Source organism: Strongylocentrotus purpuratus, unplaced genomic scaffold (assembly GCF_000002235.5).
Source record: "Strongylocentrotus purpuratus isolate Spur 01 unplaced genomic scaffold, Spur_5.0 spur5_scaffold_4, whole genome shotgun sequence".
In the NCBI taxonomy this organism is placed as follows: Eukaryota; Metazoa; Echinodermata; class Echinoidea; order Camarodonta; family Strongylocentrotidae; genus Strongylocentrotus; species Strongylocentrotus purpuratus.
The window spans coordinates 33,466,771-33,538,859 of NW_022145610.1; the positions used below are offsets into that span (position 1 = coordinate 33,466,771).

The 72,089-nt window shown below is 37.4% G+C and overlaps 4 protein-coding genes across 6 annotated transcripts in view; 2 read left to right on the forward strand and 2 right to left on the reverse strand.

Moving 5' to 3' along the window:
- Window positions 1–3,669: 3,669 nt before the first annotated feature.
- LOC105440877 lies at window positions 3,670–9,397 on the forward strand. Its single transcript, XM_011671461.2, has 5 exons — window positions 3,670–3,905; window positions 4,410–4,470; window positions 6,199–6,255; window positions 6,760–6,927; window positions 9,315–9,397. The coding sequence occupies exons 1-5, from the start codon at window positions 3,717–3,719 to the stop codon at window positions 9,395–9,397; spliced, it is 558 nt and encodes a 185-aa protein (XP_011669763.1). The 5' UTR covers window positions 3,670–3,716.
- A 44-nt stretch (window positions 9,398–9,441) lies between these two features.
- Window positions 9,442–21,766, reverse strand: LOC754600 (eEF1A lysine and N-terminal methyltransferase). Its single transcript, XM_030997046.1, has 12 exons — window positions 21,526–21,766; window positions 20,110–20,338; window positions 19,664–19,872; window positions 19,227–19,356; window positions 18,747–18,868; window positions 17,816–17,956; window positions 15,460–15,646; window positions 14,464–14,644; window positions 13,851–14,062; window positions 12,350–12,485; window positions 11,645–11,782; window positions 9,442–10,998 (listed from the first exon to the last, which is right to left on the reverse strand). The coding sequence occupies exons 1-12, from the start codon at window positions 21,615–21,617 to the stop codon at window positions 10,706–10,708; spliced, it is 2,070 nt and encodes a 689-aa protein (XP_030852906.1). The 5' UTR covers window positions 21,618–21,766; the 3' UTR covers window positions 9,442–10,705.
- A 68-nt stretch (window positions 21,767–21,834) lies between these two features.
- Window positions 21,835–42,961, forward strand: LOC591691 (transcription initiation factor IIB). Its single transcript, XM_030997047.1, has 10 exons — window positions 21,835–21,936; window positions 24,405–24,482; window positions 25,549–25,677; window positions 26,448–26,634; window positions 31,966–32,052; window positions 33,281–33,410; window positions 36,655–36,764; window positions 37,427–37,521; window positions 41,297–41,373; window positions 42,448–42,961. The coding sequence occupies exons 2-10, from the start codon at window positions 24,466–24,468 to the stop codon at window positions 42,579–42,581; spliced, it is 966 nt and encodes a 321-aa protein (XP_030852907.1). The 5' UTR covers window positions 21,835–21,936; window positions 24,405–24,465; the 3' UTR covers window positions 42,582–42,961.
- A 10,506-nt stretch (window positions 42,962–53,467) lies between these two features.
- Window positions 53,468–72,089, reverse strand: part of LOC587072 (nuclear receptor subfamily 5 group A member 2) — an 18,983-nt gene continuing 361 nt past the window's right edge. The window contains exons 1-5 of one of the 3 annotated variants that reach the window (XM_011671473.2): window positions 71,922–72,089; window positions 62,760–63,035; window positions 61,467–62,083; window positions 55,717–55,972; window positions 53,468–55,379 (exon numbers count right to left, since the gene is read on the reverse strand). The exon at window positions 71,922–72,089 is cut by the window's right edge and continues 360 nt beyond it. In XM_011671473.2, the coding sequence (XP_011669775.1) occupies window positions 55,132–55,379; window positions 55,717–55,972; window positions 61,467–62,083; window positions 62,760–63,035; window positions 71,922–72,089 (1,565 nt within the window). In that variant the 3' untranslated portion in view covers window positions 53,468–55,131. Of the gene's footprint in view, window positions 55,380–55,716; window positions 55,973–61,466; window positions 62,084–62,759; window positions 63,036–70,785; window positions 71,206–71,921 lie in introns of those variants that run through there. The other 2 variants (XM_003728718.3, XM_786826.5) reach the window with 2 other exon arrangements.

Below are 72,089 nucleotides of genomic sequence, written 5' to 3' on the forward strand. Positions count from 1 at the left end.
TCTTTTTATGAAATTTTGAATTGAGGTTGATCATTTATTGACTGCAGTAGAGCTTGAAGGGAGCTAACTCATATAATTCAAAATAGAGTTAACACCCTTTTGGCTCAAAACAGATAAGATATAATGTAACATATGCATCTATCATGTAAGTTGATCATTTTAATATCGTAATACATCATTGTGCTATAAAACATGCATGCACTGCCACTAATATTCTACTATTGTCTCTTTTGGAGCCCAAGTTTCAAATAGTCTGAAAAAATGGTAGTGCTCTTGTATGTTAATGCTTGACATAATGCAATTTGTGGATAATAAAGTTGGAGACATGGGAGCAAGAAAGGCCCAACTTCATCAACACAATTTTTGAATTTTTACTAAAAGTTTGAATTTTGAGAAGATTTCTTTTCCTTTCTCTCACTATTCAATTTATATTATCCATGTCAGTATCACCTTGAGGTTATAGCCTATACAATTATGCCATGATGACACTATTTCTTATTTTGATGCAATATTTAGAAAATATTTTTTGAATACATTGTTGTCATCTTATCACCTTTATCATTTTATGATGCCTTATCATCCACCTACATGCCTTCTGCTTCTTAGAAGTCTTTCAACTTTTGAGAGCGAATATGGCATAAGTTTGTTAAGTTCTCATTCTAAACTTTATATGTGATTGCTATAGTTTATATTAGGACTGTATGCTATGTAAACATATTATACTGTAGTATATAAGATTAGGATCAGTGATTGTAAATTAGAAACACTGTCCCATCAAATTGTTCACCAATGGTTCGGTCATAGATCATCATTGAAGTGTAAGGAAAATCATTCTCTTCTGAAGAATAAAAACATGAGGCTTTGTTGTCGCCATGTTCACTTTAAACATGAAGGGCACAAAAGAGAACACAAACAATGATTTTCAAGTATATACATCAAGCATATACATCAAGTATATACATGTAATATACATGTGTATATATATTTCTTGTTGTGTCATTATATGCAATATATCATCTTTTGAGAGCCAGAATGGCATTAACTCCTATACTTTTAAACAAAATAAGGCGTGTCGGGCTCTGAGCAGAAGATATATACCACATCATGCTATACATATATATATACATATATATATATATATATATATATATATATATATACAGTAATACTGCAGCACTATATTTGCATTTCGTATATGTCCCACCTGATATTCATCTGTACCTCACTTTTCATATTTTACATATATCCGGTTTTGGAGTGTCCTTGTATATGCACCACCGTCTTTCACATTTCATTCCTGGTTGAGGTGTCTTATTCATCATCATCATATTTGCTGTCTAAATTTATTATATCATATAAAATGTATTATATTATATATCGAAGGGCTGAAGAACATTTATCAACTTTCTTTTCAGAATTTGATATGAATATTTAAAGTACAAGTATAATTCAGAGAGAATTATTATTACAGATAACTTTCATTTAAAACATATTTTAGTCTATAGGAATCTATTTGGTTTTATGGATAACATCACCTTGTTTTTCTTGTACATGCCTTATCATAGATAATTTGCATTCTTTGTCTTTCACGTTTCAAATAGGTTTCAACATTGCATTCTTATGTATTTTCTGAAGGTTTTGAAGAAGAAAAAAAAAGAACACATTATATAAAATACATGTATTACCGATAGAGATAAACTTTCACGATTGTATTGTGTAATAATGAGAAAAGCTGTTTTTACTTATAAGCCAAGCTAGGTGACAAGGATGTGATGTATGAGGCTTAGAATAAATCCCTCTTAGAAATGATGGATTGATGGAAGGGAAATATATCGGTCTGTTCACATTGAGGTCCAACTAATGCACTTGTTTTTAATAATTTGTTTTAGAGTCATTTTTCAAAATGACCAAGATAAACTATGTACCGTCCATTATGAAGGTTTTGCAATATAAGAATTGTTAAAATCTGATGATAATTAACAAAGTATAAGATAGATGTCTATATGTGTCTCTAATGGCTGTCTTTATTATGTAAATATTTGTAAATGTTCTATTTTTAAGAAATGTATGAACTTCTCTCCTTGGTCTGTGCCTTTGTTAATAAAGTATTTTCCTGACTGTGATACTTCAGTGTTTGTGTGATATTTGTTACATGCGAATGATGGGTCTTTGAGCATAAAATAAGTTTTTTGACCGATTTGATAAAACCTGATTGAGTAGTGACTAGCCATAGATTTGACACAGAGTTAACACCCTACTGGCTCACAACAGATGCAATCGTAGGTTGGTCTTCAACTGTTGATTGCGGATGATGTATTTGGTTGATTGGTAGATCATTTGATTTATTGTTTGATGATTGGCTCGTTTGATCGTTCATTAATTGAGTAATTGATTGGTTAGTGGATTTATGAATCAATTCAATGTTTAGTATTGATTGATCATCAGATGAGTGAAGTAATGGAATAAATGATTCATTGATTACTGGATTAATGCGCTATTAAATTCATCAATGGAATAGTGAATTGGTGGGGGAAATAAATAATTAATGGATTAAATTGCACCAATTAATCAGCAGATATAAGTGAACAGGTTGAATAATAATAATAATTACAGTGCTTATATAGCGCCTAACACTTATTTTGTCAGAAGTCTCTAAGCGCTCTACAATAATGCAGCATAATTACCCTGGCTTTAGTAGTGCAGCTGTTACGCGCGCTGCGTTTCAAGGAATAAATTCCTACCAGGTACCCATTTACTTCACCTGGGTGGAGTGTGGCAAAATGAATAAATCATTAATTGATCAGTGGATTGATTCATTTGTTAATCAATGGATAAGTGCATTTGCCCCCAACTTTGAATACTGGAATACATCTTCCCCCTCCCTCACCGCACCCCTCCCCCACCCCTTAGCCACTGGGGAAGGGTTGGGGGAACAACTGCTCTCTTCAGTCTTATTGAGGTGTCGTGGACGAGTGGATATGTCATCGGACTGTGGATCACAAGGTCCGCGGTTCAAGTCCCACCGCGGCACTAATGTCCTTTGGCAAGACATTGATCTACATTTGCCACTCTCCACCCAGGTGTTAAATGGGTACCCGGTAGGATGTGAAAGCTAATGTGCTTAGATTAGCAAGTGTGCGCTTGTAAAAATGACGCCAGGCTGGAATGCTCCCCAGGGAGTGGAGAATGTGCATACATTGTGTGCGGGTAAGCCTTGAATCCGATGACCGGGGTAATAGTATATAATAGTATATATATCTGTAAGGCTGTAAGGCTCTGATAGGGCCCTCCTGAAAAAGCGCCATATAAGAAATAGTTATTATTATTATTATTATAAAGCGGCAAGCCTTTGGTACACAACCCCAACATCGTAGCCCTTTCAAAAAAAATTTACCTCAAAATGTAACAATTTAAAAAGAATGTTGTTTAATTATCAGAGAATTTAAGGTTAAAAAATGCACACACGACATCCTCGATCCGCTCCCTTCTTTGACGCATTTGCTGTGTGCATGACAGATGCACTTCGATAAGCGCGTACTCTGCTGTGACGTAATAAAAGGATGCGCACACTACCCTATGTTGCTTACTGCGCCACAACACAATAGGGGGTGGATCAACAATGCAATGACACATTTTCAACACTGTACATAGATCATTAGATAGGGTCTAAATCACAGTATTTGATTAAAGGAAGCTTGAATTTTCATACCGGAAAAATGGCTAACATTTATACGAGACGGGATGGAAAGCCAAGAACAACTACCTTCGCAGATTTCAAGTTTCACAAAGATTTTTCTTATAAAAATACTAAACTTCAAACAGCAAGACTTTTGTCTCCGAATCGTAGTAAAAACCCACATTCACTTGGTTTGATCTACCAAAATCCGTACAACAAAGATAACCTGGTATGTGAGCACATTATTATTCTTTTCTTTTCTTGTTTGGTAAGCTTTGTTCTTCTATCAGACAATATACATGTACGTCTAGTCTACTTGATTATTATTAACATATACCGGTAGTATTTTTTTAAAAGATTACCGGAAATGAAAAGTAAAATGAAATGAAAATGGTATAATTAGGGCGAATGGCTGTATCTTACTTTTTTTAGCAAAACTCTACATGTTCAAAAACAATAACTAGTCTAAACGTGTAACGTTTGGCAAATCTCTTGACCTTCGCCTTCTCAACATTAAGATCTATGCAATCTATGTTATGACAAACTCCTGTGGGCCTAAATGCTCCTGTATCCCCTCGAAATTGTCTCTAATAATAAGTCCACATCTACCCTCCCTCCTCCTTCTCCTCTCTCTCTCTCTCTCTCTCTCTCTCTCTCTCTCTCCCTCTCTTCCTTTCTCTCTCTCTCTCTCTCTCTCTCTCTCTCTCTCTCTCTGTTTGTCTCCTCTTTTCAGACCTTCAGTATATGGAGCCCTCCGTTCTGCAAGAACTTCCAAGACAAGTTTAGCCATATGCGTAAGTTATTGTAGGATTTATCAATAGTCACTCCCCCGTTTCTCTTTTATTAAAGAACGCGGATGATATAGACCAGGCCTTCTCAACTAGTTTATTAGAAGTGCCAACACAAAAGGAAATTGTGGTTGAGGTGCCAAACTGTATGTTTTGTTTCTGTGCTGCGAGGGAGCGTAGCGACCAAGCCGACAGCGGGGGTGCAGGAGACGCAGCCCCCTGAAGCTGTTGGATTTTAGGGCACATTCTAAAGACCCAGATGTGGAATTTTTAACACCTTTTTATTCCCAAATATTTCAATCATAATTTCATATTGATGTGAAAAAATTAGTACAATTCCTGGGTACAATTACATTGGAGGTAAATTTATATGTACCTGTAGTTATTTTGGTGCAATAAACACAGGATAATTAAAGCCTCGGTCACAAATGCCATTACAAACTGCTACGAACGCCGTACGAACATTTTTTAGACGATGGAAATTCGGAAAGACAATGGAAAAACAGGGAGATTCGTACGAATTATCGTTCGTACAAATCTTTGTGAGCGTAGCATAAGTGAAAATCAAACAAACAAAAACAAGTTGTTAAATTTGGCAGCTGCATTGTAAGCCTATTGAAGATTAGAGCTCAGGTTTAAAGTCGTATAAAATTGTAAAAACCGTTAAATTCCCCTTTCTTCCTGTTTGGTAAGCAGACATTTTGGGCTCAACTTCAACTGCGAATTTTGATTTTGCTGAGTTTTTCATTCTAAAATATAATTATTAATTAATTATTTAATTAATTAATTTTTATTTTTGGGGGGCAACCGTGACAGTCGTGCGCCACTCCGACTGACCCAAAGCGCCACGAGTGGAGCGCGCGCCGCCAGTTGAGAAGGCCTGATATTTATTGTTGTGCAGCTGTATGTTTATGGTTGTATCACGGGTTATCTCGAGCCGACCAATGAGTACCAACTGGGCATGAGATGAAAACATATTGACAATGAATTGTTTAATTCTATAAGTTTTCGTTTTCACTGGCTGCCTGCCGTAGCAACAAACATCAAACTCCGTTTCGTTGACGATCAGCCATGCATGAAGTCTTCCGTCTTCTTTGTTGTTAGGGCAGGCAGCCAGTGGAACGGATTCGTTTCATAAACTTATGGAAATGCAAGCAATACTTTAAACCAACAGAACTTTGTTATTCCTGGCTCATTTTTCTTGATTGAGGTGTCATATGAAAGGGAAAAAAAATGAACTTTCTATAGAAATGTTTTTTTTTTTGAAATTCAGATATCGTTCGTAAAATGTCTCTTTGGTACCTAGCATTCGTATTTTGTTTATTACTCATGAGTGAAATATACATCATATGAGTTGCATCAAAATAATGAAAGAGGAGGATCTAAGCTTTACAAATATGTGCCATTTATTAATTATAATTTTGATTAAGTTATGATAAAACATCGATAATTCTTGGTTTCGTTTTTTCTGGGAGGCCGACAGGACATTCAAAAATAGATAGAAACAGAAAAGAGAGAGAGAGGAGAAGAAAGAGAGAGAGAGAGAGAGAGAGAGAGAGAGAGAGAGAGAGAGAGAACAAGGATGCCATTTATTAATTCGTAATGTCTACTGTTCGACTTTAACCGATCTGTAGCCTACATAATAGAAATAGCAAACAGTCATGATGAAATGTTCATTGTGTATAGACAGGGTTCTTTAATTTTAACATTTGTTTCCCTCTGGATTCATTATAGAAGAAACTAATTGGACTTGCAAACACGAGGCCACATGCGAGAACCTACTCGAACAAGGTAAGACTAAATAGCTGTCGGCGAAATGAAGATATATATCATTTAGATAATATTGGATTTCATAATATTTGTTTTTGAAATAAATTTTATCCCAAATAGTTTATGAAAAAAAGAGCAGTGGTCTTCGTAAGGAGCACTAACCTTTTTTCTTCCAAATTCGTGAGAAAATATTTAGCGCAGAATCAACACTCCCCCCCCCCCCCTCTTGCGCCAGGGGGAGTGGGCCGTCCTCTTTTTATTTCAGAAGAGGTTAAGTTTACCTGTTTGAGGGGGCCAGGGGTGGGCCCCGAGCCTCCGCCCCCCCCCCCCTAGAGTCCGCCACTGGTAGGAGGAGCCCTTCTTGATTCGCCTTCTGTCATCAAGGGGACTAGTGGAAGAAAGCGTTTGCATGCAAGATCTCTTCTACTAGCTGTTATGTGTTCTAGGTGTAAGTAATAATGAAGTACAGCTAATATATCCTACTAATAAAGCAACCTTCATCTTGCATCTGTCTCATTTCCTCAGATTTTCCGGGAAAGCCCCCGAAGATTCGCTACTCCACGAGCTCCACATCTCGACAGAGCTACCAGGATCCCGCCAAGCGTATGGCCAACTGGAAGAATTGTAGCCCCTTGCCGCCTACCCGGTACAGCTCTAATCCTGAGCGCAACCGTGACCCCGTGGTCGGGATAGGTGTGTTACAATACTTATGTTTTTGACTACATGAATAGATAGACAGATAGATAGTTTATTGGTTTCCACAATATCTCATTTTACAAAGAGTGTAACAACATATTGAAAATGATTATTTTATACATGTACATACAATACCGGTACACACTATTCAGAATATTGTCCATTAAGTTTAACTTAAAAGATAAAGTGGCGGAGCCTATGGAAAAGCAGAGCTTGCTGTGGATAGGCTCCTTAAACTAAAAATGACATAATTAACTAAAGTAAAGTTTATATAATACAAATACAAAGGGAGATTACAGGGATACATGAACCGATACTCACAATTAACTACAAAAGACAAGGAAAAGGGAAGGGAATATATCTGCAGCTTATTGAAACAATATTACAATATAGTTAGTTCTCGATATGAGTATATTATAAACATAGTTGGTATGGTCATACCGTTAGTTACTCATTGTAATGAACAAAAGTATACAGGTTGGAGACAAGAATAGTCAGGAATCAGGAATGAAAATATGTATTCAAACAATAACTTTTCAATTTTCTTCTGAATACATGTACACTTACAGACCTTTTAATCACAGAATCGAGAGAATTCCAGAACTTAAGACCTGTATATATTAAGGTATTTTGAGCAAAGCAAATGGGGGGGGGGGGGGGGGGGGGGGGGGGGGGGGGGGGGGGGGGGGGGGGGGGGGTGATTGTATAATTTTTGATTGGATTTTAATTTTGTCATATAGGAACAAGGCTATATAATGATTACCCCAAAATATGCCCCCCCCCCTATTTAAGTTCTTGTGTCCCTTTCACATTTGAAACCCAAAATGGCACCTGGAATTGTGAAAACCCTTATATGTGCCTTCCCCTTTAGCTGAATGCATCTCTTTCTCAATCCTCCCCCTTCTCTTTGTTTATCTACCTTTCCATCCATAATCTCTTCTTCCCCTCTCTTTCTCTGAATCATTATTAATTGTTGCTATAAGGCATACAATTTAAAAGCTTTACTTAAAAGCCATGCTCTTCTCCAATCCTTACCTTTGCATTCTTGTTATGCTTTTTCAACATTCAATGAATCATGATCAGAACTGAATATAATTCTTATTGTCATCATCATCATCATCAGTCACCTTAATGACCTTATCATTATAATCACTTTCCATCTATTCATCATTAATCATCATCTTCACCTGACATGTTACCAGTTTTCATCACTGCCCCCTCTCCCCAATCATCCCATCGTCAAATCACTACCAACAGACATGGGCATCGTTTCAAGAAACTGTCATAAGCACACCTTCACAGACATCCCATTTGGCATGGCTGTATTTGATCTAAAGTATACAATTCACCTAGCAAAACCCATTCGTGTACAGGTAGAATGTATGAAATCAAGCTCAAAAAGTATTAACCCAGCATTCTATCAGCCAACAGTTAAAGGTAATACAAAGTTTTGGTAATATCTCAACAGGTTTATGAAATTTAAAATTTGCATTACCATTGTGAAACCTAGTGTTAGAATAAGCATTTTGGAAAAAAAATTGGGCTCTAAAACGCTAAGGATATTGAGAAATGAAAATACATGTATCACATTTATTAGTGCTCTCGATAAATTTCAAATAGTGCCTGAGGCCATACAATGGTAGCTGCGACCATGAAAATCTCGGAATATGCAGTTCTGATATATAATTTTCAAACAGGAATAGAAAATCAGACAATTTTAGTAAGAAACATTGTTTGAAGATAAAGTAAGATCAATTTTGAGAGGAAGCTATACAACATAGAGAGTTTATTATTCACAATTTCATCACTTTAGACTTGTTTCAACAGCCACAGGATCGCATATGCTTCCAATATGTTCCTTTGAAACCAAATTCATGACCCCCATACCAAAACTTTGTATTATCTTTAAGGAGAATGAAGGGAACAAAAATCATCTACACCAAACCAAGTCAGACTTGCTTTTTGTGTGGGCCATATTCTATGCTAGTGCATATGTACGGGTGCGTCAATTAGTCTACCGTAGTCTCAAGTTGTTTTAATATCAATTGATAGTGTGTTTGTGCTAGTAATATCTATTTATAGACAAATTATTTGAAGCTCACATTTTGAATATAGCAACATGAAATCCGATGCATAAGGGACAAAATATTTGTTTGTGGTTCATACTCTTTACAAGCTTTTCAAAAGGGAGGTTGGTGAAATTGCAATTATTGCCTGTTTGCAGCCAGAAGGGTGTTAGCTCTGTAAAACTGATGTAAGTTAACACCCTTCTGGCTCCAAACAGATGTCATGAAAGATAAATGAAACACTGTCCTATAACCATCCTGATCAACACCACTCCGCTTCTCATCAAATCGTTTTGTCTCTTCTTTCTTTCACTTCAGTTCCGAATGCAGTTGTTCTACCACCCATCAACAAAGACGAGAAGAACACGCCCCCAAACTCTGCCACAAACCTCACCAGCTAAGAAACATGAATACAAACAACTTCAAATGGAAACATAAACCTGTATCTCATTTCTTGTAGGGAATAAAATTATCTTTATTACATTGTAAAAACCAATTAGACTTCATGAATAGGAACAAAGAAATAAATAATTCCTTTTTAGTACAACATACAAAATCATGTAAACCAATCACTGATTTTGTCAAGGAATTTAACTTCGAGGAAAAGAATAGTTTTTATCACTGTTACAATAAGTACCATAAATTAAGCTTGTCAGAATTGTTTTTGTTATTGTATATACATGTATATATATATATTTGAATAAATTCAAAGAGAAATGCATTAAATTTGTAATTTCTTGTGTGTCAAATAAAGAGAGAATTGCAAGATGTGTAGTAAAGGTAATACAGAGGGATGAAAGTGGTCATTGATTTGATTTGCTTTGTTTGTTTTTGTTGCATCAAGTTGTTGGAAGACAAATCAATAACCAAATTTGTTCAACTAGCTTTAATTAAAAGAAGACAACAAACACTGGATTTACTGTATTTGCCTGATATATCTGTTGTGCTCATAAATACACTCATCTCCTTATCTTGGGGATTCCATTTTTGTCTGTTATCATTTCCAGGGCCTCGTTGCATAAAACTTACCATTGATAATAACTTTGCCATCAATGGGAACTACCATGGTAACAGGGCTCAACAGCCAATCAAAATCAAGGTTTCCATGGTAGTTACCATTGATCGCAAAGATACCATCAATGGTAAGTGTTGTGCAACAGGGCCCTGGGATGTACATGGGTGTGTCTAGAAAAAAAAGGAAGATAAGGAGCATGTGTCTATCTGGTTCTGATGACATGCCATGCATCTGGCAGGCTAGCATGCTACCATCACACCGAGTCCTGTGGGTTCTGATGACATGCCATGCATCTGGCAGACTAGCATGCTACCATCACACCGAGTCCTCTGGGTTCTGATATGCCCGTTACATAATCACTCTTTGCTTGCAACAGACTCTCTCCAGAACAATGCAGGTTTCTGCTTGGAAAAACCAGATTGGCCGATAGTAAGAATTGCTGAAATGGGGCCTGCAGCTTCGCAAATTCTTTTTCAGAATGCCCTGAAGAGGGATTGGGGAAGTATTCTTTCATGACATGCAGCTCAGCTGCCCTTCAATAGTCTGCTTTCTGTTAGAGTCTGTTGAATGATACAAGCATCATGGAAGACCTGTGCATTGTAACACTGGCACGTAGTTCCACAATCACTTACACCTGTGTAAGGGAGTCTAATCCATCATTTTTAAAAACTAAGTCTGAATTGTGCAAGTGGGGTCACCTTTCATCCTTTATCTGCAAATCGTCCATAATCTCACAAAGATCAAAGTCTGATTCCCAGCGTGACGATACCGACTTAGCGTACTTCTGGAGTGAACGTGCCCCATCCCTATATTGCACCTTCATCTTGTCAGCGCCATCGCTTGTCCGCTGCGGAAGACAGTGGACGATTTCATTGATGTCATCCTCCATAGGACTAGTGTAAACAGAAGGGAAGTGTGTTTGAATCTCAGACATGACCGATTCCTTCAGGACGTCATCACGACAGGCAAAGTTGAGGATAAATATACCTGGGATGACAAAATGAGATAACGATGAATGGGATATAATCACTAATGCTTGATCTGATATTTGCTCTGGCTTTATTTTGCCAAAGATATAGGCCCGAATTCACAAAGGAGATCGAAACGCGTCATATGATGCCGACAAACCTCCTTTGTGAATTTGGGTCCATACAGTTTGGGGTTAGGTTTAATTAATTATGTTCGGTTCAGGGTTAAAGTTAAACATTAAATTATGTAAACATGGAGTAACTGTCACTGCAACAAATGTTGTAGAACCCATCAATAATAGTCCCCCTACCTAGGTATCTTACTATTACATGAATATTGTAGCAATATGGTATGATTGTTTTTACTTATACAAAGCTCAAGCAAGTATAATGTCCCTCTAAGGCAAGATGCACCTGTACCATGCTTGAAATTATTTGCTTTGAGTGGTCACTGTATTATATCACTAACATACTTCATTTATTTCTTAAATGATAAAACTTATAAACTTTGACCTTTTTATAGAAGGTCGAATATGAAAATATGAAACTGTACCATGTTTTAAAATAATTGATTTGAATGTACACCAAACAGTTGTATAGGGACCAATCCCATCCTTAACTGAATTGGCCTTGTAAACCTTTACATGAAATGACATGACCTTTACCTTGTGTAGGATGCAGTATTCTCTTGACCCTCTCCAAGACGACTGGTTCCACAAAGGCCTTAGGAGGACAGCTAAGACCCTTGGTGCTATCCTTGCTGTCGACATCAAACAGGACTACATTGTACAGGCTGGGCGGATCTGAGTATTAGAATGGAGAATAATACAAACAATAAGTTATACTTGTAATCATGATAATAACAATACAGTCAAACCTGTCTATAGCGACCGCACAAGGGAAACACAAAAAGTGGCCTTTGTAGACAGGTGGTCTTTGGAGACAGGTTCCTTTAGTACATGTAGTTAATGTTTCAATAAGAAACCATTTTCAAGGGCAACAACAAATGTGGCGATTGTAGACAGTTGGTCACTAAAGAAGGTTTGACTGTAGTATGTTATATTAATAAGGGGTACAGCTGTATCTGATACGCACTTCACAATGTTGTGATTACCCCTTGCCATTGGATTTCACAACTAAACTTAAGACTTTTCACCATCTCTCAATCATCACGCCCTGGAGGTCAAATTGACCACCCCCCCCCCCCCCCCCAGTTACATTGTAAGATAGGGTTAATGCTGATGCATGCCAAGAACTCGAATCCAAGAATATTTTTATCCACAGCCAGCACCTTTTCCACAAGACCACCATGTTTCTACATATGTATTGCTAATGGATCCTACCTATGGAGCTAGGCTCTGCATACATACCCTTCTGAGCAGCAGACTTGATGAAGTCTAGACCATCTTGTATGTGGATTCTGAGTCTCTCGTCTTCAACCAGGCCAAACCAGGACTTGGCTACGTCTTTCAGCATGGGGTCCAGCTCCACCACATCTAACTCCAGCTAAACAAAACACATGTTAATCACAGCTTTATAAATCATCAAGATAATTATATCTTATGCTACGGTCACAAAAGTTCGTATGAACGATAATTTTGTACAAATCTCCCTATTTTCCATTGTCTTCCCAAATTTTCATTGTCTGAAAATCATTTACACGGCGTTCGTAGCAGTTTGTAATGGCATTTGTGACCTAGGCTTTAGACAAATGCTCTTAGACAAATCCTACCTATTAAGGCTCCTTCAGATATGGCGCCGCAAAACTGCTGCGTTTTTTAATGACGCAAGGTGCAATATACTTCACATTTCTGTATCTTATAACACAGAGCTCAATAAGTATTCACAGGATCTTCGTTTTGCGCAGTTTCCATTCATTTACACGTAAAGAAAAAAATAGCCACTTTTTTGCAGGGGTTTATTGCATCATATCTGAAGGAACCTTACCTCTGGAAAAAAAACTTTAAATCATCCTAACCCTACACCTAAAACCTAAACCCAGTCCTGTAGGGTGGCGTGGTTGAGTAGATACGTCACCGGACTGTCGATCACAAGGTCTGCGGTTCAAGTCCCGCCGCGGCACTAATGTCCTTTGACAAGACATTGATCTACATTTACCACACTCAAGCCAGGTGGTGTAAATGGGTACCTGGCAGGAATTAATTTCTTGAAAGTTGAAATGCTAGAGCGCCGAAATGGAAGCTGTGCCAAAGCCAGGGTAATAATCTCCCTCTGCGCTTCAGAATAGTTTACTAGATCGATGGCGCATATTAAATGCTGTAGTAATATTAATCCGAACAGTATATCTTTGAAGAAATAAAGCCCAGAGTAAACATTGCTGGAATACATGTAGGATCACTATCATCAAACAATAGAAGGCAATGAAAGATTTCTTAAATGATGTACTACCACAAGTACTGTATTACAAAACAGAGACCGTCAGTTAACAACTAAATTATTCATACCTTTACCAAGGTTTGTTATTCTTAAAGAATGTGGAAAATTGATTTGTCCCACTTTATGTTTCTTGAGAATGTGACATATTAAAGCTTCATTACATTAAAGCTCTAAAGGTATGCAACAAAGGCCCTCATTCGACCAGTCCACCTTTCATTCTTGAGTTACAAAAAAAACAAAAACATGAAATTTACAACGGGTATGCATAATTAAGTTTTACAGTGTATATTTGCAAACTGCTTGTAAAAGAATATGGGAAGCTAACACCTCAAACCGTAGGAGGAGCCCTTTAACCCTGTTCTTCAGAAGGTCTCGACATTTCAGGACAAGGATCTAGTCCAGGCATAAGAAAGCCTTTCTCTATGATTCTTAAAACGAATCTATAAATTACTTGATCTTATAACAGAGACCTACCTTTGGGAATTGTTTGTAGAGGAACATTGGAAGACCACCACCCCCTAGTCCAATGAGGAGCCCTCTGGCCCTGGTCCTGAGCAGGTCCAGGCACCCTGGGATCAGAGCTAGTCCAGCTGTCATGATGCGATGGAAAGTCATGGAAAGGTAGAGGTGGTCGACCCTGGTCACGGCTTTTCCTCTCTTCTTCCCACTCTTTGATCTAGGCTTTTCTGAATGGGGAATAGAAAGAATTACAAAGACCTTTACCGAAATGAAAATAAATGATTCAGATTTAATCAAACTGTAATCAACAGTGATCTTTGCACAGACAGGTTAAGTCATCTTCCAAAAACAACTGTCTCCCTAAGGCTATGTGCTTCAATTTGGTACTAACTGCTTCATTTTGCCATATCCCATTCTCCCACAATTTTTTTTTCTTTTAATGCATAATAAGCTTTCTTTTCTAGCATTTAAATATTCAATAAAATAATTTCACCTAAGGTACTTGTCAGCTTGTAAGAAGAAAGGAAATTTGTAAGAAAAATATGATTTTTATTGACAATTTGGTCAGGAAAGTTGATAAATTACACCCATTGGAAAATGATTTCCTTAGTTAGATGTAGATTCTTACCAGTGACAAGCTTGGCCTGTGATTGGACGATGTTTGGGTTGGATGAGAAGATGATCTGACGATACATCCCTCCATCTTCTCCTCTCACATCCTCCACGATGACCATGTTGCCATGGGAACCCTCTGCTTCGTATCTGACCTCCCTGTCACCCACATCCTCACCGATAGAGAGGAATGGAACCTATTCATGGTGAAGATTCACAAAAAATCCAAAAGTAATTTTCCATGTCTTATAATAACTCATGAGGTAATTTTTATACAATTTTGTACAATGTATGTAAACCAAAAAATATAAGTGAAGAGAGAGACAGAGGGGGGGGGGGGGGGGGCAAAGTCATAGATGTGAAATGGAACGTATTGAAGTTGGAGATTAAAGAAGAATAAAGAAATTTTCCATGCCTCAAATTTATCATAAGGTACGGGGGGGGGGGGCAAAGTCATAGATGTGAAATGGAACGTATTGAAGTTGGAGATTAAAGAAGAATAAAGAAATTTTCCATGCCTCAAATTTATCATAAGGTACTTTCAGAAGAGAAAGGGGGGGGGGGGGGAGCATGGCAGCAATGATAAAGATGCCGGGCACCATGTAATGAACAGAAGCAAAACAAAAAGGGCATAGACCAAAGTCCTCACTGACATTTTTCAACTTCTCTAAACTAGTCATCAGGTGATGTTAAAGTGGATGGGAAAATAATGGTGACAGACTTCATGTTTAGAAGATAAATAGTGATAAATGGTGAGAGAGTGGGAGGGGGGGGGGGGGGTCTAAGGTAAGGTAAAAGTGGGACATTGGTGACCCCTCCCCCCCCCCCCCCCCCCTCCACTTCCTCACCATGTGCTACAGCTAATGACAAAAACTGACTTACAGTCCAGAAAGGCTGCCATTTTTGTTCCCTTGATTGTTCTTTCTATCGTCTCTTTATTAAAGTATATAAAATAATGCTCTTTTAGCTCCGAACATATTATATGGAGTTTTGAGAGCATTACCAACCTTACCTGGGTGTTAGAGGGCAGCTCCGAAGGTTTAAGCTCCATCACTTTGGACGAGAGCTCTGTCTTGATGCTATCTATCGATTGATACAGATGGCCTCGATGGAGCGTCACCACGACCAGACGCTGAAAGCCTGCTTGATCGGCTAACTGCCCTCTTCCTCTGTCTGTACCGAAGAGGTACTCTGTCTCTCTGAAGCAGAAACAAGAGATATTGGCTAAGTGAAGTTAGGATTTCTTATTTGGAATTGAAGCTAAATAAAATAAATTGTAAAGACAGATAGGAGTGAGTTTGTACAGGGGAATCCCATCATCTGCCTATTCAGCCTTATATTAAGTGTAACAAATCTTTGGGAATCAAGTTTGAATTTAAATCTGACAGCTTTTACCCTAAGCACATACTATAATACAACTTCTGAACAGCCACTGCTGCAATCACATTTCTCAAAATAAATTCTTTTCCCAAACAAAAAATGTTCTCTTGTATCTCGTCGGTAATTGTAAGAAATTCAAAACTGGATATAGTCTCGTGAATGGTGGCGTGAATGCTGCTTCCAAGATTACTACCTGCATTAAACAGGTATTCCTGAATCCAGTGTTCGCAAACTACTATGCACCATATTAGGGAAATTCCCTGAATGCCATTTCCATTTAACCTACAACAAAAGAACTCTCATGTGTCTTGTAAATTGTTAAAATCTGTAAAAAGGAAGCAGTAACAAAGTAGTCCTTCATTCACACTTCCTATGATAATAATTAATACTGGATAGAAATATATGTTTTACTATTCTACAAAATTGCTCTGTTGAAGTTTCATATACGGTATGAACTTATGCAGAACGGTAGATCAATGCATCAAACACAGCTGTGCTGACTTTAAGCATATAGACATATCAAACATACAAGACAAATAAATTTATCAATCTACCTCTGAAAAAAAACTGGAAAACCTCCTCTCATTTAGTAGTCTATGACTGCAGATTGCTTAAGATTATCTGATTCCAAATATCCAGTTAGTCTCTTACTCAGTGATCAAGGAGCGAATCAATGAAGGTATGAATATAAAGCATTACGTCAGTCACCAGGATAGAATGCTCCACTTGCATTTTTTAATATATTGAACTTTGAACTTTTAGTCAACAAAATATAAAGGGAGTTGTGTGATGTTCTTATCATAGCATGCATCATTTGTTTGCCATTGACTGCCATTCCAACAAATAACATATACAGGTATTTTTTCATTACTTGGAATAAGGCATTATTTATTTTACTTGGCAAATAGACTTGGACTTTGTTTTACTTCACCTCATACATGAATGCGGTGTCATTAAGCTTACAGTTGCACAAGAAGAGCTAAATTACAGTGGGCAACAGCAATATTGCACTTGAAAGGCCACCAAAAAAAATAATGGGGGAAAAGTACATGGCCTCTAAAGAATTTTAATTATTTCTATAAAAAATTCCCCACATTGCTCTCAAAACAATACACATACTTAACATGGCAAAATCAAAGTGATGTAGAAATGGGGAAGTTCAATTTAGTTATGAAGAATGAGGAAAATTATGAAATAAGCATAACAGTATCTGAATGATTTGAATTGAAATCATTGCTTTCATCACTTTTAATTCAATTATTAATGATAATATAAGAGCCCATAATAACCAAGAACATAAAACATAATGAGGAAAGAATTGGTGACAGTATGGATGGAAGGAAAACAAATATATAAACACATAATAAAAAACTCCTTCATTGTTTATGGTGGAAGAAGCATTATTACATGCAAGTGGGTTACTCTAACTGGCTTTGCTCCATCCATAACTCACAACATCTCAGGTTTGAATATATCTGGGCCCCGTCTTACAAAGAGTTGATATCAATCGTAACTTAATTGTGATTGATATCAATCGTAACTATGTACATAAGAGATAGGAGACTGCAAACTTGCGATTGATTGGAGGACTTACAATTGATTTGGATCGATCGTAACTCTTTGTAAGACGGGGCCCTAGTCATTGACTTGGTACTCAATGGCTCAAAGGTCAGTTCAGACAAAAAATGTAGTACAAATTACAGATTTTATATCAATTTATGTTCATACATGTAGCTGTCCCGGCCACCCCCCCCCCCCCACCCGGGGACTTTCACACCGGAGATAGGGGAGGGGGGGGGGGTGTGCTTTAAAAAGAGGGAACGTGCATACAAGTACCCTAAATAACACTGCATGGGGGAGGGGGCGGGATAGCTGCACAGTACTTGGTTACGTATGGGACAGTTAATGACGAAATATCTTGGACTTGCCCATCATGGCAAATATAAGAAATCTGGAGGTCAGAATATGTTCCAGACTAGATTACATACCTTCCTTGTGGTACAATGAAGATGGCAAACTTGTTAGCTGGTACTCTCCCCTTAGGTTTATCCACAATGTAGAGAGTGAAGCGAGGGTTCTCATTGCTGGGTGCGTAGAGGTCTAAAGACAGAGATTCATCGCAGAACGACCTAAATGAAAATAATCAGAATATGTTAGAATTTAAAATGTACCGCTTAAACTCCAAGGTTTTTCAAGTGAAATAAGAAGTTTAAAAAGCCTTAATATTTCTCTTGAAAGTTCAGGTATTAAGTAATAAAGAATAACAAAAACATAATTTCGCATAAGGGGCTAAAGGTGTGTGATGGGCATTTAATCACTCCTCTTCTGGACAGAGCATAGCGTTCTCTAGTACTAAAGAGATGTGTTAACTATGAATATGGCTGACTTACATGTACACAAATTATCTTCTATGTAACAATTCACATACAAACAAGTATGTGAGGCACAATGGCTCAGTTGTAGAGCAGGTTCATAATAAATTTGATGCACTAGTGTACTTTGGTATGGCATTATTCCTCATTACCAAGTCCCTCAGAGAGGACTAAAAGCTATCGGTCCCCTGGTTGCTTACCGGTACTTACAAGCATACACATGCTTTCTTATCAATCGGTAAAACAAAACACAACAACCAACCTTCAAGTCCACAAATCCAAATTAAGAATTCATACAAACTGACAGAAAGCTTGGTTCAGAGATATTAATTTAGTAGCTCTGTTCTTCCTAGAGGTCCAATAAAACAATAACATTAGGACTCATCTTTTACCTATTCAGTTAAACCTGCCCTGATATATAAGATTATGTTTCCCAAGAGATCTCTCAGAACTCAGATTAATTTCCTTTGTTGAGCCCGATTTTGGTCTGGTGTAAGTAGTAGAATACTGGCCGATGTGTTTGTCCTGAGATTAAAAGTACATTCACCTCTTGTGTAAGCTGTGTTGTAACATAGCATAGTCTTGTTGGCTTTTGATGGCTTTCATGACATCCTCTATAGATGATACTCTCTCTGGGCTCCTCCCTTCTGATAAGCTCAGCTCCAAGATCTAAAGTGCAAAGAATTCAAAGACATGAGTACTATAAACCAGAAAATGATCATGTATGAAACCTTTGCAAAGTTCGCAAGTGGACAAGACTCATAGAAGTTTCATGATGCAAACAAAGCAACACTCAATTTTTGCAATTCATGTAAGTTTTTGCAATGAACATTGTCGTTGTAAACAACTGATGTGAAAATTCCTGTCTTCACAGTATCTTGTGCAAAGACACACAGGTATAGTCTTTTAAAGTTTACTTTACATTTATGACTTTTATATTTTCTATGATTGATCACTAAGAACTCTAATAACTCTTTGACACCTTTGTTCTTGATTAGTCAAATGATTACTGAATACACATACTCACTGGACTCTGTGTTGCTGCCATCTTTTTGAACTTGGTGGACACCACTATGAAGATGGGCATAGGTGAGCTCGATTCAGACCCTTCATCTTGGTTTGGTGTGTCTATCTTGTGTATTCTCACCATCCATCCTCTGGTAAAATAAAAGGAAAATAAAAACATCGGGAAACTAAAGGTAATACTTGTACAGTGAAACCTTTCTATAAAGACCACCCAAGGGAGACAAGAAAATGGTCTTTGTAGACAGGTGGTCACTAAAGCAGGTTTGACTGTACGAGTATCTTTACTACCATTTTAAAGAAAATCTTATTACAGAGGTTCTTTCAACTTACGTACCGAGCTTTCATTCCATCTACATTTTCTTAAATGAACATAAATAAATAAATGGGCCACAGCTTAATACAACGGCATGTATGTGAATGAGCTCTTAGCGCACTTACTCAGATGAGAAGTGGCCTAGTAGTTTTCTGATGAGATGCTCCTGAGCCAGCGTGATGCAGACATAGCGCCCTCCGACTTTGAGAACTCGGCCAATCTCTCCAAACGTCTTCTCAACAGAGGCAACAGTTTCTTGACCCTGGTCAGTCATACGAGCATCGAGGTTACCTCTGTCGAGCACCACAGTGAATGAAGAATCCTCGTAAGTCATCTGCAAAGAATTGGGAAAAAAGGAGAATACATTAGAGTGAAGGAGATGTTTGTTTACAGGGTGAAAAGAGAAGAAAAGAAAAGGAAAGGAAAGGAAAGGAAAGGAAAGGAAAAGAAAGGAAGAAAGGAAGAAAGGAAAGGAAAGGAAGAAAGGAAAGGAAAAGAAAGGAAGAAAGGTAAAAAAGGAAGACAAAGAGAGAGAGAGAGAGAGAGAGAAGGGGAGAGCCCATGCATTTACCTGGGTTACATCCATTCGCTCAAACTTCATCTTCGGTCTCTGCTTGGCATTCTTCATGGTCTTCTGCTTGACAACACTGTCGACATCATCGATGTTGACAAGCTGGTGGTACCCGACATCATACAGGTCCTCGCTGAGCCGAGAGTTACCACATCCAACTACGAGGGTCTTGTCGCTTGTGCGGATATACTTGTGCAGAATGCCGCAAAGATTAGGGTATTCCCCATACCTGCAAAACAAGATGAGTTAAAGGCCTTATTACACTGTAGCCATATTTAGGAGCAAGAGGGGAGGGGAGGGGAGGGGAGGGGAGGGGGAGGGGAGGGGAGGGGAGGGGAGGGGAGGGAGGGGGAGGGGGGGAGGGAGGGGGGGGGGGGCTGATGGAGGTTACTTTCAAGACCTAAATCGCTGCTACACGTAAGCCTCATCCTCATTTTTTCTAAATATATGTGTCTGGACACACAACCCCCCCCCCCCCCCCCCCCCCGTCTTAAAAAGTGTTGCAATTAATCGCAACTACACCTGTATGGACATGAGAGATCTAGGAGTCACTGTAGACTTGCGATTGATTGGAGGACTTGCAAGTGATTCAGATTAATCGCACTTCTTTGCAAGAGGCTAGACGTGCGGGCGCAGGTCTCTGTAAATTGGCCTGTAAAAATACAAAAACAGCTTTATTGGACTGCATGCAGCATAGATCACTATAGTTTTGAGTCTCACATTACATTTACCTTGATTTACCTTGATGTTGGGCTTCAAGTATAATTACTTATATGCCCCTCAGCAGCAGGATTAATATCTGTATGTACTGGGGATTGCGCCTACGTCGGAGCTCCGGACAATGCAATAGCAAGGAAACATTTCTTTAGGGTTGTACATGTCATATTTAGCTCTCCATGCTTTTTCCAGGTTGGATTTGAATGAGTTTACAGATGGGCTATCAATTACATAAGCTGGAAGCGCATTCCATAAATTGATGACTCGCTGTGAAAACGATCCCATTCGGATAGAAGTGAAGGCTCTAACTTTTGATAGTTTGAAGCTGTGGCCACGTGTTCTGTCATTCAAAGGTCTCAGAAAGAATTGGTTGGGGTCACTGCGGTCAATCCCATGGATCCCATGGAATGCATTCAAAAATTGAAATGGACTTTTATTCTTTGAAGAACAAATCATCAATTGATTGACACGACCGAAATCAAGCTTTGGTCTCTGATTTTGTGATATCATTATCATCATCAACAGTTGATCCAAAGAGACTATTATAGTATACGTCTGGCTCCACTGACTGCCTCTATACATACGGGGAAGGTTTACAAATGTCAGTTTTATTCAAGAAATTCTGTCTATTGATTGACCGTGCATCAGACAAGATTGAAAACATGATTCAATTTGGAATAAAAAAAGAACTTAACTTACCACTCGAATGCCTGGTTTCTATGTTTCTTGAGCAAAGATTCCCAGTACTGAGCAGAATCAATGTCTGATGATGTCTTTGGGAGCAGATCCATTATGCAATCAGACAAATCCAATGTTGCTTTACTTGCTTTTATTCATGTGGATTCTGCTTGATCATCATATCATGCGGCCACATATAACTAGCTGTCTGTACACGTACACACAGCAAAACTAGCGACCGGGTGGCCGCGACCACGCCGGGCCGGGCCGGGAGGCCGAGGGTACCGTACCGGTAGCTAGTGCCAGCGCTAGCGCTATGTGCTTCATGCGCAATTTGTGTGGGTGATTTCCGCTGCAGCCATCGACAAGGGGACAAGGGAATGAATGGATGAGAGTTATTGCTGTCTATATTTCGTGAATATTTGATCTTTTGTAAGTGAATCGTATTTAAATTTCATTGCTAAGTCTAGCGTATTTCTTATTTCAAAATGTGTGTGTGTTTGCTGGGGATGAGTTGAATGATGAGGAAAGAAAATGTGTCATATTGATCTTTGTATGATAAGCCTTTCGTGAGAAATGTCTCAGTACAGTCCCATATTATAGAGAATGATGTCTTGTTTTGATGAACAATGCCAGCTGTATCAAATAGACCGGTTATCTGTCATTTTTGCCCTCCTTCTCATTGTCGAATGATAATCTCTTTTATTGGGTGATTAGAAGGAGAAATATTAAACAAATCTCAAGATGGATAATAACTAACCCAGTTCGTCCTTACAAATCAGTAGATCAGAGATCTGTTAGGCAATTTGGGGGTATTTTCTGTGACAAAAAAAAACACATTTATTTTCACTTCATACTTTGCAAAATATAAATATAAAATATGAAATATGTTGCATTTCACTGGGAAAGACATGTTTTTAAAAATTCTAAGATCATGCCTAAGGTCATATCAGTTTAAACAATATAATACAAACAGTATTTGCTTTCTGACAATAACTTTCTTTCCCCTAGCCTAGATCTAGGCCTATTTAAATGACTTCAAATTTTCAGGACAGCTGATGATGATGATGATGATGATGATTCACAGCATTTGTATGGCTTCATAAATCTGTTTGAAAAAACATTCAAAGACGCGAGCTCCTCCAATAAAATTAGCATTTACATGTCTGAAGGAAGATGTGAGTTTTGAGTGAAGCTTTGAAGTGGTCCAGGTTGTCAATTTCGTGAATACCGGTAGATGATGGGAGGGAGTTCCACAGGCGAGGACTAATAATAGAGGAAAATGCCCGGTCTCCATATCCCTTGAAATGGAGAGTAAGGCCAGATGAGCGAAAGTCCAGGGTGAAGATGATGCTGCTTGATTAAAGATGAAACATATCCACAGCTTCTTTACGAATTTCTCAATTGAATAACGAAAACCCAAAATAATGTAAATAAAGCATATTCTTGGCTCATTTATCTCTAGGGCTTCATAATTTGAAATATTGATCATTAATATTTACTAATGACAGTTAATTATAAGACAAGAAGAACATACTCCAAAAAAGAACAGATTGCTTTTAATTTTTCCTATCAGTATAAATAGTATACATGTAAATATACTTCACCATTGTGCAAAGTTTCAGCTAAATCAAAGCATTTTCATTCAGAATAGTAAGTTTATAACTTTATGCATGTATTTTTGTAGAATCAGAGAAATTGGCTTTTGAATTTTGGAGTGTGAATATACACTTACACATACAACATTTTTTCACATTACATTTTATAATGATGCTCTTTATTATATGGGCAAATGATACAGTGATAACTTACATATATTCTCACATTGTTTGCATATTGAAATGTTTGTGTGGATTGCTTTACATGTATTAATCAATAGAAAATTATGATTGACAAGAACATACCTTTATCATCTTAATTGCAGCGCATATCATTTCCGATTCAGTGAACATTTAATCTTCCCTTCAAGTAAGTAGGTTTCTCCTTCAATCGATAGATTTGTTCTTGCATTGCAGATTCCTGATACCAGTGGAAAAAAATACACGGGGGCTCGGGGCGAATTAGCCCCCGGAATGCTAAAAAGAGCCTCCAAAAATTTGCGTAGAGTTCAATGCAAAACAAATTAAAGAGTGTTATTTTCATGCAAGCAAGCTTGAAAAGTATCCCCAAAATTTTATAAGTATTTTTTCCCTGCCTGATACTAGTACCTCTTTTGTTGTCTCTCTCTTTGTACCTGTGATTGCAAATTTAATTTTAAATTAGACGTGCAATCAACTTATTATTGTGTGTAAGATATTTGGCCTTGCAATTGATGCAATGAAGTACTTATTGTTTGTTGAGGGCTATATAAGGTAATGCTTCAAAACACTTATTTGCTGATTGAAGTTCAGATGAGCATTAAATTAGCTTCCGACCCCCCCCCCCCCCACCCAAACTCACACAAACACATTTGTATGTGGTAGGTCCAAACTTTATATACCATCAATTTTATTGAAGATTTTTTTAATACGATGTCGACAATCTAGCAAGACCAATGAAAAAATAAAACGAACGTCATGATACATGTAATTCCCCCTTTTTCTGAAGAGAGGGGAGGGGGAATTGGATTGGATTGGATTGGATTGGATTGTAAAATAATGACAAAATTTTCACATTTTTGCAATAAACTCCTCCTCTATGACTTACATGTAAATATGATAAAGCCATTCTATGCCAACAAAACAGCACATAATGTTCCCTAAAAACTAATAGTCCAGTATTATTTTTGTAGATGTTGACACTGGACTTTGTGCTTTGAACATTATAAACCAACAGGATGTTTGCACCCCTACTGCTGTACATTATGTAGTTATCACTTTTTTGGGATATTTTTTTCCTTTTCTGTTTTGTCGATTTTACAGAACCACAGCATCCTCCATTGTCAGAAATTCTAGTTTGAGAGGAACCTGTTTTGAAATCATCATGGCAAGTACAAGCAAGTGAGTGGACCTTCTTCAATAAATATTTTCCAACATATTTACAATGTAGAATTCAGATATTTCACTTGACTAAGTTTATGTATCTTTTCATATTCCTATCGGGATCGATACTACATGTTGAACATGCCCATATGCAAAGTTGTTCTTTGGGATCAGATGTAGGCTTTTTGAAGACTACTTCCATTCCAGCATAGACCCATGTTTTCGGGCCATTATTTTTATAGACCTGGATTTTAGGTCCATTATCATGAAAATCTGTCTAAAGACAAAAGCATGTCGGATGTCAATGGTAAAATATGGGCGTTAAAGATAAAAGTTGAGTACCGGTACTGGTCATGCCATTACTTTGTGAAATAAACTGGCTGGATGCAATTGGGAATGGTTGGTTAATTGTGTTGTGTAGTATATATAAACTTGTTTGTAAGGTTTTAGAATTATTACAATGAAAATAAATTGACTCAGTCCTGCTGAAAATCACACGCACTGTACACATAAATGGATACATGGGACCATACACAAATGCAGCATGAACGTTTAGTCCAAACTTTACAGCTATTGCACATCAAATTTTGAAATACAAGGGAATTTGAAGGGAAATTCATTATAGGGGCATTTCTACTGTGATATTTCCCAAATTGACATACAAAGAATGAGAAAGCTTAAAATAGTTTTTCATTTTAATCAGAACTAAACCTTCTAGACCAGGGGTTTGTTTTGAACACAAAGATCCTAAGTTGAACTTGAAGTTGGGCTTAACAATTATGGAAAGATGTTAGGATCTTTGAAAATATTTTGTCAAAGTTATTTTAAAAGGCATAAAATGTTGATTCAAATCATTCATAATTTCTATTATCAAGGAGATTTCATGTTCTTGTTGTGGAATTCATGAAAAGTCTTAAATACTTGAATTTTTGCTTTTGAATATATTTTATTTTAGGGCTACAAATGGTTCTTCATAATGTATTAGTCCAACTTAGATTTAAGTTTGACTTAAGATCTTTGTGAAACACCCCCCAGAACCCAATTTAATGTTATTGTAATTATGACCTGTGTCTTGTTCTTACAGAGGATCGGCTTCAGCGTCAGCTCCAATGCACAAGGTATGCTGCCCATCACATCCACATGCAAACCTGATAGAAGATTCACATGCAGGGGATCTCATCTGCCCTGAGTGTGGTCTAGTAGTAGCTGACAGGTGAGTGTTTCTCTATCTGTCTGTCTGTTTGTCTGTCTGTCTGTTTGTCTGTCTGTATGTCTGTTTCCCTCTGTCCCCCCCTCTCCTCTATTAAAAAAATTGCAAGGGATCTACTATGCACAGAGTGTGAGTTAGTTCAAGCTGACAGGTATATGTACATTTGACTTTCTTTGTCTCTGTTCTGTCTCACTGTCTCTGTCTCACTATCAGTCTGTTTCTCTCTCTGTCTCTCACTGTCTCTCTTGTGTCTCTTTGTCTCTCTGTCTCTCGCTTTGTCTGTCCCCTTCTTTACAAACTTGATAGAAGACTCACGGGCAGGGATCTATAAATCTGCCCAGTGTTCGTTCAGGTACATGTAGTAGCTGCCAGCACTGTAAGTGCCCCTCTGTCTGTCTGTCTGCCTTTCTGTCTACCCCTTCTGTCCTGAAACATGACCAGGCTCCTACAAATGTACATTAAGCAACATATTTCAACAATTTATTAACAGTCAAAATCTCATTAGAAGTCCATATTCAACTTTCAAAAGTTAATTTATCAAAAGTTGATTTATGACAATTCCTCTAAAACTTTGTGGCATGATTAAGGTTAATAAACTTTATTTTAATCTTAATAATAATAAGCGGTTTAGAAGGAAAATAGTTGAAAGTAAAGGAAACAGCATTTGCATTACAAATTACATCAATTCAATTAACAGGAAAACTTGGCAAATCTTTGCATTGTTTACTACCCTTTTACTTGAATACCCACTCAATTTAATCCAAACCCTGTAGAGTAATAGACGTGGGATCTGAATGGAGAACTTTCAGCAACGACAAGGCCAACATCGACCCCTCCCGTGTGGGGGCAGCAGAGAACCCTCTCCTCGAGGGCAACGACCTTTCCACCATCATCGGTGGAGTTCTGGGAAATGCTAGCTTCAACGAGGATGGAAGCAAAAAGTATCGTTCCAAATCAAATGTAGGTACCTTTCTATGAAGATTCTAGGAAAGAGTTTTGTAATAATTCACCTTTACCCTTGCAGGCAAAATGATTTACGCAATTTAATTGGTTTTCAGATTGTTTTAATTTTCTCCTGATTTGTTTTTCTCCCCGATTGTTTTTTTTTTACCCGATTGTTTTTTTCTTCCCGATTTTATCCTGATTTTCCTGATTTCTCCCTTATTTTCTCTATTCTTCCCTAGTTTTCCATATTTTTTCCCCAATTTTCTTACTCAAAAGAGGGGGGGGGGATGCCATTTTTTTTCCCCGAGTCCTCTTTTTTTTTACTCAAGGGGGGCATGGTTGAGGGGGAAAAAAGGAAAGAAGCTCACTATCACCCCTGGCAATGGCACACACTTTGTCTTGCAAGTGTGGAACAAAAGTTAGTGCTAGAATTTCGAAATTCCGATATTTTCAAAAAGAAATTGCAGACAATTCATGAACTGTGTGCAACCTTGCTGCAAACATGTGAAAAAGCATTCCAGTGCACAAACAGTGCTCAGCAGTGACATAAGCATAGTGTGACAATGTGTAGCATCGCACACCTAGGATGTCACAAACTGAACTGGGGCTGTTTCACAAAGATTCTAAGTCGAACTTAACTCTAATTTGGACTTAATTATTATGGAGAGCCGTTTGTAGCCTAGTTATATTGAAATATATTCAATCCAAAAATTAAAGTATTTCAGACTTTTCATAAATCCACATCAAGAACATGAAATCTCCCATGATAATAGAAACTATGAATTATTTGAATCAACATTGTATGCCTTTTAAACTAGCTTTCACAAAATATTATCAAGGATGCTAATAGCTTTCCATAACTGTTAAGTCCAACTTAGAGATAAGTTCAACTTAGGATCTTTGTGAAATACCCCCCAGTGGGCACAACATTGCGCAACTCGGTCTGTTTGCTGGGTTGCATGTCACAAAATGACTTGACATGCAAAATGCGAGTCAGAGCAGGATCAAAATTCATGCAAGTGTCATGGTGGCTTTATTTTTACCTTTTCTTTATCTCTTGAAGGGGAACCATTTTAAAGTCAGGAACAGTCATTTTTTTAAACATTATGAATGTCCAAGCTGCTTATAAGTGAATTACCTATTGAATATAATTGAATTGTTTATATATGTAGTAGAAGTAGTAGAATGGTTTTTTATTAGACAACTTCAAAATGGTAGCCCGAAAGCTAAATTACATTGCAAGTTTTACATGTATTAAAAATCATTTCAACAAACTTAGATAATATGGACAAGTACACATAATACACAGTTGGTTAGATCATAACTAATTACATATTCCCTACTTACAAACAAATTGATGAAACAAATAAAATAGATTCGGCGTTACTTTTTTTCTGTAATCATTGTTAAGTGAAGAATATTCATATTTTAAATATAAATTGAGGCTGATTAATGGAGTTATAACAAGTAAGTACTGAAGATTTGTTTAACTTCGAACCGTAATGCACATTGAATGTCTATAAAGCTACACAATATATAAGGATTTATCATAGAAACATGATTAAACAATTACCGAAAGGGAGAGAAAAGGTTAGAGAGAGAACGATGTAGAGAGAGAGAGTTAAGTTAGAAAGAAAAACAGGAAGACATGCGGAAGATGGGAGAGGGAGAGGGAGATAAGGAGGGAGTGGAATGAGAAGAATGGAACAGTTGGAACTGTGAAGACATGGAGAAGCGGAATGATGATGAAGGTAAGACGACAAGGAAAAGGCGATTAGAAAGAAATTACAAAGTAAATTACAAAGTTTCCCTTACAGAGAAAAACAGTACAATTTACCAATCATGCATTACTAAGACAATAACATAATATATGCGTAAAAACTTTAAATATGTAAAGACATAGAATGTACATGGGAACGTGCGTAACTATAAAAAATATATTCACTAATTAATCAGTTTGACAGTTAAAAACACAAGTGTATCCATTCATTCATTACAATGTGGATTACATGCACTAATCTTTATGAGTTAATGGGTATAAAGTTGAGCAGTATTAAAAGCAACAAAAGGCATACGATTTGAATAAGAGGTGTGGAATCGGGCAGGAATCGGGGGAATTTATGCGTTGTTGAGTAACCTGGTGAGATATGGGACTGGGCTTTTCCTGTAACGTTCTGTTTTGGACTTAGGTTCTATACAGATACGTGATTTCCGTGTGTTTCTGGTGCTGGCGTTCAGTTTAAACCAGTCTGATTGGTCGGATTTTAGTGCTTTCAGGGCAAACTTGAGACATAGCTCTTCTCGGCGAGCATGGAGAGTTTGAAGCTTGGTCATTGATAGGGCATTTGAATAGGATATGTAATATCTACCTAGTATAATTCTTAATGCCCGTTTTTGAACATTTTCGATCTTGTTGGACTGGGCGATAGTCAATGCTCCGTTCCAGGCAGGGCAGGCATATTCGAGGAGTGGTCTTACAAATCCTATGTAAACTGTAACGAGGTCGTTGGTGGGGGGATAGAAGGCTTTCAGGGATCTTAACATGAAAATGCGGCGGTTAGCACGAGAAACCGTATCCGAAACCTGTACATTCCACTTCAAGGTGTCTTCAATGGTTACTCCAAGGATTTTCACACTGCTAACCTCGTTCAGGGGGACATTATCAATAAGTACTCCTAGTGGGGGTAGTTGGACTTTACTGAAGGACAATCGCATGATTGAACACTTCTTGGTGTTGAGTTTAACGTAATTGTTCTGGCACCAATCTTCAAGAGTGGATAGTGAACGGGAGATATCACGTGGCTGGTTGCGTGCATCGTGCGAGGCGGCAATGGACATGTCGTTGACGTACTTCCAGTGACTCGTTGATGAAGAATCACGCATTACATCATCAATAAGGGCCAAGAATACAACAGGACCTAGGCGTGTGCCTTGTGGGACGCCAGCATGAATCTTCTTCCAGGGCGAAAGTGAACCATGGTAACGAACACAGGTTTGGCGGTCGGTCAGAAAATCACAGATCCAAGGAAGAATCGAATGGCGGGCACCAAGATCAATAAGCTTCTTAATCGCGATAGTGTGGTTGACCCGATCGAATGCCTTGCTGAAGTCGGTGCATACTACGGTAGTGGCAGTTCTTGGTGCCTCAGCTGATTTAGCAAGGTAGTTGATTAGGTCGACGATGCAAATGGTAGTTGAGAGGCTCGGTCTGCTTCCATATTGGTGTTTGTCCAAATGAGGGTTAATGTCGCGTAACAGAAGCTTGGTTATAAACAACTCAGCAATTTTGGAAAAGTGGTCGGTGAGGGATATAGGCCTCAGTTTATCCAAAGTTGCAGATGTAGGACCTTTAGGGATGGGGACAATTATTGCCTGTTTCCACTGGGTTGGGACCTTGTTATGTTGATAGGATGCATTTAGTATCCCTGACAGGGGAATTGAGAGTTCGCAAGCAAATTCCCGAACGAGGCGTCCAGGAATGCCGTCAGGGCCGCTTGACTTGCCAGGCTTGATCTTCTTCAATTCACTCATGACTTCCCACGGTTGAACATGTGGGGGCGGTGTTTGGGCTGGCAGGTACGATGGTAGGTCTCTCAAATGTAGTTCGGGGATATCAGCGTTAACATTTGCAAAGAATTCATTAATGGCGGTAGCTATTTTCACTGGGTCATTGTCTTCAACAGTCGGAACTCGGATTATGTCTGCTTGCGAATTTGAATGACCAGACATGACTTTAATGTTCTTGTACCAAGATGAGGGGTTATCGCTCTTAAGATTTTGGATACGATCACGATAGAAAAAGCGTTTTGCTCTAGAGATTTCGCGAAGGACTTGATTGCGTAGAGATTTCCAAGCTCCTTGAGAGTTGTTGCTGAATGCTATTTGTCTTTGGTTAATAAGCTCTTTCGTACGGGGCGTTATCCAAGGCTTGTCAGTCGGATGGAGATTAATTGACTTTGTTGGGAAGTGCACATCCACCTTTGATTGCAGCGTTTGGTAGAAGTGATCGCACATGGCTTGCGGCTGAGACTCGCCAAGAACATCTCGCCAGTCGTTGTGAGTTATCCACTCACCAAAAGCTCTTATGTCCGAGTCTTTCATTGGTCGGACAATCCGTTTTTTAGCCTTATTGCGTGGTCTATTATTGACTTCTTTGGGTAGCCAGATTACAATGTTGTGGTCGGCAAGGCCAATGGGGGATAACAAAGATGGTTCTTGGTAAAAGAGATCGAGATTGCTTATGATTTGGTCCAAAATCGCGTTACCTCTTGTCGGGGTCCGGACAACTTGTTTCATGTGACATCCACTGAGGATTTGGGAAATGTCCATGCGATTCAAATCACCGAGGATTACAACACCGGCATAGGGATGCGCAGTTTTGATGATGTCAACACTCCGAATGAGGTACTGTATTAGATCGCACTCATTGGCGTTTCCTGGGGGTGAATAAACTGCACCGAAGTAGATACTGCTGACACGACGCGGTAATCGATGAGGTCGAAAATGGGCCCATACAACTTCGTGCTCATCTGGAACTGGAATAATAGTCACCTGTTTGGGGTCAATGCTATGTTTCGCGTAAATAGCGACACCACCACCCCTGCGAGAACACCGAGACTTGGTAAAGACTTGGTAACCATCAACGCTGTATGATGACTCCGGTTGGTCATGATTAAACCATGTCTCTGTTACTGAACATATATCGATATCGTGTTCCCGAACAATAACAGATAATTCCTCCAGTTTATTGTAATTAAACTCTATAAGCGCTATAGTTCTCCTTAGAACTATAAGCTAAGAAAGATAACCAACAGTCTTTTTCAAGACTATACCAACAGTATTTATATTATAATGAGGGAATGGCTCTAGCATGAGGACCATACTCCTCTTTAGCTCATCCCTTCACTCCCATTATGTTTGTTTTTTTTTTGTTGTTGTCGAATGTATGATATTTTATGTGTGATTATTCTGTATTTAATTGTATATGTTCTTGTAGTTTTAATGATGAGTGTAAATAAACGAACTTGAACTTGAACAGTCCTTTTTAGGACTACAAACCCTCAAGAAAGATTACCGAGAGTCCTTTTCAGGACTCCCCAATCCTCCCTCTCTCTCACATGGTGCACCCGCAAGCCTACTGTATATCTATATGAAATGTTGTTAAAATGATATAAAGTAATCAAATGCCTTGTATAAGTAAAAAAAAATTGAATTACCATATTGAATATTTGCAATGCATACAGGCATCTAGCTGTAACGACTGGTTGGTCGCTTGTATGCAAATGGAGAAGTTGGATAGATCATTGATTAGAGATTGATGTTTTTCCCATATCTTCTATGATGTAGATGAGCTCAACCAACAGAACGCTGATAAATGCTTTCCGTGAGATAGGAGCCATGGCTGATCGTATCAACCTACCCAAGACCATTGTGGTAAGTACCGTAAATCTCTGTGTATAAGACGCACCCCTATTTTGGGAGCAAAAAAAAAAAAAAAAAATGTTCTTGTTGTTGCTGTTTTGTTGCCGAAAACCCATGCGGGGAAGGACTTTCATTTAACATCGAGGTGCAGTTGAAGGTGCCAATTTGTGCTTGTGAACTTGTCACAAATAATAGTAACAATGTAGTTTTTAGAAGAATGTGTAAGATCATTAATTTAAATTTAAAAAAAGAGTACCTAGGATAGAACCTTGTGGTACGCCATGTGTAATAGAAGAAAAATTTGAGGAATTTTATAATTATAAACTACACATTGAGATCTATTAGAAAGATTACTTTCAAACCAAGATGACAGACAAATTTGAGTGTTGTTGTAGTTTCCGAGTGGTGAGTCAACACACAGATTACTGAGCTGGAAGACATTGCCAGGCATAGCGCCGGGTGGAGAGGCATAAATCAAAACTTTTTTTTGTACCTGTGTTTAAGACGCACCCCCGACTTTCAATTTTTTTCGGCGGCAAAAAAGTGTGCTTTATACACAGAGATTTACGGGTAGCTAGGAGCTGCTGTCGTCATAAATATGATCCAGATTTTCATTACTCATCTTGACTTTATAATAACAATAATAATAAATGTAACTTATGTAGTGCCAAATCCTCTGTGTTGAGTGCCCAAGGCGCATGTAGAAATAATTAAGAATTAAACAAATGCATTTTTACCTGATTTTTCAAAGAATCAGAGGTTATACACTTGTTGATGTCTTCAGGAAGGCTAGTCCATATAAGGTAGGACACACGTGAGCAAAGGATCTTGCTCCTCCCCCCCCCCCCCCAAAGTTTTTGCAACTTTAGGCAGAATATTATACAATAGCACCAAGCTGTGAGTATTCAAAATGTCAGTTGAAGGGGATTGCTCTTTAAATGCCCTATATTCAACATATATGATGTGGAAAAGCGAAAGTTACAACCAAACTTTCATGCCACATAGGTGTATGTAGCCCCATATACCGGCGTCTATGTGCAGTGTTTGTGTATTTTCGACAAGATTGAGTCCATTTCATATTATTTTGTTCATTCCAAAATGTACCAATAATGAACGTTTCCCAATTGCTTCTGGTCAGTTCCTTTCTCAGTGTCATCACAGCAGTGCTTGAGTTAATCTTTAAACACTTTTGAATGACCAGTATAATGAAGAAAGATGATCTACTCATGTTTTTCTTCAGGATCGAGCCCACACTCTCTTCAAGCAAGTCAATGACCAGCGCACACTGAGAGGGCGAAGTAACGATGCCATCGCAGCTGCTTGCCTTTACATTGCATGTAGACAAGAAGGGGTGCCTCGAACATTCAAAGGTAAACCTGAAAGACGAAGAGATATTACAAAACAAATATCCCTCATCAGGGGAGGACACAGGTTTTTTGTTTTAATGCGGGACTGCACTACTTTAGCTACTTGCACTCTCTATGTAGCAAAGAACTTGCACTCTCTATGTAGCAAACAATGCCGAAGCGGTACCCGTTGGTCCCCCATGATCCCCCTTTTCTTATCTTAATTGAGAGCTGATATGATGAGATAACCACCTGTCAGTGACCAAGAAGAGAGGTCTAATCCCTCCAGGCCAAAATAGTGCAGATAGGCTTTTAAAAAGGACAACAAAAAAACATTACTTTTTAATTTTTGTTCCGATTTATTTCAAGAGATTTTCTTCATTGTATTTCGCAAATTTGTCTGCTTTTATACAAATGAAAATCTAACAAAGGTCTGATTTCCCTTTATCTTCTTGCTTGCATTGGTTGACCAATGAAATGAAACAAACAGGGACTGGCACTGTGGCCTTTGTCACAAGTCCAGTGTATATACTCCAAGCAATGTGTGCTATTTAGCTTTTTTTTCCTTCATATTTAGCAGGGTTCCCAGGGAACAACTCGGAAAGTCATGGAAAATGAAAGAAAATCTCCCAAAGTCAAGGAAGTCATGTAATTGAATGTGGTGTGAGCCATGTGTGGCTATGGCAGCTTTCCGATATTAACGGGATTTGGTAACATTGTTCAGATGAGAGAAAATGGTGCTAAGGTAGTGACTTCAATGCTAGATGTACAATTAAAGATAATCTGAAAGTTTGAGTAAAAACAGACCATTAAAAATTGGGAAAAACTGATCTGATCGATTCCTCAATTCTCCCAACTATTTTATTACAATTTAATTTTTTTCATCAACCTTCAACAATCTTACCGAGTCCCTTTAACTGACAAAGGGCGTGGTCTTAGTATGCCACTTGGATGCCACAATCCATACCAAAATGGTACATATCTGGTCATGGAAAAAGCAAAAATGGGTCGTGGAAAGTCATGGAGTTTGGTTCTCAAATTTCTGTTGGAAGCCCGTCAAGGGTGTTTTCATGGCAATTAAAGAGTTCAAAGCCATTGTTTGGTTTACATACTAATATCTCCCGTGTAGTGGGTAATGTATAGAAATACATAAAATACAAAAACACAGTGGACTTGCCCTCTCTTTGTTCATGTGAATGTTACAAAATCTGTTGTTTGGCTGGTAACACAAACAACTAGTTTGATAAAAGCCCTGACTAACGTATCAAAAGCTTTGGCAATAAAACCCTGCTTGCGTATAACCCTTTTATAAAAAGTAGGTTAATAAAAAGTAGGTTACATGGCCCCTTGTAGGATGAACCCGCTCTAAATCAGAGTCTAGACCAGGCCTTCTCAACTGGCGGCGCGCGCGCCACTCGTGGCGCATGCGGTCAGTTGGAGTGGCGCGCGGCTGTTCCAAGAAATTAAAAAAAATATTAATAAAAATTTAAATTTAAAATTAAAGAAAGAAAAATCAAAAAACTATATTCTAAAATTAAAAAAATCAGCAAAATCAAAAGGTCGCAGTCGAAGTAGAGTCCAAAATATAACCAAGCCATTTTGTTTGTTTGATTTTCACTTGATTTTGACATTTTCCGTCTTTATTGCACCACATTAACTACATATAAATTTACTTCCATTTACCCAGGAATTGTACTAATTATTTCACTTCAATATGAAATTGTGATTGATAATTTATGGAATAGAAAGGTGTTAAAAATGCCACATCTTGGCCTTAAAAAAGCCCTAAAATCCACTAGCTTCCAGGGTTTCGCCCCCCTGTACCCCACCCGGTATCGGCTACGCTCCCTCGCATCACAGTCACCAAACATACAGGTTGGCACTTCTAATAAACTAGTTGAGAAGGCCTGGTCTAGACCATGGTTTATAATTGAACTCAATACCAAGGTGTGAAGATATGTGAAGGCCACCAACACTCTAATATTATATTCACGAATATTAATCAATATTCTCAAGGTTATGTTTGTGAAATGCACAATGTATATCATGCTTCCCAATTGATATGTAGGTTTGGTTTACATATCCTTTGCCTCATGATAAGTGGAAGGTCCATTGTACTTGTGTATCTACTTACAAGAAAATGTGCATTTATTTGATTTTAAAAAGTTATATCACGAAAATATATACATTTTGCAAATGGTTACATACATACATAATCGATAGCAGTTTATATTTTACACAGTTTAACACATTTTTTGACTGTCAATTGCATAGACTATAGAATTCCAGTTAACAATATTGTCAAAAAATATGAGGTACTGTGGACTAGGCGTTAGAATGTGGGTCTTTTAAAAATAATACTTATACCAAGTCCATAGCGTATTGAGAGAGATGGATGTGCCCTGCACACACGTATGGGATCAGAGGTCAATTCATAGAGCACAAAATAGTTTCCTCCTGTAGGTATGTATTTTTGTTGTCTTGATTAGTGTATAGTATAATGTTTAGTAATGGATATATTTCATATTTTTTATTATAAAAAAGGGTCAACCTTTATACAAGGATCATGTTTTTCTTTTCAGGTTGCAACCTATTCAGTTTATTTTATGTCCTTGTCAAACATAATCTTAATGTGTATTTTATGTTATATAGCTGATTTTTATATGAAATGTTGTCTTTTGAACTGAATGAAATAACATTGAATTGAATTGAATTGAAGTGAATTGAATTGAATTGAATTGAATTGAATTGAATTGAATTGAATTGAATTGAATTGAATTGAATTGAATTGAATTGAATTGAATTGAATATTGTATGTGGGAGGGAACTATTTGGAGCTCCGTGAACTGACCCGTGATAGCGTGTCACAACTATCTCTTTTACACAAATGAAAAATTCTATGGTAAAATGCTGCATTTTATTGCACCAAGTGGGAATGAACCTGTTTGCATTCTTATCTTTCTTCTTCATTATACCCAAACTCATTACGTTGTATATCCAATATTAAAATATTCATATCTAAACTCAAAACTCATCTTTTCAAATGATCACATCACTAGTATTAAGAGATAAGTAAAGTTGTAATTTTTCTCTTTGTAAGCACTTTTTCTATATATATATGTTTCTGTTTCATTTTCCTTTTATGATCTTGTTATACTTTATATAAGTACATTGTAAAGCTGATTGAAATGCCAACAGACATGAAATGCGCTATAAAAGAACAAAGTATTATTATCATATTATTATTATATGTGTGTGCACCTTTCAGAGATCTGTGCAGTCTCCCGAGTGAACAAGCGTGAGATTGGACGCTGCTTCAAGCTCATCCTCAAGGCATTGGAAACAAACGTAGTGCTTATTACCACCGGTGACTTCATGGTAAGCCAAAATTCAACCCCTGTTTAGATAAGATTCTTGATCCAACAAATGAAAAGCAATATACAGGAGCAGAGATCCATTTGCAGTTAATTACTAAGTTATTCATACCCTTACCAAGTTTTGTAATTTTGTACATATGTGAAAAATTGATTTGTCCCGATTCATGTTTCTTGAGTTACAAAAAACACGTACAAATTTACAATGGGTATAAATGGATTTAGTTGTTAACTGCAGGTCTTGAAAGCTCTAAAAAGCTCTGATGAAAATAAACAATAATATAAACATTTTAACCAAATGACATTTGCCTTTGGCTTTATTTCCTTAAGGTATTGGGTAACTTTGCCTCTAATTCTAATCAAAAATCCTGGATTTAGCTCATGCTGCAATCATATTTATAAACCTTTAGGTCAGAAATGAATCTCTTAGTCTAGGGACAAATTAAGAATTGTAGAGATATGTTTTCAGATGTTTTTATAAGAAGTCAAGTGAAGTAATATATCTCAGAAATTCCATGGAGTTAGTTCCATAATAGGCATAGGTGTTTTTAAGGATTTGGGAATGAGGCAGGAAGGAGCTGATGTAGATCTAAGTGAAAATAATGCTTTCTGTTGCTGAAAGAGTGAGCAGATGTAATTTCTTATGCTCTTTTTCTTTCTTCCTAGTCTCGATTCTGTTCCAATCTGAGCCTACCGCCCAAGGTCCAGAGAGCAGCGACACACATTGCACGCAAGGCTGATGAACTAGATCTAGTGGCAGGGTAAGAACCTTAGTATTTCCTTTTGTTTTTAATTATGTTGTTCAAGTTTAGCTTTCTGTTCATTCTCTGCTCAGTGCAATATGGAATCTCCATTATCTCTCATAGTTTGGTAAATATTGAAGGGTAAAAATAAATTTGTTTGTTTGTCCAAAAACGAATATTTGAAGCCCCAAATTTGCCAAAAATTTGATGGCAAAATTTCACTTAAAGGCCCACTACACTACTTGTAGCTACTTGTGCCCTCTATATAACAAACAATGCCTAATCGGCAGTGAAAAAAATACACGGGGGCTCAGGGCGAATTTGCCCCCGAAATGCCCAAAAGAGCCCCCGAAAATCAGAAAAGAGCCCCTGTAAATTTGCATAATGTTCAATCCAAAACAATTTTAGAGTGTTATTTTTATGCAGGCAAGCTTGAAAAGTAGCCCCCGAAAAATAAATATTAATTTTTTTCCTGCTAATCGGTGACCATTGGTCCCCCATGATCCTCTTTTTCTTATGTTAACTGAGAGCTGAGTTGATGAGATAACCACCTGTCCAGTGACCTTGCAGGGCGCTCTAATCCCTCCTGTTAACTACGGCAGATAAGCTTTAAATAAATGGTATCATAATGTGAAAGAGGAGGTAATTTAAGACACACTTTTGCATGACATCCTCTTTCACATTACGATACAATTTAAGTGAAATTTTGCCATCAAACTTTGGGGGCTCCCGGAAAAGCACAGAATGTGCCAATCATTTTCAAGACCTTTCACAGAGGTACATGTTATTTACTGGGTTACTCCAGTAGTGTTGGCAGTGCATTGACTGTGAGGTCACATTGAAACCATTTATTCTCTGTGATTTGACTGTGTAGCTCCATGTACAACCCTTAGGCTCCCAGGTTCAACATAGACAAGATTTTTGTCTCAACACAAAACACTGTGTCAGCCCGAAGATCGCTCATTTTCTTGATTTGTGTACAAAACATATGGAAATATCATTTTTCCAAAAAAAGAGATAAAGCATTGGTTATTTGGTTTTGTTTATAGTTTAGGTGTTTGTTTTGGGGGTCAAAATATTTGAATTAGTTAGAAATTAAATAAAACAACAAAAACATAAAATACATAAAATACATAAATTAGATAAATTAGAAAAAACAAAGAAATACATAAGAAATTATTGAAACAATAGATAACATAAGGAATAACCTGGCTCTTCCAGATTTTGTTGTTGTATTATTATTCAGAATGGATACATGTAGTGAAAATGAATGTTCCATTATGAAAAATATATGATTGATGGGTAAAATAGTCAATTTTATGATCGCATAACTTACGTAAATATGTAAATAAGTGAATTTTTCCCAAAAATTGAAATTACCATAGTATTCTAACCACTTGACTTGACATGCGTGCACATTTTCGCGGCAATCGGCCGTTTCACGGCAAAGATCTTAGGGGGGAAGGGCCAAATAAGCCACCCCCCCCCCCCCCCCCCCGGGCTATGCAGTTTCAAAATAGCCCAGGCTATATAGGGTTAAAAGGTGGTGTTTTTTAGCAATCAAATTTATTGAAATGTGCGTACCTCGGGTCAGATCACTATTCTCCCATTTAACATCATTTTCATCCATACTTAGCAATGTATCTAAAAGTGCTAATATCATGCCTCTCAATGTCAAAAGCAGGTGTAAAAGTAGAAAGAGAACATGCGAGCCACTATTTTGATTTATGCAGGATGAAAGAATCGGGCTAGAAAAAACAATAATGTTGGAATAATTGAACAGATTTCTAAAACATTCTTTTGCACAACATGCCAATCAAAGCATTTTGTTAAAGACAAAACTTATTTTTCTCTTCTTCTAAACATGCATGCTTCCTCACCGCAAGCTGATATTAACTTTGTAATCCTAAAAGTGAGAGGGGGGGGGGGAAGAGAGAGAGAGAGAGAGATATATGAAGGGGTATAATTAGTGGACAGAGGGATAGAGGTCGAGGAAGAAGAGAGAAGTAGAATGCTAAGAGAGAAGGATAAAAAGAGAGGCATGGATAGATGTATAGAAATAGAGGAAGAGAAGAAATGAAAGCAAACAAGAGAGTGAAAGAGAAAGAATAAGGGATAGGAGGTCAAAGTTGAGAACGAGCAAAAGAGGGGAAAAATAAGAAAGATAAGACTGAGAAAGAAAGAGATAATTTGACAGAGGAAGAGAAGAGAGACAGAATGAGAGATAATGACAGAGAAAGGCTATTTATTTGTTGGTGAGTTGATTTGTATGAGCGTATCAAGATCGAATCTATTACGGCCAGGTGACGCATACCTCAAGGACTTCCTACTTTCATAAATTTTAATCTCGACAAATAATAATAAAAAAATATTGTGTAAAAAAAAAAACGCAATTCATCCCTCTGTTCAATCTTCTAGATATGGCATATTATTATGATCTCTTAATCTCACAATACATTCCATCTGTTTTGTAATCATTTCAGAGAATATATAAAAGATATTTGCTGATTTATAAATCAAGGTAGCGTGTCATTGTGGCCAGGAAGATGATACATAACACCTCATTTGTTTTCCTTCCGGGGGCTCCTATTTACATATATACCAGTGATTCCCCAATGACTATTGAGTCCTTGAGATCATTTTTCCCTCCGCCTAGCAATAGAAGCAGGATTAATTGAATTGTTTGTCTGCGAGTGCTGTCTTCATATTGTCAATTGCTAATCAAGGTCAGTTAGGAAATTGGAAATAGTTCCTAAAATTGAATCCAGCGTGTCTTTGTAGTCATGTGCAGTCTTCTACAGAGAGCAGTTCATTAGTATGCATAAGAGAAAACATTTTTAATATCTTCTCTTTGCTTGTCTTTTTTTAAAAATTTTTGCTGTGCATGTATGATTTTTAAAAAATGAATATATATATATACATGTACATATATATATAGAACTGTAGATGTACAGTGTATATGGGTTCTAGAAAACTGTTAATTATTTTATCTCGAACACGAAGTCTGTTTCTTTTGTGTGTTAGTAATGAAGGCGAATAGAAAAAGGATCATCTGGCGATCAGTCAGGCATCACAACATTGATTAGGTTATTTGCTGATTAGCAAATAGCTGATTTTCTCTAATTAGCTAGTTTTTCAAGTGACAACATTCCCTTGAATGTTGTAAATTTTCATCAATGAATCATTTCCCAGTCATTGGTTCTGATTTTACGTATTGTCGGGCAGACATTTTCATACCTTTAGAAGCAAGATATTAAAGATAAAGACCAGTTATAGTCATGCGATTGCATTGTGAAAGAAACGTTGTGAAATCGATCAGAAAAGGTTGATCATCTAGCATAGATGTACTGCAAGGTTCTGGAATCATCAAAATGATAAGAAATTTGGCCCAGTCTTCAAAAAATTACAAGCACTGTACACAGAAAGATGTATATGGGACTATGCACACATGCGGGACACATGTGTTGTTATCTCTCACATCCCAATAGATAAACTAATTTACCAAATATATCAATTAGTAGGCGGTTTCCCGGCAAAATTGTTATCATCACGTATTATTCAAAACATATTTTTTTCACATGAAATACTGGTCTTTACCTTTAAAAATGTTTGAACATGCATGAAAAGGCTACTAATTAAGAACAGCACATACTTACACTATGGCCCGTATCTTATCAGCAGTTCTGATGATTTGTTTCACCTTTCAGCCTAGACTCATTATGTTTCAGAAATCAATGTTCCATCAATGGTTTTTCTTTTTCACCCTATTTTTGCCCCTACATGTATTTTTCAGACGAAGCCCAATATCGGTGACGGCTGCAGCAATTTACATGGCTTCACAGGCATCAGAAGAAAAACGTTCTCAGAAAGGTATTGTCTTCTAAAAAAAAATTGTATTTTTTTAGTATTTATATTGTAATTTTTGCTTTTACACAGTGATATAATATATTCATTTTGCACATAGCATATTGGTATTGTAGTCAAATTTTGAAAATAAAATACCAAAAATGTTTTTGTTTTTTTAAATAGTTAAGAGATCATAATGGTTGCAATAGGTGCAGTATTTCATTTATATTGGTTTTTAAAAAAAATATTTTATATTTGTTTAATCCAATTAGAAATTATTTTTTTCAAATTTCATATATGTTTTATACCTACCATTTTGTCTTGAATGTACTACATTAATAATCAAGGTTGGAAAAACTTGTATAAATGAAAGGACAGTCCAACCTGCTTAAGTGACCACCTTTCTACAAAGACCACATCTTTTTTCCCCCTCTAAAATGGTTTCTCATTGAAACATGTACTAGTTTAAAGGAACCTGTACATAAAGACCACCTGCCGATAGAGACCATTTTTTTTGCCTCCCTTGGGTGGTCTTTATAGACAGGTTTCACTGTCTGTTTAACAATGTCGGCAGACTGCAAGGTTCCTTGAAGGGGTAAAGCTCTAATCAGCTCAGAATCGTAATCATTTCTCTTGTGCGTTCATCCATGATTTGAAGCTGATTTGGCTTTATGCTGACTAAAAGGCATCAATTGACTAATAATTCAAAACTCCAATTCGGCCTAGAAAAAAAATATGTTGTATTGCCCTTTAGGTGCCAAAAAAAAAACATGGTTTGGTCGGTCGGTCAGAATTTTGTTTTTCTTCTCCCTCTTTGGGCTGATATTTCTCAGTTTTTAATGCTTTAAAAAAAAAAATCTCTAAAAAATGGTTTTGGGGTCGGTCGCAAAGGGCAATACAACATGTTTTTTGTTAGGCCTTAGGAAGATGATATTTGCTACAGTTTCAAAATCAAATGGTAGAGGTTTCTTGAAAATCAGGTCACAGAATGATTGTATAGTGTGAGATGGGCCTAAGTCAAGACCGGTTTAACTTATTTAGCCCACATACAAGCTTATAGTGTTTATACCTCACATGCCTTTCTCTCTTGTCTTTCAGAAATCGGAGAAATCGCAGGCGTGGCGGATGTGACGATTCGGCAATCATACAAGCTCATCTACCCCAAGTCTCATGACCTGTTCCCTCAAGACTTCCAGTTTGCAACCAAGATTGAGGATCTGCCGCCTCCTTGATAATCCAGGACATCTCCACGACTCGACTCCCTTCAATCATACTCTAAATCTTTATTACCCCAAAGACACAAATTCCACAATGATGTCACTAGATCAAGCAAGACTGAAATTCTATAATTTTGTTTTAAAAATTCACCAGGATGCTTTAATTCATTAGGTTTCTATGACACATTCAAAAAGGTATTTACAAGTACCAGTGATAGTTTTGATGTTTGTGGTTTAGAAATCTTTCTCAGACACTAATAAATGTCTGAGGAAAGTGTCAAAACCATAGACATCATAACTCACACCTGAACACCCTTGTGGATGTGTCATTAAACTAGACCTTAAAAAAAAGCTATTGTATTGCCCCTTGCGACCGACCCAAAAATCTTGAAATCTACGGTCGGCTTTTCAAAAAAGTTTTTTTTTCTACTGTTTTTAGAGAAATTTTTTTTTTACGCATTCTCAAAACTGAGAAATGTCAGCCCAAAGAGAGAGAAAAAAAAAATAGTGAAACAAAAAAGAATTCCGATCGACCGACCCATGTTTTGGCACCTAAACTGAGGGCAATACAACATCTTTTTTTTTTAAGGCCTTATAAGAGATTCTATGATGCCATTGCGCAATATTACTAAGATGTTGTTAAATTGGCATTATGTCATAGCACCATGAAATTGTTAAGTTGTAAAATAAAAACACAATTGTACCAGAGACAATCACTAGTTGCAACACCATGGTATTATGGCACAACAAGGGGCATTGCCAGCCCATCTTGAATAGGAAGGGGGGGGGGAGGGACCTGAAGGTTGCTGAAGATGATGACAAATACTTTTAAGAAATCAACTCATAGGACATTTTAGTATCCTATTACATTGCCTTGAGATTGTGTAATCATGTCATTGTAATATCCTTTCAATAGATGACACACAAGGCTATTGAAATTGCTGTATGGTATCGTTTTAAAGTCTTTGTCATCGTATGGCTGAAATATTTATTATAATTAGGCAAAACAGAGAAGCTCTCAGATGTTCAAATTTGCAGAAAGAGGCTCAAGCAAGGCTTGAACAGGAAAGAAAAAATCTTGCAAGGAGAAATTGTGAACGGGCTGTGGGTGTGACACCCACCTCTAGCAATAGCCCCATGACTGCAAAACACCTGTAAATAACAGCACCACAATGTGTGTGTACACTGGTTCACTGCAGCACCCTGATGTTATGGCAACATAGGTAACGCCATGATTTTGATACATTGCACCATAAATGTACCATCGCTCCATTACACCAAGATATCCATGCACCATCATACAGTAATGGCTTGACACCATACCCGGCCCCCCCCCCCCACTCGGTGTTATATAGGGTACGCGTATGCTCGTTCCCTCTTTTTGAAAGCACCCCCTATCTGAGGACTGCCAATATTTCCGAACCCCCCTTTTGCGGGCTTTTCGCGGGCTTTTCCTGCCTTAGAGACCCCCCTAAATACGGAAAAATGCTCAATGTACCCCCCTAAATTCGGAATAATTTCTCAGGAGTCCAAAGAGATGAGAGAAAAAAAGAAAAACATCCCCTTTTTAAAGAAATCTCCGGGTGAAAAGTCAAATACACCCCTTTTTTTGCAATTCTCGGGCCGGACTTTGTCGCACGAAAAGTACCCCTTTACCGGACATTTTGGTAACACGCATGTGGTCATTTCGACCCCGGAGTGGGGGGGCCCGGGACACCATATCACTAAGACCTTCATACAATATCTCAGCACCATAACACCAACAAAACAGCTACATCTATCACCTTGAAGTAATGTCAGTGCACCATAACACTAACACCTTCATACACTACGCCGCAATTGTACCATGGTACATAACACCAAGACATTTCATTTATCACACAAAGCTGCCAACCATTACGTTTTTCCCAGAATTATTCTGTTTTTTCTCAAAATTATGGTAGTATGTTTTTTCTTCATAAAATACATGTTTTTTATATATATAATTTTGTGTTTTGTTTTTTTGTTGCACAATACCGCACATCAACCAAATGCCCTAAACTGTTGATCACTACTTCAATAGAAAACCAAGGTTAAAACATACGTGAAGGAGAAAAATATTCTCAAACAGAATGAAACGCTGATAATACCAAAAAACAAACTACCTACCTGTAAATAAACTATAGGATCTAATATGGAAATGTAACAGCATGAGGAATGGACATTTCTACATTGGAAGTGTGTCGATGGTGGTTTTAAGTCTTGTTTTAATGAATTCCTTTTTTTGCTTGAAATTCCTAATTTTGGTTACACAAGGTCGGCAGCTCTGATCAAAACACAATATGCATTATTACCATGTCAGCATATTTCACCATGCTGGTACATGCTCTACCAACCAATGTATTAATTATTCACCCTATTTTCTGAGTCTGTTTCATAGCTCCTATATCCTCGTCTCATTGCAAGATACATAATGGCATTTTGCATGATCAATTTCATAAGCCAAGGCCAAGTTTGAATTGATTTAGCAATGATTTCATTTTTGCCTGTAAATCGCACGGCATTCTCTCATTCTTGTCTCCAGCTGATCAAAGTTATTTCATGTTGTGGTATTTTTGCTTTCATCTACAAGTTTTGAATTGATATATGGCTTTTAGACTTTGGATACACATTGAATTCTAAAGGCTTGTGCAGATAAAGTGTGCTAAATTAACTGCTGAAAAAAGGTGCCACGTCTTTTTTAATGGTGTAAAATGAATGGCAACTTAAAGGGATCGTTTAACAATGTTAAATCTGAGATGCATAGCCCTACGTGTTATCAATGATATGGTATTATATTGAAGCCCTAAAAAAATGGCGCTTCAAAATTATCAAGAAGTGCCTCAAAAAAGTAAAAACCTTTGAGTGACCGGTTTTACCATACTCGTTTTCCACAATAGACTGTAGCATTATGAAAACCGTTTGGCAAAAGCAAAATTTGATTTCGATTAACAATCTTATATATCTTGATAATTAGACAGGCAATCGGCTCGTAAAAGTCATGGGGTTCCTAACCGACCTAAAGATTTATAATTATCATTGCAGGATGAGCTAAATCAAGGATTTTTTGAAAGGATCTAAGACAAAGTCACTGGATCCCTTTAAGCATATTCACTTAGCTCTGTATTATAAGATACAGTAATGTGACGTGTATTACACTTTAAGTCATCATTAAACACTGCTGCAGTTTTGCCGCATCATATCTGAACGAGCCTGAGATAAGAACATGTACATCTATGTAGGGGTGGAGTCTAAGAAGAATTGTGTGTTATACCAAAGTCAGATTGTACCCATCCTAATTTACAAAACCTATATGTGAAAGGCATATACCGACACAATTGCTAATCAAAACATAGGCCTAAAGAATTCATGTTCAGATTTGTTAATGTATAAGGCCAAATCAAAAATAAAAAGTTGTTTAGCATCCTGCCTTTTTGAAAAAAGGGAAAGAGGAGGCCCCTCTCTTTAATTTTTATTCATTTCAAAATGGCTGTTCGACACATATTTCAAGACCACCGGCTAGGGTATTTTTTTTCAAGATGACCGCCAGCTTTTATGTTTGATTTCAATTTTTTGCACTATGTTTTTCGTGTTTGTTCATACAAATAAAAAAGGAAGCGGCCTAAAAAAAGGAAGCGGGTGAGGAGGATAAACATTAATTTTGTTTTCATCGCCTAATTGTAATGTTCACCCACTTCAAAGGTGATGCACAGGACTTGTGAAATTGCCCTAGGATTATTTTAGAAAGTCTTTGTGATTGTGTAAAACGGTATATCTACATGTAATTGTCACAGGAAGCGTGTGTTGTAAAACCAGACAACATTTACGGCACATACAGTCAAACTTGTCTATAAAGACCATTCAAGGGAAACAGAAAAAGTGGCTACTGTAGACAGATGGCCTTTCTAGACAGGTTATACAACACACATTCCTTTCTCAAGGGTGACAAAATACTTGGCCATTATACACAGGTGGCCTTTATGGAGAGGTAACCACTATAACAGGTTTGACTGAACATGTATAGCTCCTACACATGTACATGTACAACTACAGTCAAACCTGTCTACAGCGACCGACCAAGGGAAACTCAAAAAGTGGTCTTTATAGACAGGTTTCTTTAGTACATGTTTCAATGAGAAACCATTTTCAAGGGAAACAAAAAAGTGCTTGTTGCAGACAAGTCTTTGGTCTTTGTACACAGGTGGTCACTAACTTTAAAAGCAGGTTTGACTGTATACACTACAACCTGTATGTGTCAATGCAGTGATACATTGCTAGTGTCTTCTGTAAGGCAAACTATTGGATGATAAATCAACACCTGGATTGAGTGTTGAACAATAACATGCTGTTTAATTATGGATAAGCATGGACTTTTTGCGTGGTGGTATATGTATGTATGAGCATGAAATTAAAACAGGCAAAGTATGTGTAATGGTGAGTCATTATCTGTACCACTCTGTTCCATGTAGGTGCTTGTTACATGCAGTTGGTTATGTATAAGTTTTTAAATGGTAGGGATGTTTATTTTGTGTGTTATATTTATTGAAGGTGCCATGTGGTATAAATACCATTATTACTTTTTTTTTTTATCTAACTGCTACAGATTTCTTGCATGTTATGAAGATTTTTGTTTCTTTTAAAAAAGTTATGATTTGAATTTTAAAACAAAATATTTGCCATCTTTCAAAAATATGAAGGGCTTATTATCTTTGTTGAATTGTAATAGTTCAAATTAAATATGACTTTCAAAATCATAATTGAGGTGATTCAATTTTGATTTTTTGATAATATTCGTTATTTCTTGTTGGAATGATTAATCAGTCTTTTGAAGAGAAAATGCCCATCAGACCCCATTATTCCTTTCAGAAATATTATGACCTCTTAACAAAACTGGTTCAATGCCTCAAAGGAACAAATGAGACAAACAAGTTCTTTTATGTTTTCCCGTGTTATACGTCATATGCTCAAATATCAAATTTTCCTTGTTATCGTTTGTTTTGGACACATTATATAACTTCCTAATGTATTCGGTAGCATGTTCTTTTGTTAAGTGGTCGGTTGTTTTATGGAATATTCAAGATAACCTATTGCATGTCAAAACAAAATATAACTAAAATAAAGAAAAAAGTAATAATAATTTTTTAAAATGTATTATTTCTTCCTTATAATGAAGAAGGTTCAATCGCAACTATTTATATACAAGACAGTGAGAAATTTGATTGTATTGATGTATTGTAATGATAGAAACAAACTAAGAAGTTAAAATAAAATAAAGAACGATTCTATTTGAAGAATGACACCTTGTGTATTCCGTCAGTTATTTCTCTTGAGTGGTTGAAAGGGAGAGTCCACCCTAGCATAAATTATTTTGATAAAATGAAAGATTTAGATTTCAGATTCAGATTTAAATGTAATCGTCCACGTTAAAAAAAAAAAAAAATTGCCTCCACTGGCAAGAGATAACAATTAATAACATAAGAATACGTGAATATGCTCAGAACAAAAACATAAAATAGATTTACAAACGAATTTGAATACATTATAACAAAAGAAAATGCCTTCGCTAAAGAAGAGGGAATAGCAGAGTAAGATGATAAACCGAAAACGAATGAAGGAAGAGCGAGAAAGAACAAGAATGTAGGTAAGGGGAAGAGATAATAAAAACTGCTTGCATATTATGGCTCCAAACTCCTTAAATCTGCTTTAATACTAAAGTTAAAAACAAGGCAGCGCCCCCACTTGCATAAATCAGCAAAATCCTAAACCAAACGGGCAAGAAGCTCGACAATGAGAAGCTAACGCGTCTCTTCTATTCTCTCTGAAATTTTAATTATTATTGCAATACCTTCATTGGAATTTCATCAAACTTCTCAGATTTAGTTCACGTTTCTTCTTCGTAATTAAACCATCTTGCTAATAAGGCGAACCTCCCTTTAAAGGTATAAAGACCAGTTTTGGAAACGCCCCCTCTCAAAACTGAAATGGAAGCTCTTATTACCAATCATGTGAAAGAATATGTTTTGACTCGTGCGTGATGATACAAATTTTGCCGGGAAACCGCCTACTAATGATATATTTGGTAAATTATCATATCGATCCGGCCTGGATAGATATAGCGAATGCACTTCAACATTGAACAGTTGGGCATATATTTCTGCTTTTTTTGCGAATTTAGGTTGAAGTATTGCCATCTAAACCTCTGAAGGCAATATTTAAACAAAACAATATTGAATGGATACTTTGCACCCAAAACCCTTGAACCGCAATTTTACCACTACCAGTCTATATCTTTAAGATTTACTTTTTTTCCAAGAAAACTACAAATATATTGGGCCATACATTTTGGGGGTTGTTGTGTGTACTTTGTGTGACTATGTGTGTATTTTTTTTAAAAAAAAATTTCGGGGGGGGGGGGGGGGGTCTTTCTGTTGAAAATGCAAAATAAGTTCTATCACCACGATCGTACCTACTTTCGAGAAATCAACCTAATGCACTTTGTATAGGCTCGTGCGTCACCTATTGAAATACATATGGGTACATGACAATGAGGTAATTACATAATCCGAACATAATTTCAATGTGATGCACAATGAGTATTGAAATTGCCCCTGGTCGGTCGATTTGTCCTCTTGTGAATGAGTCTGGATTCTTGAATGCATGTAATTCACTCCCAATCAAAAATAGTGTTTCGGAAAACAAAATTATGAGCTTATATACATTTACTATTAAATGTGCAATCAGTATTCTCCGGTATATACTGTTCAATCAATTTGCTCATTCATGTAGGCTTTGTTCCTTTAGAATTTTGACTGGGCAAAAGGAAAGTGCCTCATACCGAAAGCATGCTCAAAGTAATCATAATTCTTACCGTAGCCGTGATCAGTTTTCCTCTGAACGAATTTATGTTATACAGTGCGTCTCGGAAAAAACGAAACCGAACATTATCGATGTTTTATCATAACAATTATAATTAACAAATGACACATAATATTTGTCAAGCTTAGATCCTCCTCTTGCATTTGATGCAACTCATAGGATGCAGACGAAAGACTTCATGCTTGGCTGTTCATCAGCGAAACGGAGTTAAGTCTTTTGTCGACTATGTTTGTTGCTACGGCAGGCAGCCAGTGAAAACGAATTCGTTTAATAAAATTATGGAAATGCAAACATTACATTAAACAAACAGAACTTTGTTATTCCTGGCTCATTTTCCCTGATTAAGGTGTCATATGAAAGGGCAGAAATGAACTTTCTGGAAATGTGATTTTATCTTTGAAATTCAGATACCGTTCGCCAAATGACTTTTTGGTACTCTTTCTTCAAATTGGTTTTAATCACTTATGCGTGAAGAATGCATCGCATGAGTTGCACCAAATGAAAGAGGAGGATCTAAGTTTGACAAATATGTGTCATTTATTAATTATAATTGTGATTAAGTTATGATAAAACATCGATAATTTGCAGTTTTGTTTTTCCTGGGACGCACTGTAGTGTGCGCCTCCAAACCTAGGTTCAAACTCTGAAAAGCCATTACTTCATCTCTGGTTCCTACCTTTGTTCCCTTTTATATATGTATTACATAGTGTAATAATATAGATTTCAAAGGCTAGCGCCCCCTGGGGTACTTTATGTGGCACCCTTCCCTCCTCAAAGTAATGCAAGACATATTCTCTTCTACCTAATATTGTTATCGGGCTAAACAAATCACGTTGTACAGGAAAGTGAAGTGGAAAAAATGAAAAAGAAGAAGAAGAAGAAGAAGAAGAAGAAGAAGAAGAAGAAGAAGAAGAAGAAGAAGAAGAAGAAGAAGAAGAAGAAGAAGAAGAAGAAGAAGAAGAAGAAGAAGAAGAAGAAGAAGAAGAAGAAGAAGAAGAAGAAGAAGAAGAAGAAGAAGAAAGAAGAAGAAGAAGAAGAAGAAGAAGAAGAAGAAGAAGAAGAAGAAGAAGAAGACGACGAAGACGAAGAAGAAGAAGAAGAAGAAGAAGAGAAGGAGAAGGAGAAGAAGAAGAAGAAGAAGAAGAAGAAGAAGAAGAAGAAGAAGAAGAAGAAGAAGAAGAAGAAGAAGAAGAAGAAGAAGAAGAAGAAGAAGAAGAAGAAGAAGAAGAAGAAGAAGAAGAAGAAGAAGAAGAAGAAGAAGAAGAAGAAGAAGAAGAAGAAGAAGAAGAAGAAGAAGAAGAAAATTTGAATACCCCTTAAAACTGGTCTGGTTTTCTGCAGATAATAGTTAATACGCCTAAAGGGGCATGCTTGGTTACTATTATCATCTTTATAACCATCGTCATCAAGCTAGAATTCGTCGTGGTTTTCATCCTCATTGTTATTTTCATTCCCACTGTTGAAATCCTCACAACCTTCCGTTATATCTCATGTTCTCAATACAGCAGTCTAGCTTATCACCGCCATAATCATCGTCACTATCACCACCTTCACTGATCATCATCGTCATCATCATCATCATCATCAACATCAGTTCATCAACAACCACCACAACCACTTTCATCATTGATATCAATATCATCACCATAATCATCAATATCATAATCGTTATCGTCACCACCACCACCATCATCATCATCATCATCACCACCTCATCAATACCACATTCATCATCATCATCATCGTCCAAATCACCATCATCATCATCAATACCATCGTCATTGCCATAATAATCACATCAATTTTCAAACAAAACTGCAACAATGAAAACACAAAAGAGACCAGATAAATTGTGTTCAACAACCATTATCTTTTTTTGTCCACAAAATTGTACAGAATGCACTTTGAATGCACAAAAACGAAGAAAAAACATTTTTAGTGTACATATCAATAACGAAGTAGACATATCTCTTGTAAATATATAATAGTATGGACAATATGAGTCACTTCATAAAAACAGGCAAGGTATAATATCATAAAACAGAAGAATTGTCAAAAAAACATGTGCGCGCTTAACCATATTGGATTAAAATGATAACAAAGATTAAGCGAGGAAAAAAAAAATACGGTAGAACGTTAAAAAAAACTGTCGAGAAAATTAACGCGAAATGTGTAAAACAGAGAGATAAACCCCCAGACGAGAATGATATATGGCAAGGCGGCAAACTCGATTCGAAAAATTCATTGATTTGCGTATCTTTGCCACATGCCTCGATATAAATCGGATACGCAAATAGCTAATGAAAACCATTAACTTCTCAACATTTAAAGCAAGTCAGCCAGGAAAAAAATAAAGACAGAGAGATGAGAATAGATTAAGCACATCATTTCAAGTATTTATAATTTACATTAAAAACACCAGGAGTTGTTAGACACTGTTTTGTTTAATGTCCGATTCGACAAATAACATCTATACAACCCACAGGGGGCAAAGCTATTACGACTCAACAAGTAGTTTATCGACTAGTCTTTAGAGCCAGTCTCTTTGTATACTACAAAATATTTCAACAGTTGATTAAAAACACAGGTTTTCCTTCCGCAAATATTAGAAAGTTAAATAAGACCGTGAAAAATGGTTTTGAAAAATACTTTTTTTTTCAAGGGCGATTAGAAAGTAAAATGTTAGTGTTCTCCAATTTATCAGAAAATAAGCATAAATGAACAACAAATGGGGAGTCAATTAAGGGTATGGGTTAACAGAGGGTTGCTTTATGGCCAAACGTAGGACCTATATGAGATGGAGACATTCGGAGATAAAATATAACACTAGAATATCTTATGCAATAACATAGATGACAAAAGATGACGAGATCTTTGTTTCTGATGTAGTTAGTATACTGACAATTTCTTGAATTACATACAATTGGACTACTTTGGATATCTTTCAATTCGAAGCAAGTCTTTAAAGAAGTATGTAATGAAGTTGTAAATAGATAAATTAATAACTTACAGGCGAATTTCACATTTCAAATCGGAAGGGGGGGGGTGCATAGTCATCATAATTCTGACATCATATATAAAACATTTCACTGTCTTAAAACTTAAAAGTACTCTAATTTACGCGTTGTTTTTTTTTTTCTTCCTCAACCTAACTTACATTTACCCTGTAAAAGATCACACACAAAATGCCCGGATGTGGAGAACATGAGGCCTACGATAATTCATTCCTTTCCCCCACCGCTATAAATGTTGAACAAGTTAGTAAAGTTAAGAAAGAGGAAGGGCTATGTCATGTCGCGTTTTAAGTTTAAAATGATAAACAAATGCATAGTTCGTAACCCCTTTATTTCGCCATTTCCATAAACGTGCAAAATAGACAACGCAGCCTGTGTTCTTGAATTAAAATCATTATTACCGAAACAATAATTTTCTCTTTTTGTTTGAAAAATAGACAATAAATAACTATGAATGAGGTCCTACAATCTGAAATACAATTTCTCACTTCAGAAGTTGTAAATATAATATCTATAGAGGGCAGTGTTTGCAGATGAAACAGCGGTAACTCGTAGCTGCAACTACTTTTTGTGCATACATGTATCACAAGTTTGGTGCTATATTCAGAGCTATGACAAAATATTGTGCTCATAGCGGACAATCAAAATGTCACCAATTCGTAATGAAGACTTAAAACCACGATCACATAGTTTGACATTAAAATCAACAAACATTACCAAAACATAACAGAACTTTTCATGCCTATGGTTAGATTAAAAAAAATAAGAAGAGTTGCTTTTGGTTTGTGCTAATGACGAACAACTTGTGCAGAAAATACCATAACAGTCAGCACTATGGATTTAATTTCAAAATGTGGTCATAAATTTAATCCTTATTGAATCATGCTCCTAAGGCCGGGGTAATAATGTAATTGCAGGGCCCTCAGGGAGAACAGTATTAATACTGATGAGGCTACCCTGGGTAAACAAGCATATTATTATTATTATCAATATTATTATTATTATTATTATTATTATTATTATTATGTTATTATTACTCGGAAGAGGGTGGAAGGATCTAATATGGCAAGGGCGCTTATGACATCAAACATCACTTAGATTCATGTCAAACAGAAACTAGACCAATGTGCATCAACATACAGAATTAAATCCTCAGTTTACCTTCACAAGATTTCAATAAGGCTTGGGCTGACATTGTGGGAACCATCCTTTTCAGGAAAATAACTAACTCGGTGATGGACACTTAACAGGTAAGTCATTTTGCCTAGTTATAAAATTCAAATTAAACAAGAAAATTTCAGCCTTAAGAGTTTGACAAATTCAGGAGAGCAGTAAAGAACCAAAACAAATTTGTTTGTGTGTTGTCTGTGTGCGATCCTGATCGACTTAATCCAGATTTACATTGTCATCAAGTTGGATTCCTAGTACTCTTCCTCAAGAACTACATGATTTCAGAAAAAGTGTGCACGTGCATTTAATGCAGAACTGGATGCACAGTGACAAGGATTTCATGTTTTATACAAATTACAAGTATTTTTTATGACGATTTTGAATCACTGAGTTCACATAACACCTCATTAAAAAAGTTTATTTCATTTTCTCATCCACCTTGAATAATGAATTCGGTGTGATGCAGTTTAAAAAGGCATACCCTAAAGTTGAGGTGTGCGCTTAGTATGAATTTCAATGGGATATTTCATTTCTCATTATGCAATGTTGTTCCAATTTCCAAACACACCTTTATTTCTTCTACTTTGATCAAGTTAAACACCATTTGATGGCCATTTTACACTAACATAGACATGACATATACTCTTACACTAGAGAACATAAACTAACTTACAATGTGGGGTCTGGTATCAGTTAGTTGCCATAGCTACATACCAGACGTTTCAGTCGTCATGGCACGCTTTTAAAAGAGAAACACAGCTTTGCTGCGAAGTCGTCTTCTTCTTCCTCCTTCTCCCTCCGTCCTCATATAATGTTTTTCTCGATAAACACATCCAAGCAAAATTTATTTAAAAAAGAGATATGACCATGAGAGGTCTTTGTACGTACAGTATTTTAAGATACCATTTTGTTGTTTTCATGAGTTCATTTTCATCTTGGCAAAGGATAAGACAGTTAGGGCAATGGCTTTCTGCGACGAAACTTGGGAACAAAATATCCTTATGTCGTCTGCTTCTCACATGCGTCATGGGAACATCCTGCCATTTGACATAGTAATGATAAAAAGAGTCACATAGGTATATATATTTAGTATATACAGTCTTGTCCATAAACACTCTTTGGTTTGCGTATTCAGCAATTCTTCATGCATATAAAAGTTTGATGCATACGTCCTCATAACGGCATCCCGAGCACGTTTGTGTCACGGAAGATGATACCACGTAATACGTATGCACAAACGCTGGTCACACACTAGAAAATCAGACACTCCCGGCCGGACAACCCCCCACTTGTTCACGCGACATGTCTTGGTTCGTCTGTCTGTCCGTCCATCCGTCCGTTAAACGTGAATGGAAGTGTGGTTCAGGCGCGAGAGCTGCAGGTGTTACATAGGTGCGACGAAGTGCATAAGTGGTCCTTACTCAAAGTCTCAGACACCCCCTCTTCTTGATAGAATAAGAGGGAAGTCATCAGAAATGTCAATCGGCTCATTTTCGTTTGCTGTGCAACATCTCCATAAGAAGGCTGTTGTAGGGTACTTCGCCGTTTAGATGCTTGTAGTACAGGTACTCCTCTGCCCGTTGGCTGATCTGCCTGATCTCAGGAAGTAGCCTCAGCATGAGTCGGAATTTGTCTGAAACGTTTGTGTATGCCGTCATGGTATGCTCTAGCAGGGCAGCGCTGATCTGGTCTTGGCATCCGTCGATTATATGCTTATCATGGAGTGCAACAATACCTGGGGACAGAAAATGAAAGCACAATAACATTAGTACACATTTGAGGGAATGTCAGGGGCACACTATAGCACATGCAATGGATTAAGAGATAGTTCTAGAAGATTATATTCATCTGTCATCAGTAGTATCAGAACTTCTGAAGTGATACATATCTATTGGATGTCAAGCCACAAAACTTGTTTCTGTTATTTTTAATAAATGTACTCCGACTAAATTGGGTATAGTTCATTCCAAACATCCTGTTGCACATGCAACATTTTCAGATCATTTATACGACATTCCGATCTTATTTATTATCCAGAGTTTCCAGACAATTTCTAAAGAGGGAACACTCACCTGGATTAAGGAGGATCATAAACTTAAGACAAACATAGTCTTTGTGGTCCAGCTTGAGTTCACGCATTCGCATGACGATGTTGCCCATCTGATCAATGACGTCAGCAGGACCCATGTGTGAGAGCGTGGCCTGGTCTAACGTATGGCCAGTGATCATGAGGACACCCTCTCCGTGGTGGTGGATCTGTCGGTAGAGATGATCGAAGAGGAGGAGCTCGCTCCACGAGTTCTGCAGGAGCTTCATCTGGTCTTCAACCTACAGACAGGAAGAGAAATAGAAAGAAAAAGGAATATTAAAATATTTGATCGTTTACCATGGTCTGTCTTTAAAGACAGAATTTATAGCAATAATAGTGAACTTTGAGATTATTTTGTTTTCTATTATTTTTTGGTATAGGTTTCCTCCATAAGAGGAAGAAGAGACGAGATAGTGATCAATAAAGATATAATTGAGAGATATCTACCAGACCTACCTAAAATAGAGTATGTATAGGCTGGACAGAGATGATAACACTAACAGAACAAAACCATGGCACTACCATGGTATTACCATGATACAGACCGTACACAGTGGCTCTATAATAATTATGTAGTGTACCTAAATATTTGTTTATGAACCGTGTACCATGGTAATTTATTATAAAGGAAGAAGAGGAATATAGAAGAAAAAGAAGATGGCTGAGAGTGAGAAGGAGTCCAAGAAGGAGAACAGAAGAAATTAGTCTTCATATAAATCTGAGAAAACAAGATTATCTAAATCTCATATGACTATTCTGTATCCATACGGAAGAACAGCAGAAAATAGAGCAAAATTATTCACAAACACACACTACAATTTATTTTTGTAGAATGTATGAAACTGAAAGGGGAGAAGGAGAGAGATAGAGACAGTGAATAATATCATCATCAACATCGGACTTATGATCTAAAAAGACAAAAGACAGTGGTGGCTTCTGTGGGAAGTTCACCAAGATAACAGTTATGAAACTTTCATAACATGTCGCAATTTATAGCATGAAGCCAGACGTAACTATAAAAATCGCCATGCATGCATGTTCGCGATGTTGGTCCAGTATATAACGGACCTGATAATATAATCAGGCTGTTACGTAATATGACGTAACAATGTCTGGACTTGCTGAGTGGCAGACACACGAATGTGTGTGTCAGCTTGAAGAACTCAGACCTACCCATGTACCACTTATCAGATAGATGAACATTATGCAGACATGCGGGGCACTGATCTCATTCTGAAGGGGGAGGGGTGGCACCATTACTATCAAAGTCTTTGAACACAGACCCTATGTTTGATAAGATAAAATCAAACCGGGCAGAATTTGTGAAAAACAAATTCACCTTCTGTTCTATATCCTGGCAGTTATTACGATTCGCGTTGATATTACTAATTACACTGAAGTCTTGTTTTTTCCAACGTCATGCAATCTAATCTCTCATTAACTGATAACGAAGAAACAAACCCTTGATTGTTTTAAATGGAGTGATAATCCAATCTTATTCATCAATATACGTTGGGGAGCCGCATGCACTGGGTATAATACTGGTTTCAATAATCTTTCTGCCACTGGTTTCTGCCACTGGTTCAAACCTAATTCATGTAAAATTTTCAAATAGTAGGGTCATATTGATAGAATAATTAACTTAGACAGACAAACTTTACTGTACGAAGACATAATATATTACTACCAGACATTGAACAATCACTGGTACCGATCTTGCTACCCCAACCCTGGGTCTTCCTTGAAGTTCTACATCCTTCTGAATGGACTATTGTATCGGGCTAGACAGTGCCAATTGTGTTCCAGGTAATCGGCTATTGTGCGAAACAAACACAGGTTATCCAAAATCTATTGGTAAGAAGTATTGATTGAGCGGCGTTAGTCTGGGCGCGTTACATAATACGTCTCAGACTCATACAGCGGGCAACCGTTATGGCGATAAATAGTCTGGGTACGTTGGTTGAACTGGTATGTTATCGTGTGAAATGAAGCAGGCATTTTGCCTAATCAGGATCATGAAAAGGTCTGTTGGATGAGGCATGGGTGAGGCCTGGACATAGCAGGGGGTATAACATGCTGGAAGATTCGGGTGGACTTGAATTTCATGAAAACATACCCACACGAAATCGAATTATGCAAGATTCAAATCTTTACTGTACCCCGCGAGGGATGAAACACATTTGTAAATACACATATACCAGGAGATTGAACGCTGTAAATTAAATTCAATGAGTTATATACCGAATAGGAATACATGTACGTACATGACAAGTCATGATGACTAAAATCGATACAATGATTGTGTCAAATGGCTAATAGAATGACCAAGAGCAATTCAAACTTTTGAGAAGACAACATTTTATCAGTTAGTGGATACTATTAAAAAATGAAAACAGTTATCAACCTTCACCGTCAGGAAGAAGCCCCTGTTTTGGCTAATCACGCCATGATCTATAGTTTTATATTCCCTAAAGACTCAATCGAGCCACCCTTAATTCAGTAGTCATTCACATTGCCAATTAGGGAGTTTATCCTATCATTTAAGATTGTTTTTTTCTAAAATTTTCACAATGCATTATTTTAATGGTACATTCCTGGGTAAAACCTAGGAAATCTCATTACACTAAATTATTATCATTTAATTAATTTCCCAAGTTTCTACCGTGGGAAGGGATTAGTATGTCGGAGCTTCACGCTTTAGGTGAAGAGATAAGACGAACCACTGACGTGAGAAACAGTCTACTGATTCAAAAGTGCTTACTTGAGAAAATCCAAGACAGCACTAGACTCATACATTTAACTAAGCTGGGGATGGGGGCAACATTCCAATCATAAACCCATTACGTAAGAACACAGGTAGAGTGTTTACGATGATAATGCAAGGTGGCTACATCTGCCGTCGTCGACAAAAAATTAGGAATAGGATAAACAGGGCGTTGTTATAAAATGCTCTGATTTACGGAGAATGATAATGAAGCTTTTCAAACAAAAATGTCTCTCTTGCAATACAACTAGAGGCGTTTCAAATTACACCGATTCCAAAATGACAGTTACAGGTGAGTAAGAGGCTGAGGTTTTTTCTCAACAATTCAACCTGAAGGACACAAAAAATGCCTTGTTTGAAAAGAAACCTTATAACCTCTGCACAATTATGAATATTAATGAACAGAGCTGATCAATAATTGAGCTCAATTTAATTACCAATACGAAGATAGCTGAAGATGCTCGCGTTCAAATTCAGCTGTTCACTCACTTTAAAAGAGGCATCGCCTTATCGGTATTATTGTCTGTCAGAAGCCTTTTAAAAATGAACTCGCGAAAATAGCGTTTCTTTGAGTTTGAGAGGCATTGGAAGCAATGAAAGAAGGCATGGAAACGAATGGAAACGAATATAAAAGGCATGGATGATTGTAAAGATGGTTGTTGGAAAATGTAGCGCTAATCCCTGCGGCTCGTTTAACCTTGACCCAACAGGGATGAATATTGGCGGCGGTTTGCGGCCAGATATAATACTATTCCGATTTCACTTCATTATTCATATAGACATAGTGCAGATAAAAAGTATTGTAAAGGCATTGTTTTAACAATATTTCCAGTTTTACAAATCTGAGATGCATGGCCCTACGTGTTATCAGTGTCTGTGATATGGGGTAATATTGAAGCCCTCAAAATATTGGGCTTCAAAATGATCATGAAGTCACTCTATCTGGAATCACTAATCAGACACTTATTCCAATATTTGCGACACAGTGTGCGCGTGTGTATGTGCGTGTGGGTGACTGAGTGTGTGCGTGTGCTAGATCAGAAAAGGGACAAAACTATGAATATGAATTGGTCATTTGACACTAATATGCAAACAATACATAATAATCATGGCGCCACCCTTCCTTATAATATTCCCTGGATTTGTTATCTTTTAAAATGTTCTCGTGATAAAATAAAAGAACTGCAGTGTATGCCTATTCAATGGGTATAAGAATACTTCCTTTTCATAAATCATAAACCATACTACGCAGTCGTACAAATTATCATAAGGGTTCCAATTCGATTTTAATCTCTTTTATTTGTGTTTCGGGTCAACAGATTGTATGCGGTATGGATACTAGAGGCCTGTCGCTTGACCTAATGAGTGTAGTGAATCGTTAACGGCAGAAAGGGGGGGGGGGGAACAATCCCTTGAATGAAGAGCATGAAAGCCAGAGGAAGACTGAGGAAGAGGGAAAGAGAGGGAAGAGGGGGCAGACACAGTGAGAAAGAGAGAGAGAGAAAGAGAGAGAGAGAGAGAGAGAGAGAGGGGGGTGGATGAAGTGAGGGAGATGTACTGATGTACAGTCTAGAAAGAGAAATAGGTGATGGTGAAAACATGGTGTGTGAGAAGGGAAATTAGCGATAGATATAAGAGACACACACACAGAAACATAATGAAACAGAATGAAACAGAATGAAAGAGAGAGACACACACACACACACACAGAAACATAATGAAAGAGAGAAAGAGAGAGAGAGAGAGAGAGAGAGAGAGAGAGAGAGAGAGAGAGAGTGTATGCTATGTTCTGTCAATATAATTAGTGTAATCATCAAATCCAGTTTTTTTTTCTCCCCTGCTCATTAGTGCGTAAATGCTTGAATGGCAGCAATATTCAATAACACGTCCGAACAGTTCCAGACAATAAAGGATATTAAAAGAGCAAGAGAAAGAAAAATAACGATTTTTTTTTTAGAACAAAGAAAGCGTGGAAAATCATACAGGACTTTGATGCTATACAACGCAATTCAATCTGGAACGTCATGATTTGCAAGATAGTTTGGAAAATCAACTATTACAGAGTATATTCCTTAAAAAATATTTTGTCTATAGTTTGATATTACTAGTTTTTTTGCCAAATGAATTGAGAAAACGAAAAGATACAAGATGTAAATTTTCCAAGAAATCAATGAATGATGAATGAAAATGTTAATTAGAAACTTCAACGGGAGTATATTTCCTTTGTTCTCTCTCGCTATCGTTATTATGAATTAATTTTACAGCACATGTACCCATTATAATAAGTGCATATGGTGAATTTTTTTCAAAGCAATATGGTGTGATTTCCTTTGATCTGAGAAGAATAATCATTTTAATTTATGGGAATAACATTTAAAAGAAGGGTTGGCAAATCCTCATAATAATATTATGGAATATTTCATTCATGCCAACAACCGATTAATTACCTTCCAGTGTATGCATTTTGAAAAAAAATGACCTTGATATTTCTATCTACCACATGAAATAACCAATATAGGGAAATGAGAAATAAAAAGGAATGAGAAATAAAAAGGAATAATGAATAAAACAACCACACAATAAACATACATCAGGGGAATCCAAGAAAGCTGGGGAAAATCCTATTAAAAAGGTCACTGTATATTATGTCTACAAATGGAAACTTTAATATTTTTATTTTTTAAAAGAATTCGTTCTTCCATATCCAAATTGATTGATCTGGTGGAAGCAATATATGGGTATTTCTTGAATTTGAGATAAAACAGTAAGAAATACGGTAAAAACACAGGGAAGAAAAAAATAATGTTTCCAATTCTAGCTATCGTCACTTCAAAGCAAAAACAATTATCTTTCACACCTCTACGATCTACAAAATAGACAGTCCATTAGGTGAAATTGAAACTCTTATCTGTTTGCATTCAAAATGATAAATTCTTAACTTTCAAATATTATTGTGAAGTCATAATTACCTTGAGTTCCTTGAAGAAGAGACTATTCCTGGCCCAGTCCACAAATGCAAAGAGGGTTTGGTCAGCCAGCTTGCAGACCATACTGAAGAAGTCCCCTGGTGCCGTCATACCCATGGCAGATTGGAAGTACGAAGCGACCTTAGCTTGGAGTTGAGCCTGGTCTGGTTCGCTTCGTATGAGCTCCTGGATGAGCTTCGGGGTGTGGTCAGGTTCGGTTTTCACCGACAACGGGCTGGTACTCGACGCGGGCGGGGGCGGACTGGATGTGGGTGGTTGGATGGGCGCTGTCGACGTCGTGTAGTTGAGCGGCTGTATCTGCGGGGGAGGGCCGTAGGGGTCGTTCTGGGGTAACGACATCGGTTGAGGGATGTTCATGATGGGGCCCTTGTTGAGGTGGTCGCGGATGACCATGGTTGGAGGTGGAGGGAGGCCTGAACTCCGTGAGGCCGCCGCATGGATGTTTTTGATAGCCATGCTTATGTCCGGGTTGCCCGGCGTGGACATAGCCCGGGCACTGGCGATTATACGGTTTCTCTGTTGTTGTTTTAGTGCTCTGTCACGCTTGTACATGGGACCGAATTTATTTCGTCCTCCTCTCATCCTGTCCGGCCTCACAGCTGCAGGGAAGAAAGCAGTATTTTTAGATTTTTAGTGGCTGGCAATGCTGGAAAATTTGAAACCCCCGCTAAAAAAGGTATGTGCATTTGAAAGTTGAAACATGGACTTCTATAGTAAGTCCATGGTTGAAACAAATAAACAATGAAATATAATAATATATAATTATCTTTCAAAAAAAAAAAAAATACTTACGATCAATAATAATAATACAAACAAAATAACAAATAAATAAATAATGAAATAGCACATTAACTAATACCAACTGACTTTACATCAACATTTGGAATTAACCGGCCGAATGAAATACAAATGTTTACACACAATAATGGTTTCATCTCCACACCAAAATATTACACTATAAAGTGTCTCTTAGATTGATTGACAAAGGCTATAGATAGCACAGATCGATAGTTGAGACAGTGATATAAAAGAAACAAAAAATGAGCGAGAGAGATGAAAAAAGAGGCGTGTGTCAGAGAGACGAGGTGACATGTGAATCTTTTTATACGTGTAGCCTTTTTATAACATAGTATAGAAGGGAACAATAACTATAATTCTCATAAGCCTGCATTTGGTTAAGCATTAAATTGCAGTCACCGGGGAACAGATGGGGCTGAAAATCTTTCAAAAGGCGAAGGCATTGTACGGGAAAAGTCAAGGGCAGTAGCGACCTACCTTCAAGCTTCATGCCAACCTTGAGGCACTTCTGGAAGCGGCAGTAGGGACACCTTTTGCGTTGTGTCTTATCAATAGCGCAATTCCTGTTCTCTATGCATGTATAGACCTTCTTATTCTGGACTGTCCTCTTGAAGAACCCCTTGCAGGACTCACAGGTCAGCAGGCCATAGTGGTAACCTGACACCTTGTCTCCGCACACCGGACACGGCTCCTCCAGCTCAGGTTTCACGTCGGACTGGTCAAAGTTGAAATCCATCCGGAGCGCTGGAGCTGCTGGGAGCAAGGACAAAACAGACAAAAAAAATAAATGCTTATGAAATAACATATATTGATTTAGAATAAGATGACGCTGTTTAGAAAGGTGGGAAACATGATGAAGACGCGAGCAAGATATCTGAAGAGGTCGAGGTACCCGTGAAAGAGAAAAAGAAAGAGAGAGTGAGAGAGATGAACAGGGAGAGAGATGAAGAGGAAAAAGAAGCTGGAATTTGACAAATAAATTCAGTTTCAATTCAATTTCTATTCAAATATATTCTGAACAAAACTATCACATCTCAGCTATTAATATGCACCAGCTCCATGCTTCAGTCGTATCAGTCCTTAGCAAAATGTGTTACTAATGTATTTCCCTTCTCTCATTATTCTACTCTCTTCAATATACACGTATATAACACATGTACATAACGATACACAGTTTGAGTTAAAATACCATTACACACAACAAAAAACTGAATTTGCAATTTAATACATAGAGAGGATGAAGAGGGATTTTTTTTTTTAATATATAATTTTTTAAAACAAATCTACAAAAAAGGGAGCGGCTATCCATCAACGAGAAGGACAGTTTGATCAGGTAGAGTGGAGATTTTTTAACGCGGTAAAAAGCTATAGCTGCCTGCCTAGCTGATGGCTGGCTCATCGACTTTGGCGCCACAGGGCGGGGGCCGGAGTAGGCGCCTAAGTGGCGCCACCGATACTACTGCACAAGCACGGTCAACCAAAATAGGCGGAAAAGATGTGCACGTAATGATTCGCGCATGACTTGAAATGCAGCCTTTTAAAACTATTCTCTCCCCTCCTCTCTTTTTATGTTTTCATCTCTCTCTTCATCTATCTATCTCTCCCTCTCGCTCCCTTTCTCTCTCTCTCTCTCTCCCTATATCTGTCCCTCTCTCTCAATTTCCATCTCCTTGACACCCGTCTCCGACTCCATCTTTCCCCTCTGTCTTTCTCTCTAGCTCTATCTTATCTTCGTTCTTTACCTCTCTCTCATTCTTACTCAGTCGTGTCATCATATTACGTTCTCTCTCTCATTTTCCATGCATCCATCCCTCATTGTCTTTCACTATCTCTCTCTCTCTAGCAGACATTATCCAATTTAATCAGATTCTTGATAACAATTTAATGTATAATTTTATCCACGTCCTGATGATTCCACTAATTGCTCGCCATCAAATAATCACAGACGGAGAAACGTAGGAAAAAAGGCACATGGCATAACCACGGCCAGTGAGATATAATTAGCAATAATATGCAAAGGGACAAAGCATTGTTATGGTTTATGGCTACATACCACCCCGCCGTCGGACCCGGAAAGTAATTCCCGCCTCTCTCCTACGACTTGGAAATCGTAGGAAAAAAAAAATCTGACGTTTTCTGAGCTGGCTTTTAAATTATCTCATGCCAAATCACGACAGAAGACAGTAATAGCCCATGGATTTCAGATAATGTGACCTTCATGCGTCCCGTCCAAATACAACAAGCGCAAGCGAGTCAAAATGGTCAGATAGCGACTTCTCCCCAAGACAGACAGACAAGCTATTTATTTCTTCACCTCACCCTTCTCCTTATGCAAATATGAGACATCGGAACGGAGAATGACCAAATTCTATCTCCCGTTTGAAGTGTGATCTTGTATTCGACCGAGAGTCATTGCATACCCATATACTCTTTCATAGGGGCAGGCGTGTGGAATAAAGCCAGACCAACTTTGCTTGCACGGCATGCAGGGAGGGAAAATATTGGTCACAAATGCGGCATCGAAAATTTGCTCGGCGACCCAATGCATCGTCGCGTACTAATCCCGTTAATACATGCTCAAATGCTTCCCTTGGCAAAATAAAAAAAGCGGGAGGGAAACGAAAAGAGAGAATGGACGAATTTCTGTCGAAGGGTGTCGAATAATTAACATGATTAATTCAGAATAAACAAACAGGGTTGCACACCGTGTATACCATTCAGAGAAACTAATGTTTTCACACATAAATGTGCCATTGTTGTCTAACCACCCTATACACCATGCAGATCACCTTCTATCATTGATTTTATCACAATCTTTCGGCGCTTCCTAGCATTTCAATGTTCCCCGCAATAATAATGACAAAGAAATAAACAGATATTAGAAGAGGACAAAACTACGATCCCATTTTACTTCATTTTGTGCAAGTAGAAAGGCCTTTGACCAAACAAATATCATTTTAATTTTGTTGGGTCCCTCCTCAGTCCTTTCCTCGTTCTGCCTTACATGACTGTCTGTTCCGAAATCAAATAAAATAATAACAATCTAGGGACATCTAGTTAGGACTGACAACAAAAAAAAGAAATCATTGATTAGGGTGTAATCTCACCTTGTTTTCAGTTTCTAACGTGGATGTATGACATTTGAAATTGTATTGACAAAATCTGTGTTGAAACTTACCTAATATTTCAATGTCCCAAATAAAAACCAAATATATTAACATGGGACCCCTCGTCCTTATTTTCGAAAATAATGGACGAAAAAAGAGGATCCATTTTAGTAATTGATTTTAGTAATCCAGTAATTTGGCCTTATCTTTTCTAAAGAAATCGAAACAAAGAAAGATAACTACTGAGATAATAATACTTAATTTTTCGATTGTTTGAAATCAAATAGTAAGACAAAGCTACACTTGCAGATAAATTAAGACCGATGGAACAATCCTTAGGAGTTTAGTCTTAGCGAATACCACTGAACAAGCCCCTGCACTCTATGCAGACGATGCAAATTTGAACTTTGATGGTTTCTACAATTTAACAGAATGTCTTCATCATTGAAGATGACAACCGCTACAGACAGAAAACGAACTGGAAATTCCTTTGAAGTAAAGCGGCGATGATTCGACTAGACGACCCTAAAGTGAATGATAAAACAGCATCATCAGAAATTCTTCTACATAATATGTTCTGTTAGAAAAACAAAGTTCCTACTTCCTAGGCCCATCATATCCATTGACAACACGAATGACTGTTGAACAATATATTCACTGTCATAAGATATTGTTCTTAAGAAGCAGGAAGGTTTTACTGTTTTATAGGAATCCTCATCAAACTCCTCACCATGCTATGTTCTTTTCATAACTAGCATTCCACTAGAGGCAATTTATTGAAGTACATCTACATTCATAATTATTATTGATTGGACGTTTTATTGAAATTTTATTTTATTTTATTTTAAATTATAACTTTACAACTACCCCTATACGTGTTGTAACGATGACATCATCATTCCCTCCCCTCTTCAAACAGTGACGTCATAACTTCTCCACCTGTTGACTGTAATGGAAATAAGAGAAAGGGAAGAGTCACTAGAGAGAGACGGATGTAAAGGTAGAGAAGATAGTGAGATAAAGATATATATATATATAATATATATATATATATATAGAGAGAGAGAGAGAGAGAGAGAGAGAGAGAGGGGTAAAAGGTGGAAGATGGAAAGAGATTGTAGGAAAGTGAAAGATTTAAAAAGAGTGAAATAATGAAAAGATATAAGTGGGAGAGAAGGAGAAAGAAACAGAGAGAGAGAGAGAGAGAAAGAGAGACAGACGGACAGACTGATAGAGAAAAAAAAACGAACAGACAGAATAGAGAGAAGATGATGAAACTGACAGAGAAAAACAAGAGAGGAAGAGGGGCGGGGGTGGGGGTCATTACGAGTGTGGAAGAAAGTGGGAGATTGAGAGAGAGGAAAAGATGCAAGGAGAGAGGGAGAGATGAAAGATAAAAGTGGTTACGAGGTAGATAATGATAATGGTAAAGATAGAGGAGGAGGAAAAGCTCGATGTAAACGAGGAACGCATCAGGTTACCAGGGACATTTCTTGCTCCAACTCGAGAATCCCAGGACGGTTACAAAATCTGAACTTCACTTCACATTTCCCCACGATAGAGCATGCGGACGGGAAAAGGGTGATCATGGGCGTAAAAAGTGCAATGAACTTGGGAGTAGACGAGGAAAGAGTACCGCAGGGTTTCGGGTTGCACTCTATACTACCAACAATACACGATCTTTCGCTTCCTTCTAGTCTACGTCCCAGGCGAATCCAACCCGTCACAATCCATGCAAAAACTTATTATCAACGATTCTCCATCAAATACTCAAAGTCATCAAAGCCAACAGGCCTGCTTCTCCCTGGACTGCGAGATCTATTCAAAGCGTGAAAATCGTGAGCACTTTATATCCTGTAAACTCTAGCCACACTTTTATCACCGGAAAGGAGATTTCGAGGAATATATTTTCGCGTTTCGGAGACAGGCTACAACTCTTGTCCGATGCACTTTCGATTTCTCTCCACTAAAAATCTCGACCCGTGATTAGTCAGAGCTCCGAGTCCGAGATAGAGCAGGGATACACCGTCACAAGCATAGAGTAATCAGAGTTTAGGGGAGTCACCAAATTTATGCATAAATCTAACTTGTATCAGGATAAGCAGTCATCGATTTCGAAGGCTTAATTAATTTCTAATTAGAGGATTTAGGCAAACGTGTGAAATACTGTGAATATTATGTAGCTATTTGGGCATCTGATTTTGAGCAAACAACGAAATACAAGCAGATAAGCATGATACTTGTGACTAAAGCAAAAGATTTATTGGAGAAAGTATTCTTGGAATAGAAAAAAAAAACCTTTATGATAAAGAAATAATAATAATGCATTCCTTACAAGCACATGAATAGAACAAAACCATTAAATTACGTTTCTCTTTTTATATTCTTAAAACGATTGTATTTTTTTTTCATGGCCCACTCTATCTACTCATCTAACTCCTTCTCCCAATTTTGTAAGTAGGCCCATCGAATCATTTCTTTGAGGTGTTGTGAAACATTATAAATAATCATATGACCCACTTTCTACAGCCTCTCTCCCCGGTCGCCATTTACCAGGCGGTGGAACCCCTATGGTGCACAGGCATATACAACCCTTTCACAGTTGTTATATTCAGGCAGGGTAGTCGAAAATCTGTGCATGTAAACATAATGCGTGTACATGGACAAGGAAAATAGGTATAATGGTGTAAAAACACAAGCATGAAGTAAATACTGGTATTGTGCTTATTTCTCTCAAAGTGTCTTGACTCATGATCATGCCCGCATTTCTGGCATATGTTCTTAAGTTTCAACTACCCATTGCTAAGGGTGTAGTTGAAATAAGCCAAAGTATACTGCTCCTAACTACTGCTAAGAAAATGGTTATGATATTAAAGCGAAAATCTGGATGCAAGACAAGTAGGCTTATCATAATTTCCTTCATGACTATTGACACAGTCAGTGTACAAACAAATACATTCCTTTTTCAGGAGCAACTTCTTATCGAAGCAAAATCAGACCTGGCTATATCTGGTAATAGTTATCTTCAGTAGTATTTGTTCATTCTTATATTTTATATAATAATACAAGTCTGTCGTACCTGGTTATTTCTCATTTACAAGCTTACAATGGCTTGTTTGAGAGTTTTAGGAACAAGTTGCCCACCGCCCCCTCATTTTATTTTGCGAGTAGTGTTTTATGTTGAGCAACACGACTGCAAACGATGATTGATCATATACAAAGATTACAAAATACCCATTCAATCCCGAACAATATCATCAAGCTATGCCAGGCCTGCCGATCAAACTCCGAACATGTATTTTTTTCTCTCTCTCCCTTTTTCATTTTATTTTTGAACCGCGACATACACGCTTGGCTTGCGATACGTACCAAACACAATGGATACAAATTACACCAAATGTGAGCCACACAAAATACGGGTGTAGAAGAAAAGAAATTGTTTGATTATTACTACAAACCCTCCCGTGGACACTTTTGTGTTAGAATTATGGTTAGTTGAGTCTCCATAAATACTCCAAAAAAAGCAGCCCATTTTTAAATGATTTGTGAAAAATGAGCGACATTATCGAGCTTTAAATGAAATAATTTGGAACATTAGTCATCACAATGTAAGTGCGACAGATTTATGGCTAGTGTAAAATAGTACGACACTAAAATGTGCAGATATCTATATTTGGAGCAAATCACCCTGCATTTATTTTTATTGTTCTGTCTAAAATCAAGCAACTGATATTAAACAAGGTCTCACAGGTATGGATAATGGTGGTACCGCTTAAACTAATAGATGAATAAACGTGAGGGCACATTATTACAGGAAATAGTATATTACTGTAGAATATTAAATTTACAAGCACAATTACAGACATTTAATTCTTGTCATTCTGTATGTTGACTTTCACATACTTATTCTCAGTATTTATATTGTCATTATACCACTAGTAATGAACCTTAACTATAGTGACAGTATTCACTTACAAGCCAATGCATGGATCCATCATCCATCAAATGATTACATAATTCAACAATAATCATGCACTGAAAGCTGTTCTTAAGTATTACTATTTTATCAAATAATTATAAAGTAAGTATATAGTATTTTTGATCTGTTACCACATAATCATGATGTTTGTCATAGTAAGGGTTATTTATTATTTTAAACATCGAAATGAGTAATTGTTTCTTCTTACATTAACTTTTCATGACATGAAGACAATACCACACAACTGTATTACAGAATCAATAATCATAATTCTAGCGAGTATCATCGCCACTTCCCTTTAAGTTTAAGCTACAATATTATGCTTCAGGAAAATAGAACAAAGTCTATATCCCCCGCAGCAGATCAGATAGGGCTTATATTTTAGGCCTATACACAGCAATGAATCCACAGCAATGAATCACAGACCGCATGTCAGATAGAACCGAAGATCCATTATTGCGTCATTGCCAGCAGGTCATATTCAGCATGAACATATTATTTGCCATGATGTAACATCGTCTATCAGTATCAGACATGGCCATTAAAATATAAGATGAAGATAAGCATCGTGATAATACTGCACAGTAATCACGGATCATCAGAAAGAAGAAAAACTTAAGAGGGGGGGGGGGTGTACGAAATATAAGAGGGAAGGAAACGGCTATTGCCAGATGCATGTTGAACATGGGCAATGGATAAACAAAACACAAATACAAGAAATAAAGCAAGTCTGATAAAAGGAAAATTTTTATAGCATAGATCACCCAATAGGCTATAAGAAAAGGAGGCAAGATGGGTAGCACAAAATTATAAACAAAGTTCTTTCATCTGTAACTAATAAATAGGCTTTCAAAAGTAATATAATATCTTAAAATTTAGATAGAAAAGCAGAACAAACCGAAATATTTGAATAAACAAGGAGACTAAATCATGAGGAATTGTGATGCGTGCCTGCATGGTTAGAAGTCCGGGTTAGTAACTAAAAATCAGTAATAATTGTAAGATTAAAAATGTTATGGTAGGGTATTCTGCAATTAAGCCTAATAGTATATCGAGGAGCTATATACAAAAAGTGAAAAACAAATAAGGAACGAGAAAGAAAATGAAATGAAACATCCCTAGATATATTAGATGGCAGATCGCGAGGGCGGGGCTTGGGCGCGCCCCCCTGTGAATTACTGCATCCACAAGACACGATACACACGCTCTTCATTTCTCCCTCTCTCGCGCTCTCACTTTCAACTCTTCGAAGTGTCGCGCTAAAAATACCATGAAAATGCACATAATTATAACAAATTATGAAGATTTATTTATCTTCTCCTTAATCTTGGACCCTTTTCTGGTAATAAAAGTGAAGAAAATGAGCGAGCCAACGGCTTAGCAGTCAAAACAGAGTGAATGAGAAAAGAACTCTGACCTTGACCCAACGGGGGCATAATAAGACTGGCGGGTCCCCCAGACACATAGGCGATGGCGTCTGCTTCCATAGCTCTACACACACACAGACGAACGAACGAACCAAAGAACGGGCGGACACGGGTGCGTTCCTAGGCTACACACAGGGCAATTCCCCGTCCAAACCAGGCACGCAAATATAACGATCAATCGATGATTTATAATCAATTCTCCTTTGTCGATGGTTCACAACCTCCAAAACTCTAACCAACATTTATCCTCAGTGGTATATTTAGTTCCAAAAAATCTTGCACCATTAGAAACACGAGAAAAAGCCAACGAACTGGGCACTATACTGTGCGATTTCGGTTTATAGGTTTCGTATGTAGAATAATATTGCGGCTCATACATTGCGAGGGGAGAGAGAGAGGGAGAGAGGGGAGGGAAAAAAACCGTAGTAGACATGCATGCAAAGGAGTTGAACGTGATGAGAAAATCATACTGCGCAAGTCCGAAAGTCAGCACTGCATATTCATGATATGTAAATGAACCTTAGTCACGTTCGCATACATAACGAGTATGGGCGATAGGACGTCGCCGCTGATTGGTCAGTGGGCACACTCTCAGCTTTTCCACTGATCTTTTAGCCAATCAGTAATGGGTTGAGAGAGAAGAGTAGAAATAGCAGTACACAACAAACCCTGGAGGAACACTATCTTCCGGAATAAATACACTAGCACGAGTACGTGAAATCATGCCGCTGATTTACACATGCGCACAGTAAAGTACAGGCTAACTCTCTCGCTGCATAGAGCGAGTGTAGGCTGCTACGGTCTCAAAGTTTTGAAGAAATACGATTAAACAAAATAAGTAAAACTGATGCAAATGAAGAAATATACAGACAATGAGGAAATCATAACAGCAATAGAATATTCTCATAATCAATCCTCTTACATAATTTTTGTCAAATTCTAGTGATAATTTTTTTGGACTTTTATGTTACGAATAACGTGTTTAACAAAGTGTAATAAAATAACTATATAATTCATATGTTGACTTATGTTGAGTTGACTAAAGTTCAAAAGAGACCCTCGCATGAATTACAAGCAATAAAAAGGCAATGATATAGTTTACTGAGCTAGAAGAGTCAAAACTTACTTTTTAATGTACAGGTAGTATCCAAAGGAATTTCGCCATATTCATCCATGGAATAAGGCCCAGGGCATGGGAATAAGTACTCGGCATGGTCGGGTAACATCGGCATATTGTAGCGATGATACGCGTTGTAATCCCTGTAATTCGAAATTTTAACGCCTGTCTCCTCAC

Coding starts and splice junctions, on each gene's coding strand:
- LOC591691 (XM_030997047.1), top strand. Junction 26,635..31,965: donor AGTATCGTTCCAAATCAAAT/GTAGGTACCTTT, acceptor TCTATGATGTAG/ATGAGCTCAACCAACAGAAC. Junction 33,411..36,654: donor GGTGCCTCGAACATTCAAAG/GTAAACCTGAAA, acceptor TGCACCTTTCAG/AGATCTGTGCAGTCTCCCGA.
- LOC105440877 (XM_011671461.2), top strand. CDS start 3,717: ATGGCTAACATTTATACGAGACGGGATGGAAAGCCAAGAACAACTACC. Junction 3,906..4,409: donor CGTACAACAAAGATAACCTG/GTATGTGAGCAC, acceptor TCCTCTTTTCAG/ACCTTCAGTATATGGAGCCC. Junction 6,256..6,759: donor CGAGAACCTACTCGAACAAG/GTAAGACTAAAT, acceptor TCATTTCCTCAG/ATTTTCCGGGAAAGCCCCCG.
- LOC754600 (XM_030997046.1), bottom strand. CDS start 21,617: ATGGATCTGCTCCCAAAGACATCATCAGACATTGATTCTGCTCAGTAC. Junction 19,357..19,663: donor CTAGGCCACTTCTCATCTGA/GTAAGTGCGCTA, acceptor TTATTTTACCAG/AGGATGGATGGTGAGAATAC. Junction 12,486..13,850: donor TCTACAAACAATTCCCAAAG/GTAGGTCTCTGT, acceptor TGTTTTGTTTAG/CTGGAGTTAGATGTGGTGGA.